Source organism: Gopherus flavomarginatus, chromosome 2, assembly GCF_025201925.1.
Source record: "Gopherus flavomarginatus isolate rGopFla2 chromosome 2, rGopFla2.mat.asm, whole genome shotgun sequence".
NCBI lineage: Eukaryota > Metazoa > Chordata > Testudines > Testudinidae > Gopherus > Gopherus flavomarginatus.
In genome coordinates, this window is record NC_066618.1 from 86,181,136 (window position 1) to 86,239,956 (window position 58,821).

General features: G+C 44.6%; 2 protein-coding genes and 2 non-coding genes across 8 annotated transcripts; all 4 read right to left on the reverse strand.

Moving 5' to 3' along the window:
* Nucleotides 1-24,360: 24,360 nt before the first annotated feature.
* Nucleotides 24,361-37,051, reverse strand: RPSA (ribosomal protein SA). Of its 2 annotated transcripts, XM_050938066.1 has the most exons (7): nt 36,947-37,050; nt 34,728-34,896; nt 28,591-28,709; nt 26,770-27,015; nt 25,613-25,741; nt 25,211-25,394; nt 24,361-24,508 (listed from the first exon to the last, which is right to left on the reverse strand). In XM_050938066.1, the coding sequence occupies exons 1-7, from the start codon at nt 37,019-37,021 to the stop codon at nt 24,414-24,416; spliced, it is 1,017 nt and encodes a 338-aa protein (XP_050794023.1). In that variant the 5' UTR covers nt 37,022-37,050; the 3' UTR covers nt 24,361-24,413. The 2 variants fall into 2 exon arrangements, with proteins under 2 accessions (XP_050794023.1, XP_050794024.1); XM_050938067.1 differs by lacking the exons at nt 24,361-24,508; nt 25,211-25,394; nt 25,613-25,741; nt 26,770-27,015; nt 28,591-28,709 and adding exons at nt 31,113-31,650; nt 32,450-32,746 and having other exon boundaries at nt 36,947-37,051.
* On the reverse strand, nt 26,418-26,577 carry LOC127046061 (small nucleolar RNA SNORA62/SNORA6 family). Its single transcript, XR_007772923.1, has one exon. It is a non-coding gene; the product is annotated as a small nucleolar RNA SNORA62/SNORA6 family (small nucleolar RNA).
* Nucleotides 28,788-28,947, reverse strand: LOC127046062 (small nucleolar RNA SNORA62/SNORA6 family). Its single transcript, XR_007772924.1, has one exon. It is a non-coding gene; the product is annotated as a small nucleolar RNA SNORA62/SNORA6 family (small nucleolar RNA).
* Nucleotides 37,052-41,164: 4,113 nt separating the features above from the next.
* On the reverse strand, nt 41,165-53,210 carry SLC25A38 (solute carrier family 25 member 38). 4 transcript variants are annotated; one of them, XM_050938070.1, is made up of 8 exons: nt 52,965-53,210; nt 52,248-52,324; nt 49,191-49,312; nt 48,294-48,378; nt 47,500-47,679; nt 45,521-45,689; nt 44,620-44,786; nt 41,165-42,381 (listed from the first exon to the last, which is right to left on the reverse strand). In XM_050938070.1, the coding sequence occupies exons 2-8, from the start codon at nt 52,314-52,316 to the stop codon at nt 42,259-42,261; spliced, it is 915 nt and encodes a 304-aa protein (XP_050794027.1). In that variant the 5' UTR covers nt 52,317-52,324; nt 52,965-53,210; the 3' UTR covers nt 41,165-42,258. The 4 variants fall into 4 exon arrangements, with proteins under 4 accessions (XP_050794027.1, XP_050794028.1, XP_050794025.1 ...); XM_050938071.1 differs by lacking the exon at nt 52,965-53,210 and adding an exon at nt 52,696-52,932; XM_050938068.1 differs by lacking the exons at nt 52,248-52,324; nt 52,965-53,210 and adding an exon at nt 51,701-52,217.
* Between the last annotated feature and the right edge of the window lie 5,611 nt (nt 53,211-58,821).

The window sequence follows — 58,821 nt, forward strand, 5'->3', positions numbered from 1 at the left end:
CGCCACATAGAAATGTAACTTTTAATACAGTGGACTCCTAAAATACTTAAACTTAATTCAATGAGGTTTGTCCCAGATATTGCTGGAAGTTGCCAGCAGTCACAATTTTTACCATGGAATGGCTTTGAACATAAAGAAATTGAGCTGAATTCTGTCCTCAGACACACTAGTGCCAGGGGCTTGGATGAGCATAACTAAGGGCAGATTTTGTCTGACTAAGTTTCCCTGTGCCACTGAAAGGTCTCCCATGTAGCCACTCTATGCTGGTGGGAGAGAACTCTCCTGTCAGCATAATTAAACCACCCCCTATGAGCGATGGTAGCTATGTCAGCAGGAGAGGCTCTTTTACCAGCATAGCACTGTCCATACCAGCACTTTTGCTGTTGAAACTTATGTTGGCCGGGGTGTGTTTTTTCACACCCATGACCAACACAAGTTTTCCCGACAAAAGTGGTAGTGTAGAGAAAGCCTTAGGCAAGGTCTTGGAATCCCTCACCTTAGCCCAGAGCCTGGGGAGAACTGGAAAGGAATCCTTTCAACACAGCTTCCCAAAGGGAAATTATTATTGAGATGCTACCGATACAGGATGTTTCCATTGGGTGGCAGTTTGTTGACTCCACAGCAATCCCAGCTCGTCTCAGACTGGGGAGTAAAAGCAGAATTAGGAATCAAATCTGGATGGGTGAGAAATGTTTCTAAATGTGGGTTGTTGGCAAAAATAGTTACTTCTATGGAATAGAATCATTGAATGCAATATTACTTATTGAGTACTTAACACATAGATTGTAAGGCCAGAAGGGACCACTGTGACCATGTAGTCTGACCTCCTGTATAACACAGACGATAGGAAGTCATTGAATTAGAGTGTATCTCCATCATACTGCCTGGAGGTGTGCCAGCAGAGCAAGCTAAGCCTTCCTTAAGCCTATGCATACAGCTAGCTATTCCTACACATGCCATAACACAGCTCATTCTGGAGAAGTACAAATGAGTCTTAATACAGAGGTTGGGCCCCAAATCACAACGCTTTGATCTGCAGTTGCCCAATATTTTTGAGAGTTTGGATCGAGGGTTTTGATTCAGGCCCAATCTCTATTTATCGTGTCATGTGAAATTGCCTTGAGAATATTCGGGGGTTGGTGGGGGAGAGACAACAACAGTGAATTCTGGACTAGGGAGTATCAAGAATTTGAAGTGGAAACATTTTTTAAAACTGCTAAAAAGAGGCCTTATGCCAAGCTGACTAACTCTTGATGAAACTGAATGGAGCGACAGTGCATAAAGAAGGTTGATGCTATTGATCATTTTAATTTTAGCTGGTGGTTATAATTAAACACATTAGCATCTCTTGGATCTTCCCCCCATCCATCCTATTGAATTTGAAATTTCTCAATCAGTTTGTGATACATCCTTCCTTAGAGTAGAGATTGTGCCTTTATTTAGATTAGGAAAGTACCTTGCACATTGTGGATGTTAATGAAAATATATAATAAAAACCAATATTACAAATGCATAATAAGCACAAAGGTAGAGATGTATTATTTTTGATGAAGTAAGGACACTGGAACTATTGCCTTTTATAACTGTCAAAATAAAACTGCAAAGGGAACTTAGGCAGACAGGCAGTAGGTACCTAAACTGGATCTTGGCCAGAATACAGGTGCTAACATCTGTACTTTTGGTTTCTCAGTGTAGAATTCTACAGGATCACAAGTGCATACAGATAGGTTTATTGTGTGTAAATAGGGTGATGGCAGGAGCAACAATGGAGGGAGGTGAGGAAGGAGTGTTTGCTTTAAATGAAATAATTTTAATCACCTTGGCTTGTGTTTTTAATTTATTTATTTTTTCCTGGTACAAGAGAACAAATCAGACTCTACCAGAAGAAACAGCCCTGCAGGAAAAGAAGGAAGTATGGCAAAAAACAGCAACCTCACCAGCTCTGGGCGAGGAGAAATGCTGGCGCCGCCGCCTTGCGTGGCGATAACACGACCGCCGAGGCCTAGTTTAAGGGCATCTCACCATAGACAATCAAAACCCGGAGCTTACCAGCCGGGACCGTACCCTGGAATGGGCAGGGGGCAGCCGCATTAAAACATCTCATGTAGTTTTGTTTGGCTATAGGTGTATTGTTTATTTCCATTATATCAGGCATTCAAACAATTCTTTGTTATTCAAACAATTCTAGTCTTAAGAAATTATTGCACACTGATCGTTGAATGTTCGCCCTGTCTCCAAACAGCTTTATTTAATTAATCAGGTAGCACATGAGGCAGTGATAGTACTGAAAATTCTTGTGTGGATGGTACCTATCCTCAGGGCCAATATCACCTGCATTGTGGGTACATCTTTTGGTGTCTGATATTTGCTTGTCTCTTGAAAGACTTTCATTTTGTAGACCAAGTAGGAGTTTTAACTTCTCCCCTAGTTATTTAAATCAAAATTCCCCTCCCCTAGAGTGGTTCAGTTCTGAAACAAAAAAAGAACAATGTCTTTCTAACTATAGAGAAGTCCATGGTAGCGAAAGAAGAATCTTGCAAAAGTCAGATTGGTGCAAGAGGGTGTCCTGTGTACAGTATTTCTTCCAGTACAGTTTCTCCCCATCTTCCACCCCCTACCCCTCCTCTCCCTGCTCCACTCTCTACTCCTTTTGGTTTTCACCCTTCCAGCTCTCTGCTCAATTTACACCCTATTTCCCACCACCACCGTTCCCTGTCTGCTCCGCTTTCACAGTCTCGTCACACTTTGTGCTTGCAATTTGCAACTGCAAATGGGCAGGTTCACTTCTCACATGGAGGAAAAGCATGTGGGCTAGCCCAAGATGTTTGGGAGACTAGCCCAAGATGTTTGGGAGACTGGAAGTGTCCTGGCCTGTTTCAAAAATAGCTTTATTTTTTGTTTAATCAGAAATGCCCTTGGCCATTTCGGGGTCAGCTAGACCATGATCCACCAGAACTAGAAGCTAGGAATTCCCTAGATTTGGTGGTTGTTATATCAAACCTTTCTAGGTCTTCATCATCTACTTGCATGCTTGCTGTGCTGCCACTAGGCTTACAGAATCCCATCCCAGCCTGCGATTCAGGCAGTTTAGCTGTGCAAAGAGGGCGCCCTGTGCATTGTTGTTTAAATCCTGTAGAAAGTAACTCAGAAACATGGGTTAACAATAGAATCCTCAATTTCTTGCTGCAAGTTTTACACTTCAGTCAGCAGAGAGGCTCAGTCTTAAAGGCATCCACCTGCACCCTCTCGTCCTGGCTCTGCTACTGCTCCTTAGCCCAGAGACAATGAGTAACTCTTGATAGTGGGGAGGTAGGTGACCACCCCATGTATTGCCTCTAGTCCGAGGAACAGCAGCAGAGCCAGGACCACCAGTGCAGTGGCAAGCGAGTGCCTTGGGGAGCATCTTCTGGCAGTCTTGCTCCATGGGCAGGGACAGTCTCCTGATGGAATAGCAAATCCATTATTTTTCAGAAATGCTGATTATCTAAGGCAAAGAGTAGCAAAAAGCAAGTGAGTAAGTTTTGCCATCCCCAAATACATTGTGATGGCGGACAGATTACAGTCTCCCAACAGCACTGTGTCTTTCCCTAGGAACTGGGAGTCTGCTTGCTGAAAATCGTATCTCTAACTCGCTCGGTGCTTTTTAAAACAAGTTGCTCTGATATAGTGTTGATTAAAAATCTTCTCTTGCCCCATTGTCACAACACCACCAATCACAAAGCAGCATGGTGAGCCTTTCCTACTGCACAAATTCTGCAGAGATACCCAATTGGCAAAGTGCAGAATAGAGCCAAAAGAAAATGCCTGTTGCAGCTGCCACTGTGCTCTTTAGTCAGAAGAAAAAAGGCTCAATCATAAACATCTAAATGCATCTAAATCTCATATGACCCAGTTAAGAACAAAACAAAACTGAATTCTGAACCTTATGGACCTAATCCTGTTTCCACCAAAGTCCACAGGAGGAATCGGTCACATTTTTCAAGATGTATTTAGCAGACATGCAATCAGCCCATCTAATCCGAATTAGGATGTTTTAGGGGTGATTTGTTAGCCTGATTTTCAGTCCAAAACCTGAGCTCCTCTTGGGTATTATCAACTCTCAATACAGGTGACCCACAAAGGGAAAAAGATGGATTAATGTCTCAATCCCCCTTTAGTAGAAGCCCCCTTTGACGTATAAGGAAGATTGAAAGATTGAGGATGGGATGGCGAGGGATGAATTTGGTTCACTGTTTTGAATAAATGTTTTAGGTTACCATAGACTAGCAGACGCCACACTGTCAATGTTTAAAATGTGTGCAATACTTATGTCTCCCTTCTTGCAAAACATAAAATAACTTGAAAATTAAAATCTTGTCATTTCTGACCATCAAAGGAGACTGTTTAGTCCTCACTACAGGACTGAGACCTTTCCTCCAAAGCAATTACAAAATATGGCAAGTGGGAGGTTACGTCTATATTCTCCCATTATGCTTGTCTGCTTTGGAGAAGTGGGGTCTTCATATCACAGCACCAATCACAAATGTAATATTGATTGTATGAGTGTGCACACACACACACGTTAATGTGCATCTCATCCATATTTAAACAAAATCCTTTATTTTGAGCCTAATATCCCATGTTAATGGTCAGAGAATTCACTTTGTCCCGTATTTCAGCAAAGTACACTAGATGATACTAAATGTTTGAATTCTCACTGTGTGCAATTTTTACCATGAATAAAAAAAAATCACACAGACAAATGTCCCTTGAAAAATCAACTTTGTCCTCATAAGTGTCACACTGTTGCCCTTTTATTTCCTTGGAATGCGAGTGGTCACTCTAGTTCAGCTAGGAAACAAGCATTTTCTGCAGTGCAACCCCAACCCCACTGCACCCAGAGGTTTGGTAGTTCAGTAGACTGATTAAAGGAAGGCTGGAAGCAAGGGACAAGGAGGAGAAAAATGCCAACAAATTTTGATGTTTGTTTGTTTTTCCAAAGTCCTTTCTGAATTCAGCATTGAGAGCTGTTGGCAAAAGTGAACATGCAAAATTCAAATGCTGAAAGTTTTCCTAATTGGTTGGGAAAGTGAGATGCAGTGGGAGCTATCTGGACACAAACCACTGAGCTTTTTTTCTGCATAGAGTGAGCTTCAGGGGAGGCTTGGGATGGATTTGCTTTTTCAACAAAATACCAAGGCAGGGGGAAGGAATCAGTGTTGGATTCTTAGTCAAGCATTTATTGCCATCACTAAGAATATAAAAATGGGGACTAATCCAAACTCTGCAGAAGGATCTAATTATTTGTTGTTTAACCTCCAAGTGGCATTTGCATAAATGGCAAGTAGATTTAAAAATAAATTATTTTTTGTTCAATAAACTTGGTTATTTTTAAAAGGTCTTTCCAAATGGGGAGATGAAATAAATGGCCCAGTTTAGAATCAGATTAAGAGACTGTTTGCGTTTGCTGCAGTCACTGAACAGCTAATGCATCCCGTACAGCCTTGAGGCTCTGAGCTAAAGATATTGATCAATTAGTGATGGGCAAACCTCAAAAAATTAATTAGTTAATGTGAATCAGGTGCTTTGAAAATGATGAAATGCTTTGTAACTGCTCTTATTAAAAGGGTTAGTGGCCTGCCTCAGAAAAGCACTCAGACATTGGGATGGTTATTCAAACCTGAGCTGAAGTGCTCCTCTAAACCACTCAGGTCTGCAGAACTGGGCTGAACACTCGGGAGTTCATGCCTTCTCTTAATACGTCCTATTTCCAGCGCTCGGAGAAAAGTGCCGGGGGAAGGAATTTGCCTGAACCTTAGAAAAAATAAAAAAATTTTTCTCCATATACTTAAGTGGGCTTTAAATCAAGACCCTGGTGTCCATGCCACTTCCTTTCCTTATCAAGATTTCCCCATGGTGAGCTAGCCGGTCACAAAATCTTTGAGCTTGAGACTAGCCTTGTTCAGCTGAATCTGCATTGGGATGAACATGCTATCACATTCTAGAGAACAACATGCCGCTTTTTGGTGGGAGAGAGAGAGATGAGCTGCTTTGCTTATTAAAAGAAAAATGTATTTCTGCTTGGGTCAGAAACTGCCCCAATAAAATGGAACTCACTGCTGGCAGTGTAAGTGGAAGATCAGGAGGAGGAGGAGGAGGAATAAATAAATGTACTAGAGTGAGACACACAGACAGAATATATGAGGGTATGCACAAGAGAGACTCCAATGTTGCTGGCACAGCATTTGTCCTGTGGACGACAATAAATCAAGTGGAGTCTTATGCTCTGCTACCACTGATGCATGTCAAACTTGGACCTTCACAGTCAACTTCACTGAATTTCTAGACTCTGTTCCTTCAGAGCAACTCTATTCCTTCTGAGTAGTGACTGGCATGAGAAAGAGCGGTCAATGGGTGGTTGAAACAGTGCTTGAAAGAGTGCTAGCATCCATGGCTTTGATTCATGCTGCATTCCCCTGGCAGAGCATCCTGCAACGCTGGCTGGTCTCTGGACTGAAAACTTCAGGAAATTCTCTCTAACTACGTCCACCTTTTCTTTTGTCCCTGGTTTATATGTTACCCTGTTTTCATCTATAGGCCCCGACTCGTTATTCCACATTTGTATATATTTAACAACATTCACTATTTCTTAGTCAAAAGGCAGAGCCACATGACTCAAGTCTTTCTAGATCACACTCTAATCTCTGCTATTCAGCCTCTTCCAATAATGTGGTCTGAAATATTTAAATTAAACAGATGTACTGTAAATAAAACATGTCAATCCAACCCTGTGCCCTATAATGCCCTAATATCTGTAGGGTTTTATTTGTTTACAGATCTCCTCTTACCAACTTTCTCCCTACTCTTCTTTCTGCCAATAGAATAAGATGAAATGGTGGTGAAGGTTTCCTCTAAAACCTTTGTGCTGTCCACTGTGTGCAGTCACATTATGCATCACTGGTAGCCAAGATTCCCCATAAGATGATATGCCATGTTCAGCCAAAAAAAAAAATGGATTGCATTAGGTCTCATGCAGAGAGGTTGTTGTAGGTAGCATGATCTGACTCCACCAAAATAAGAGATTGGGTCCAGTACATGGAAGAAACTGCTTCTTTTGAGGTGCTGATCTAGCACCTGAACAATGATCTGACACATTTCAGAAACTTCTGGAAATATTTTATGTGAGCGGACAAATACAAATCAGTCAGAGAAGAAGAAAAGGAAAAAATACTCTTCTTTCTTTAGCTCATTTAAACTTTCTCCCTCAATCCCTTCTTGGGCTCAAATGTGTTTAATTTCATACACATCTAGATCTTTATTTATGAAAGTGTGTGTGTGTGTGCGCACGCATGCGTATGTAAGATAGATAGATAGATATATATCAATCACACGCATGCCCCTGGCTCTCTGCACTGTAGGAGCCGGAGTGCTGGCTAGCTGCCTGGCAGCCCTCCCTACCCTGTGCCCTGAACCAGGCCGCCTCTGCATAATCGGGGGCTCTTCAAGCAGGGCACGTGGCACAGCTCTGAACTGTGCCCCAACATGCTCTTGCCTCTTCCCTGAAGGAGCCCGTCACCAACTGGCGAGGCTCCCTGGAGCTGGCCCCTGCCCGCGGAGCCTTGCTGCCATGAGATGCTCCCAAGGCGCTCACTTGCCACTGTCCTGGTGGTCATGGCTCTGCTGCTGTTCCACAGGGGCAACAAGTGCCTCACGGAAAAGGCAAGAGCACATCAGGGTCGCAGCTCGGAGCTGTGCCAAGCCCCCTGCCTGAGGGATGCCCTGCCCTGCAGAAGTGGCCTGGCTCAGGGAGCAAGACAGGGAGTGCTGCTGGGCAGCCAGCCAGCACCCCAGCTCCCACAGTGCAGAGTCAGGGGCCTGAGTGGGCTGAGCAGAACCCATCAGCTTTAGATCCCCTGGCTCCTGGCAAGAGGCGATTGTTTTCAAACTGTGGGGAGTGGCCTAAAGCCTCTGTGCTTAATTGAGACAGAAATCTCTTTATAATTACATTCAAGGGGCCCTTGAGAATTATTTTTCTATTTTTATAGAACAGTTTATATTTTATTTGTATACAAGCTGTAACCCTAGATGCTTTACAGCATTAAATAAAAGCCAGTAGATGAGAGACCTCAGAAATGACTGAAAATAAAGGTGTCATGATGACAAAAGCCCTAATGCTGAGGTCCTGTGAGGAAATTGAAAAGGAACAATTGAAGGATGGGGTTGGCAAGGGGAAATTGATTATGGATGACAGGAAGGCAAGAGATTTAGATATTAAAAACTACAGGTTAAAAAGGTAATAACTGGGAATGAAAAGAGAGTCACTTTTCATCTAGTCAAGCAGCAGCAAGTGTGACCTAGCTTGCAAACTCTTTCAGTATATGTTTGTAAGGGCCTGGCACAATGGGACCTCAATACCTGTTTGGGGTCTTATGCATTATTATAATATGAATTATTATTAATAATGAAATGCTTTCCCTGGGAAATGAGTGGTAAGCATAGCAGGCTGGAATTCAATACACGTCTGAAAGTCAATTATAGGGCTTGAGAGAGAGATTGTTGGAAAGACTTGAACTGAGCCTGTAATAGTTATATTTTTTGGTATGGGCAGGGGGAGAAGGAGGAACTTACTAGGAAATAGCTGCAGGATACAGGGGTTACAAACCATGACAACTTTTGGAGGCTTGAAGCAGCCCCAGAAGGAGTAACGGTTAGAGTGGGTTTTTCAAAGGAGCTAGGTATCAACAGAACAGTGCTCAGAGAAGATGCCAATGCTAAATTAGATCTCTTCAGATAGATAGCAGGGGTGGGTGGAAAGCAACTGAGCTGAACTAAAAAGGAAAAAGATACAGATTTGGCTAGACAGCTCCACCATCTGGCCTGTTTTAGGTTGGTGAAAAATAACCAAGCACCAAAGATCAGGTATGCTGAATGTGCAACAAAATAAGTGATAGCTAGACCTTAATTAAAATGTGGTAGGGCTGAGTAGGCTATTAGCACATTTTATTGGGAAATGACTGCTTCTGAAGCATGTTAAATAGGCATGTTTTCCCCACAAAGCAATGCTGTTTATTAATACCTTTACACAAACACGTCATTGTTCTAATTAAGGAGCACTTCATAGATGAGGGGTTATTTTTATGGTATGTGTAGTAAATAGTTCACTGTCTAAGTAGATGTTTATGGTCTTCAATATATGAAAGGCTATATAACTGATTCATAAAGTATATACTAGGGGCCATAAACATCCAGTCAGAGAGCAACTGCTTTTATAATAAAACATTTTATACAGTAAATGGAGCACATTGATATACCCAAACTTCATAAACAATGTAAATGCTACCTGAATATAAAAGGGAAAGGAGATTGCACTAATACAACAATACAGATACAGACATGTTGTAGCTCTTGGGATGTTTATATTAAAATATTGGACAGAAAAAAAATACACTGATAATATTGCTTGAACACATCTTTTTTGGGAGTGGGGGAAGCAGAGTTCTCAAAAAAAAGAATGGAAATCTTACTTCTGAGGGCTACAAACGAGGATATTCCAGTAAAAGGTGCTACACCAAAACATGTTTGCATTTTTACTAAATAGTATCTTCTATAGACACTGCACCTTAAGATTATTTAACTGCGTGAATCATGCAGGTATCTAATAAAATAAATACCTGGATCTTATGTTTTGCTTTTCATTAATAAATCTCAAAACACTTCACAATCTTTAATGTATTTATCCTTTAATGTATTAGTGTTGGTCAGGAAATATGTCAGTTTTCTGATGAAAGATGGCAGAAATTTTTCAAAAAAGAAAAAAAAATGCCTATTTCCTACCAGTTCTAATAAAATACATGCATTCCTTGTGCGAAGATAGTGTTTGTATCACTGCCCTCTACTGGTCATGATGTGTAAGAATGTCTCACCTACGGCAACCAACTGGTGTTATGCTCTAATACTGCAGCACACACATTTTTAAACAGGCTACACTCACAAAAAGAAAAAAAAGAGAGGAAATCTGAAAGTAAATGAAGAGCCATGAAGGTAGAGGAAGGCTGTCCCTTCTGATTTCAAGTTATGCATGTATAAATTAGGATCTTTTAAAGCAGCCTTGCAATACAGTCATGATTTTCTGAGAGGAGCTGCAGATGCTCAGCACCTTAGAAAAATCACCCCACAACTCTAGTCACCAACCTTTAGTATGATTGATAGTAATAATGAAAAACCTAACATACAACTTACCCATGGAGGTGGTGGCAGAGAGAAGAGATATTTCTCACCTGGGTGGATAGACAAGTAGAATTTTTCTAAACTGATTTAGCATTAGATCCTTTCTGCCAGTTACTAGTGGCCACATAGGTGGAAGATCAGGCAACAAGGGTAATTTTATAAAAGAAAAAAGAGGACAAAATTCTTTCTTTGGGGCATTAACTGTCTCTTACTTCAAGTGCATATAAGGAGCCTAGCACAATGGGTCTCTGATCTTGGTTGAAACCTGTGGGTGCTACCATAATGCAAATAATCAATAAGAATAAATAAATGAATTAAATTGTTTGAGGATGAATCTTACACAATATAAGCCAAATACATTTCAGGACAAGAAACTTACCTGAGCAGAATTCTGAAAACAAGAACAGTTTGAATTAAAAATAGAAAGATCTCACAGTAGTGTCTTAGGGACATAAAAAGATTTAGTGCCATAAAAAGATTTGGTGCCCTCAAGCCTCAGAACAAAAAAGTAGAGTGTTTTTTAATAAGCCAATGTGCACTATTGTGCTAATGAAGAGAGCATGGGATAAGAATGAGCTACTGGCATTTAAACACAGACTGGGGCTATTATCATTCTCTCTCCTTCTGGGATGATTAGCATTCAGAGATAGGACACAGGCACCATAGTATACAGCACTAAGGAAGTATGCTTCAACTGCTGAACATAAACAATGTACGTTACTGTTGTGAAACATGATTACTTATCAGCGAAAGGTTAGCTGTTAGCAGTGTCTTGACAATAGCACGGTTTGCAGTGCCCTACAGATTGCAATTGACTTCTAGCTGGCAGGCAGATCTGAATAAAGCTACAGATGCTGGTCTAAAGATTCAGTATCTTGGCAGAATGCCAGTGTTTGGGACCACATGTATTTGCTTTGGTGTTGTTCAAACCTCATAGATTATACAGATAATTCAATCAGAGGAGTTCAGAAGCACCATCCTTTCCACTGAACAATGCTCATGAGAAGCCACATCTGATAGCTTGTCTTAGGAACATTTAGAAATGGTGCACAGGATTTCCAGGTGGACCATATACAGTACTACATGTTAAACATGACGGTTTATCTGCTAAAAAAATAATGCAAAGCAGTGAGAGCTGAAATTCAAGACCAAGTGGGCCAGCCCAGTCCTTACTCAGGCAAAATTCTTACTGATTTAATCAGACTACTTTTACAGATTAGGAAACAAAAGCAGAGGTTAAGCAGCTTTCCCAAGATCACCAAGCAAGCCTGAAATAGAGCTGGGAATGATTTGGCAGCGCTCCCATCACTAGCTCATACTTTAACCACTACTAGACAATATTTCCACGTGTACTTACAATAGCCACACAAAGCATTTCAGCAAAGCCCCCACCCAAGTTATGTTAATCAATGGATTTAACTGGTTATGCTTTTACAAGTGGAGAGTCACAGATACCCTAGTATCATCTAGGAGGGAGAAAGAGTACAAAGCTCTGTTCAGATGAATGGGTGATGGGAAGGCCAGGGGAAACTATGCCCTTCTGAATAGAGTGTATAAATCATATTGCCATATTTTAGTGCTGGCTCAATGCAGGTGCTTCTCCTCTTTGGAGGGAAAGCTGTTATGCCTTTGGGAAGGAGTTAGAGATGAATTATAGGGCATCCTCCATGGAGTGCCTGAGAAAATGCTTGACCATAAGCAGGGGATCTTACAGACTGCTTGGGGGATGACTGCTAGTCTCCATTTCCCTCCACTGCGTACTATATAAGGGCCTGATCCTGAAACACTTACCTGAGTAGAACCAGTGGAGTCCATGGGACCGTCTGCAAGAGTAAAGACTTGGAGGATCGGTGCCTGTAGCAGAGTGTAGTGATGGAAAGCTGTTAAAGGGCACTCGTGCTCAATGCTTCTGTGTGCTGCCTTAATCCTAATTAAGATGCTAAGCAAAGAGGGCAAAACAAATATTCTACTCCTTTCTGGGGGAGCCCCACATTAACTAGGACTTAATTTCAGAAGTTTATATCTCCCTACCCTATTCACACTTTTTACAATATTTACTATAAAGAACTACTGAAGAGTTTCTCTTCCATCACAGAACCAAAATTTAAAGGTAAGCCAAACAATGCCACTTCTGGGGTGGAACACAGCAGTTGCATACCACCATGAAGCACCATTACAATGTACTTCAGACCAGAAAAAGAAAGCCACACTGAACTGGAAATGCAGGGGAATTTCAGGTAGGCAGAATAAAGTTACCCAATCTCGACTTTTGCCAGGACAGAAGAGTTAACCCCACAACTCTAACAGGAAGTACCACAGCATCTTTAAAGAATTCTCAGAGACAGGCCCTCCAATTTCACATTTCTCCCTAAAAACACCCTTCACCAGCATCACAGTATCACCTAGTACAGTGGTTCCCAAACTGGGGTTCATTAACCCCTGGGGGTTCGCAAAATGTTACAGCAGATTCTCAGGAAAAAAGTCCTGAATGGCAGACAGAGCTGTCCCTAGGGATCTTGGGCAGCACAGGGCCAGCAGCCCAGAGCCCCTGGACTTCCAAGAGCTAAGCAGATCAAAGCAAGCACATCTATCACAGTGAGGAGATTTAAACTTCAAGACTCCTTATAAGAAATGGAAAGGGAGGTGGATATTTTTTTGCTGTTTTTAAAATTAAATAGGCAGCTTGTATTGTTTTTAAAATTATTATGAAGAACAAGTTTAGGCTTTGTTGTAATGTGCGTTGTTTGCCTGGACTGCTCAAGACCTGAATGCCTGTGTAGGAGGGGCTCTTTGAGTTGGCTTCTTAAATACCTTCACGCTATTTCATATCTGATGCTCCTTGAAGAAACACAGGAGCCTTGTCTTATATAGGTGTATTCAAAGTGATACAAGGTACAAAAGTGAGATCTTGGAAGAGTGTTGCTGTTTTCAAAATATAATAAAAATACTGTAATGATAAAGTATAATCATAAAATTTGTTTTATGACATATTTCCAAGATCACTGCTTTTATAATTTATACTCAAGTAAAGGAGGGGGTTCATGAGACTTGACATTTTAGTGAAAGGGGTTCACAGGTTGTTAATGTCTTGGAACCAGTGCCCTTGCACTATGCTGGGATGTTTGCAGCAGGTACTCCTCCTTCTGAATCAATGCAGAACTAAGCCACAAGCACAGCCTCCTGCAGCAAGTGGAGGTTGCTTGCATATCTAGCTTCCAAATATAGACCCCGCCTGACCCACTGCAGCCTCTACTCCTCTTAGTCACGGCTCATTTACTAAATGTGTTTAGAATCGGTCTCTTCCATGGGTTAATTGTAGCTGGAAGAGAGCCAGCACTAAGACATCTGTCTTCGCAAACCATCTACAGATAGCACAATAATATCTATTTCCGAAGGCAATTTGGGCCTCACCCTTAGAGCTGAAAATAAGATGTGTACAACTGCAGCCTTTTAAAACAAAACATATTTAAAATAAATGAGTTCCCCCCTCCACCCCCCCTCACATATTAAAGAGGCTGTCAAGGACAAGAAAGGGCTTACATTGTATTTCTAATGAGAGCTGGCAGGGAGGGCTATTCACCAGCTACCGAGTTATCGGGCTGAAACTGAACACATCTCTAAGGAGACCGTCTACTGTACTCAGGAGGAACAAAAACTGTTCACATGTTGCATGGCTCCTTTCTAGGCTGCAGACAGAGCCGCACAAAGGTCATGGAGGTGCTCCTCCCCACTCCCCACTGAGGGGAGGCCAAGGAAGTGGGGGGTGTTAGAAAGCTCTCCCCACGGTGGTGGCTCATGTCCTGGCAGGGTAGGGGGCTGTGGAGCTGGGACTGGTTCCAGGAGTTGCAACCTGGAATAGGGCGGAGGTCATAGCAGCAATCACTCAAATTTGGCCTGGCTGGGGATGGAGGGACTACCAGGCCAAACCTGAGTAGAGTTGCAATCCTGCGTACTGGGTTACCCTGCCACTCACTCATGTTTGGCCTGGCCACCAACTATTACAATAAAGAAGTGTTCAGGCCAAACCAGGTGCTGCAACTCCTTTGTGCCAGCTTACACCACCACTCAGTTTGGGGGCCCTCTCAAATGACAGGCCTGGGACAAACTGCCCTTTTGCCACCACCCCATCTCATGGTTCCTGCCCCTGACGATCATCCCAGGTACTTCTGCTTAGCTAGAGATCTTGCTCAGATACTCTGAGCTCACACACTGTAAGAACCCCCTCCCAGTGCTGAAATCAGGAGACAGCTGGACACATGTATGGAGCTGTTGATAACTAGCATACAGAGGCTGTTGAGAGCAAAGAAGCTGAGCTCATTCAGGGTCTATAAAGAACCTGGGGGTAGAGAGAACTTTTTTAAAGCAACATTTTAAAGCCCTGGATTCCTGTCTCCTATGTTTGAGGGACTTCACTGGTGTGGCAGGTTTTCCTTTTCCTATAGGAGCAATGTCTGGGGTACAAAACGAGTGAGGACAACTACATCAGCTCCCTAGAGTCTGGAGAGCTGCAGCAGGAAGGCCTGCTACAGGACCTTATAGGAAGAGAAATAGAGAGAATAGAAAGAAACAAATGGAAAGGGGGGGAAAGAGTACCAGAGAAGTGATTTTTTCAAAGAATAGTCTTGGACACATTCCTCAAATACACTCCCCTCACAATACAGAAAAAAAAATATATATAGCTCTTATATGGCTTTTCATCAGTAGATCTCAAAGGGTTTTACAAAGGAAGTTAGCATCATTATCCCTAATTTACAGAGGGGTAAACTGAGGGACAGAAGGTGAGTGGCTTGCCCACAACAGGCCAATAGAAGCTCTGGAAATAGGACCCAGGTCTCGCTAACTCCCAGTCCAGCGCTCACCCTGCTATGCCTCCACAGGTATGGCACTGACTGCCAAACACAGCATTTCGGCCTTCACCTGGCAGTGCAAATTCAGAAAGCTCTGATGAAGGCTCCATGCTGAACACCAGCTTTTACTGACAGGAGACCGTGTGTGAAAACTGAGAAACCGACTGGACCCTTCTTTGTTTTACAGTGTGCTTTCTGGCTCGTGACACATGGGCAACCTTATCCCAAATCCCACTGTGATGAGAAATCTTTTTGTCCCTTTAGCGTTTTTAGTGAAAAGAGCACCATATATCAAGGACTCCCACTTTTGCCAGCTCCAGGGAACCCATGAGTGATAAATCACATCCCATTCGCATTTTTAATGTGTCAGTTATAGGCAAGTACTTAAACGTGGCGCTCTTCCATCAGCTCTCAGGAGTCACTAAGCCTTAACTAATGATGATGATAAAACAGTCTTCAGGAAGGTACCATACCCTTTAAAATCTGAATGGTTCCTAAGCTGAGAGCGTGCACTGGGGAGAGAATTGAGTATTAGGCTATATTAAGGAGACTACAATGCAGAAAATACATCATAAATCATTCTGCATCTTAAATGCCAAGTTCATTTTTGGCCACCATATCTCAGAAAGACAGAGCAGGGTAGGAGAGGAGTGGAAAAGGGCAACAGAACCAATCTGAGACATTGTACAGAGCAGGGGAGTCCAGATAAGGAGAGACTAACAGGCCATGGAACTAGTTGGTTTAGAAAAGAGCAAGAGGAGCTAAAAGAGGTATTGTCATCATCAGTTCCCTGCAATTACCACTCCTGATCTCTAGATTTTTCCCTCTGTCCCAGTGTGACCAGGGCTGCCCAGAGGATTCAGGGGGCCTGGGGCAAAGCAACTTCAGGGGCCCCTTCTATAAAAAAAAGTTGCAATACTAGAGAATACTATATTCTCGTGGGGGCCCCTGCAGGGCCCGGGCAAATTGCTCCACTTGTCCCCCCACTCCTAGGGCAGCCCTGAGTGTGACTACAGTACCTTTAGGGAACAGGTACCCTTCTGTCCAAAGCAGGGACTCCACCTTCCCCCAGTAGTCAGAGATTTGCTTTCCTTCACTGTGGAACAGCCCCCCAATCATCAGCCCCAGAAACAACCCCTAAACCAAGACTTCAACAAAGTAGCATTTTTGTCCCAAACTAGCATTAGTTCATCATGCTGTGTTATGCATACACATGAAGAACCCTTCCTAATTTATCTGTAGTAACAGGATTTCTCCTGGGTAGTATTCAGCCCTATAAAGGGAGATAAAAGTGAACGCTATAAAGAAGGCCAATCAACTATTCCTCAAATATAACAATAAACATCTGAAAATTTAAAATAAAATATAAATTAAAATGGATGCAAAGACCTACTACTTACCTATCACTGGTGGGCCCTTCCTCTCCTGCATGAGTTATGCTGTCTGCTGTCACCAGATTCTAAGGTACAACAATCATCCAGAGAGCTAACCCTCACCACATAGTGTAGTCTCACAGGGACTGAATCCCAGTGCACCCACTCCATAGAACTGTAGCACAGCTGCAAATTCTCACAATTATATTGTGTCTCATGATATTTGATTTTTTTTCTTAAAGGCCCAGGCCAAGCTCATGTGATTAGGTGAGAATCTCTGTTTTAATCTGAAAAAAAAAAAAAAGAAGTGTGTAACCTTGATAGCTGCAGAGAAGAGCTTAACAATGTGTCTTGACTTGAAGGCTCAAAAAAAACCCAGAAAACTAAAACTAGATCCAAAATGTATTCTATTTTTTTAAAAAAATCTCATGATCTTTTGAGGCCCAATTCCTGGTTTTTGAACACTTGGGATTGGCAATACTGGTTGCTGGAGACAGCAGACTCTCAAAATGAGCTGGTGGAGCGTATTTGGCTGCCTACAATGTCTAAACAAGGAATCTTTAGCTCACAAGCTAGAGAATCACCACTCCCTGTAGCTATATTAGGATAGCAAACTAGTACATCAGTTCTAGGGCTACCAGAAGCCAAGTTAGATAGAGAAAAGAACATTTCTGGAGCCAGCAAAACATTCCACTCCTAACTTCTACCTGCCAGCTCTCTTCCCAATGGAGAGAAAAGCCACACCTAAGGGAACTACACCCAGTCTATAGCACCTGCAGAAAGGTAAATGGCTGCACCCAAACACACAGAAAAAAAAAAGGGAGGGGCAGGGGGGGCTTTAAAGGAACCTGCAGGGAGGACTAAACCCTAACTGCACTGTGAATGAAGGCTGTTTACTTGTAGATGGTAAGGCCTAAATTAAAGCTTAACTGCAGATTGTGGTCATCTGAGTTTCTGGGGAAAAACCAGAAAGCACTATACAAAAGAGGATTTTGGCAGCTGCAAGATGGAAAAGATGCTGCTCCTTTATTCTGCCCCAATGAAGCCACCTTCCTGTGTCCCCTGACATCCCCTCCCCTTCCAGAATGAAAAGTCAGAACCTGTTACAGGAACGTCTCTGGTTTTTTCGTCTCTTATTTCCCAAGTATTTCACTCCCTCCCTTCTCTTTCACTCACAACCAGTCATTTTCATCTTTCCTTCCCATTAGTTACAGTGGAAAGGAGCCTAATGGGCCTGTGTCTTATGAGTGGACAAGCAGGCCAAAAAGGAGCCTACAGTCCTGACTAATGCTCTCCCTTAATTTACAAAGGGAACAATGATCTCCTTCCCCTCCATTGATACAAAGGAGAGGGGTGACACATCTGGGGGCAGTCAGCAGGATGAGCTTTCTAACTATATGGTTTGGTAATTACTGCAATAAGTTAACAAAGTTTGTGGAAACCCCATCACTGGAGGTTTTTAAGAATACGTTAGATAAATACCTGTCAGGGATGGTCTAGGGCACTGGTTCTGAACCAGGGGTTCAGGGCCCGCTGGGGGGGCTGTGAGCAGGTTTCAAGGGGTCCATCAAGCAGGGCCAGCATCAGACTCACTGGGGCCGAGGGCAGAAAGTCAAAGTCCCACTGCATGGGGCTGAAGCCTGAGCATGGCATGGAGCCCCAGGCAATTGCCCTCCTTGCTACTCTCTAACAGTGGCCCTGGATTTAATATGCAGAAAATCAGTTGTTGTGACACAGGTGAGACATGGAGGTTTTATAGCATGTTGGGGGGGAGGGGCTCAGAAAGAAAAAGGTTGAGAATCCCTGGTCTATGGGGTCCTGTCTCAGCATTGGGGAATGGACTAGGTGACTTCTCAAGGTTCCTCCCAGCCCTACATTTCTATGATTCAGTAAGAGCCACAGTCAACATCTAAAAACTCCTGTTTTTTTGTAACACCAGCAGGGCAAGCTGAGGGAAGTATAAGCTTCCGAAGCAGGGAAATTGTTCTGATCACCCAAGGCAAAAGAGGATAAAAGAAGGTAGACAGTCAGACTGGGAGAGGGAAAACAAACAAACAAAAAAGCAGCGATTGTGCTGGGGAAGCTGAGACTAGAAAGTACAAGGAAGGAGCTAAATTAAAGGGGGGAAAAACTGAGTCAACAAGAAAAAGTATTTGTTTTCAAACAGGGCCCAAAGCAGCCCTCTTGGAGGAACCAGAGAAGAGTAAACAACGGGGCCTGAAATGCAAGGCAGACAGATGGTGCCAATCAATCCAGGTAGCGAACCACTGTGCTCAACCTGATGGAAATGAGACCTTCTGCTTCAAGGACTTTCCACCTCAGCTTGTGAGTACTATGGCTACAAGGAACCTGAGAACTGAATCTGGGAATGTTTGAAACAAAGCTGCCGTGCTTGTTATCAACCCTTTGTGGGTTCCACTTTCTCCCAGAGATTAGAGAGAACCAAGGGTGTCTTAAATTAGGAATGGAAGTGTCAAAGGTTCTCTTCAGCTTATAAGGCCAATGACCACCCACGTGTCCTCTATAATGGAAATAAAACAATGTAAATTTTACAGCAGAACATTGAGAAAGTTTAATATTCAAAATGTGTCTCGCCAGAGTAGCATCTGCAGTTAAATAAATCACAGTATCCACTGAGATGCCTCTTATCAGGATGAGGGTTCTGCTGGGAGATGGTACTATTTACATTTGATAAAGATGCAGAGCTAGGTGAAATCTACTTACTGATGGACTTTATGCCATATTCTCACCAGCTTTCCCAATGGTTTCAGAGATGTTAAGATGAGGAGAGGACAGAACATTGTGAAGTGAGAGTGTTTGAGGTGGAGAAACAGTTGCCCAAAGCAACTCTCTGGGTTTTCAGCAAAAGAGCTGAAATATTTCAGAGTGTTTCTTTTCAATCTCTTGGAGGTAAGACAAGATTATATGAAAGTCAATAGTATAAAATGTGGCACAAGTCCATTAGGATGATTACTGATGTACTCTATCCTGCAGACAAGTCAGCTGTCAGAGCCAAGTGCTGTCTATACCATGTTCTAGCCCTGACTGAAAGAGGCTAGAAGGCTGACAAGCTGGGACTGAAGCCTGTCTTTCCAGCTTCTCAAAATAGCTTGCTTAGCTAGCAGTTATACAGGAGGTACTAATGATGGTTTCTTCAGTACTGCTTGGAGAATGGCAGGTTTGAGGATGGGTGATAGTCTCCTGGAGAAGGGGAGTCTTATCAGGCCCTTACTGAACCTAGAGGCAGACTTACAGGGGTGCCCCCAAAATGCAGGACAAATCTCATCTGACAACCTGCCCCCGAGTCCAGGCCAGCAATGCAGCAGAGCTTAGGCAGGCAGGATGCCTGCATTCCATGACCAGGGGCCCCACAGCGCTCCCAGAAGTGGCCGGCTGCTGGCACATCTCTGTGTGCCCCTGGTGGGGAGAGGCGGATCCACGTGCTGCCTCCGCCCCAGGCAGTGCATGGAGACCTGCTGCCCTCATTCCCCCCAGGGGTGCGCAGACATGCCAGTAGCACCACAGCACTAAGGCTGGCTGACCCTGACCATGGCCCCCCGGGGGGGATGGCTCCCCATGTTGTCCCTGACCCAAGCACTGACTCTGCAGCTCCCATCTGCCGGGAACTGGAGCCATCGGGAGCTGTGAGGGCCATGCCTGCAGGCATCAGCACAGAGACCCCCCCCCTCCTTCCCTGGGGCAGAGGCATGTGTGCTGGTCACTTTGAGAGCTGGGTTGCCCCCATGATCTAGCCCAGAGCTTGCACCGCTTGCCCTCACACACCTCAACTCCCTACCCCAAGCAAAGTACCTCACTTTATTTTCATTTACTTTCTATAACAGAGTGAATGGGGAAAATGGAGGCAGAAGGCGGGGGAGATGTGTTCTTTTTCTTGGCTGGGTCCCAAGGGGGGGAAGAGGGCACATTATGGGGTGGAAAATGAAGCTGCACACAAACTCTAAATCTGCCACTGACTGAACCAGTGGAATCGCAGTTTCTTCCCCCTTGGTATTGCCTTGTAAAGCACTTGTTTTTCACTGTGCTGTGCTGCTGGACGCCTAAGACTAGGTGCAACAGCACCACACAGTAGGCAGGGAAATAACTAATCAGGGAAAATAATCCAGCTCTGGGGTTCCCCAACTGTAGGTAGGCCACAGGCACAACTGCATTCTCCAATCAAATCTCTAACTCCAACTGATTCATGTAATCTAAGTAAAAGCTCTATAAATAACTTGAGCTGTATATGCCGGAGTATAGAAAATTCAGAAAATGTAATGCCATGTTTAAATCTCACAAGTACAATAGTGTATTTCACTTCAAGATAACCTAGAGCAGGGCTGGCGCTTCCATTTAGGTGGCCTAGGCAATCACCTAGAGCACCAGGATTATTGGGGGGTGGCATTTTGCCGGGGGGGAGGACGCAGCAGGCAGCTCCGGTTGACCTGCCACAGTGGTGCCTGCGGAGGGTCCGCTGCTCCGGTGGACCTCCTGCAGGCACGACTGCGGCAGCTCCATCAGAACCACAGACCAGGGGATCCTCCTCAGGCACGACTGCGGCAGCTCCGCTGGAACCACAGGACCAGCGTGCAGGGCAGCAAAATGGCCATGTGCCTAGGGTGCTAAAAATATCAGTGCCGGTCCTGGCCTAGAGCAATATACATGGTCCACCATTTACAATATAAAATGGCCAGAAGTATTTTAATCTGACATGGATATTTAATTTTCAAAAAATAAGAAGGATGCACTCAGGGAGAAGATATTTACTGGATCAGATGAGTACTCATAGCCTTAGTGTTATTTTTATTTACAATATTTGGTTTTCTAATTAGTAGAGAATAGAGGTATCTTTACTTACATAGCACATTCATATTTTACATTAAAAATGAAACCATGCAAAGTTTTAAAATCAATGAATATTGAACATGTTTATTCAGTTTTATAGATTGTATATTAATAAGGCACTCTCCCTTTGAATATTTTGCTCTCAACTTTAATTTTTAAAAAGTTTTAGTAGCACCATCTTGTTTCAAAGACTTTGAATTTCTTTGAGTGAACAACAGTAGGGATTCTATTACAATTGTTTAAATTAAAATGAAAAGGAAATGTGCTTAATGTTACTTTACATGTAATTTTCCTACAGTAGAGGGCCTCTGACACAGAAGTAGGGGAGCCTTGATCTAGCTGATAGGATCAAAAACCCTCCCAAGCTGCAAAGATTTGAACATACATCTTCCCCCCCAATCAGTTGATTTTTTTAAAAGTGCAACTGCATATATGTAAAATTTCAATGTAGTTAGAACTACCTCATACTAAGCGTTACATCCCAATATTATCAAAACTACCAGGTGAGGGATTTACAGTAGAGGACATGTGATGAGCTTCATGGTCCACAGAGAAAGGGACAAATTCTCACTTGCAGCTCCGGTTTGATTTACGATAAAGGCAATGGAGCCTTCTGAACTGGTTTCATCCCAGACATTGTGCTGTAGCAGAATTGTGGTGGCATTTTAGGGGCAGTCTGCTATGTCAATGTTGGGAGCAACAAACCATGATATTGTTGAGGACTGCTAAGTGACAGCTTCCTGGAGGTCTTCATATCTTGAACATTGTTGATAACACTGGTGCTTGGCTTGACAGAATTCCATACATCAAATCATGCACTGTAACCTCACAAGCCTGGTGGGCTCTAGGGCATAATCCATTCTAAACATCAAAGACACTCATTGGTTTATCACAACACCTAAAAGCAGCAGCAGCACAGCTCCATATAAACAGCTTTACATCCATTAGACAAGAACTCTGCATCGATTTTTTTCTGTACTCTTGCTAGTCCTTTTTTGTCTTATAAAATGGTTATATGTGAAATTAAACAGCTGGTAGGGTCACCTGCTTAAAAGTTGATCTTCAGCCCTTTCAGATTCACTCAAACCATCCTTCTATACCCATTCCCACCACTACTTCTCCTTAACATTAGGCGTAAGATACAAAACACGGCTTGGATCAATGCCCACACAAATATAATCTGAGATAGTGGGAAACAAGCAATTTGAATAATGGTAAAATGTGAGAAAACTGAATGCTACTTAAGTTAAAACCTACACTTGTTTCAGGAATATTTCTCTCTGTTGGGCATGTAGATGTATAACAAAGGGGCACAAGCTCTTCCCAGTTTGTGTGTTCAGATACAATTTTCAGCTCTCCTCAGCATCAGGCCTTAAATATCTAACTCCCAGCATAATTTTAATATGCAACTAATGAGATTCATGGATGCATTCAGGAAGTGGTCTGAGGTGGTAGTTTGTGCAACATGCATGGATATATCCCCTTTAGTGCTATCATGCGTTATTTCTGATTAACGAGTCATACCTACATGATGGGAGATAAAACGCACACTGGCTTATTTTTGTATCACTTCAGTTTTCCATCTGTCTGAGATTCAACAGCCTCCATCCTATCAGCTATGGAGTTTAGATGCTATGGCCGGTTAAACATGAATATAGGCTTTCAGTACGGACAACCAGTGAACGTCTGTCTTCACTCCTTAGTCTGACTCAAAAATAATCTAGAGACTATAAAACTGGTTTACTTCCACTATTAACTCATGGCTCCCCAGCCCTGTAAATTGCCTCTTGAAAGTATTCAACTTAGCAGGAAATTGCTTCTCTATATTGCTTGTTTTACAGATCCATTAGTCACTTACACCAGCCTAAAGGAAAATCAAATCAGTGCCCAAACATATATTTACTTGTTGGCTAGTATTTTATCATAGCCAGTTACCTGTAATGGAACCAAAGCCAACTAACGTGATTGAACTTCTCCCTTTGTCCTTCTAAGTATTCTGACTTCTCTATTTCCTTTCACAGCTGCATTTTTTGCCTATGTATAACAAGCTACTGGTTATGAGACTTCCTGTACTGTGGGTCTCTGCTTCATGGTGATCTATAGAGATCAGAAAGGGACACTTGAACTGACAGTTGCTGGAGATCTTATGTGAGGGGCCTGGAAGCAAGTCTTTACTCTTCCCCAAGCTGTTGTCCTGGCAGGTCTGAAGACCCTTAATATCACCCTAGGAGTGAATTAGGGGCAACTGCTTTGTATGGAGTTCTTCTGTCCCTCTTCCCCTTTGGGGAAAAAGGGGTCTCACGGTTTGCCTTCTCTTGCCATGAAGAATCTGGGAGTGCTTCAGGCCTCAAGATTTCTTTATACTCCCTGGCTTTCCCTTGAGTGGCTCCTATGGCACTCGTGGCAAAACTCTGCAGATGGCAGCTCAGGCCTGAAGCAGTTCTGTGGCTCATGCTGTAAGTCCATATACATATTCCCATATTGAAGATGAAGATTGCTCATGGGATAGAAATGCTCAATTTGTATTGTATAATAGTCAATTTGCATTAAGTATTCCCCTGTAAGGCAGTGAAGTTTTCATAGAAAGTTATCCTAGATGTACACAAAATAATTCATGAGAGGATGATTCCTCAAGTGGAAGATCTCAATTGCTGCCTTTTAAAGTGGACTTAGTGTCTGAAACATCTCCATAATTTCTGGGCAGCTTTCCAACAGTATGTTTTAACCTATGGTACAAACAGTCCAAAATGCCCATCACTAACTACAGAAAGTCTTCAGTCTCACCATAAAACAGGTGATCAAGGTGTAGAAGACTCATCCTCTAACATGTCAAGAGAGTAGCTATTTCAACACCAGTTATATACAACATTTCCCATGCACTAATACTTTTCTGACCAGAACAAGCTCTATGAAGCATTTGTTTCTGAAAAGCACAAATAAGACTTTACAAAGTGAAAATTATAGGTTACATCTTGGGCATCCCAAATCTTGGCAAGTGCCCCGTCAAGTTTGCTTATGTCTAAAGAAACTAACTGGAAAGTAAATTGAGATTTCAGAAAATATAAATATACCAGAAAGGAGGACCAGAAATGCAAAGTGTAAGAAAAATCTTTTATTTACTTCTTTCACTGTACTTGTATTGAAGTTAAGACCATTCAGTGGCAGTCCCAACCCACTCAGTGGCCTGTGCTGTGGGAGCTGCAGACCAGTCTTCAGTGGCAGGCTGGGCACTCCAATCCTCTGAAATAATAAAGTGATTATCAGGAACTTCTACAGCAATTGTACTCACATCCTGTGCACCTATTAACTAGTTTCACATGCATATCTAATCATGCATTTAAATAGGCAAGAACACTTATGGAAACAAAAGTGTGGTAGACGGTTCATGTATCCCATTGGAAAACAATTTGTGACCACTACGAAGCACCGATCTGAAAGTTAAGGGCTTGTCTACACTATGCAGACACTCGCTAAGAGTCTGTGTGTGAATGCTCTTTGCAGTATTTTCTCAGCACTTTTGCCGACAAAATACTTCCAGCTCCATGAGCAGCATAAGCTGTTGGCAGGAGAGCACTCCTGCTGACAAAGCTGCGTTCACACTGTCGCTTGCATTGGCAAAACTTCTGTCTTGTGGGGCGGGTTTTACGCACCCATAAGAAAAGTTTCAGTGACAACTGTGCAGTGTAGACATATCCTTAGGCTCTAAAGACAGGGAACTCTATACAAGTTTCCAAGATGAATATAAAAAATACTTCTGAATACTCAGTCATGCTAACCAGAGGACATCTGCAGGAAAGGTTTGGCAAATACTATGGAACTGCACTCTAAACTAATACAAATCTGAGGAAATTCACTCATGCACATGAAAGTTTCATAACACTGACTATCACCAAGTCAGGTCTTTAAAAAAATCCCCCACATAAGAACTTCTCAAAAACTCACCAGTTGGGAATGGTTGGATTGGCACAGATGGTACCTGCACCCCCTCAGACCAATCTGCAACCTCAGGCTGAGGAGCAGGAGCAGCAGCAGCAGCGGTGAATTCAGGTGCTGGGGCTGTCCATTCACCCTGGAACTCCTCCTTGGTAACTGCCTTCTCAGCAGCAGCCTGCTCCTCCTTTTCAATCTGTCAGACACAAGATTGTGAGAATCTCAGAAGGAGGGAGTACATTCCTGTATTAGCTAACTTGAACTGCTTGAAGACCATTTAAAACTGAGGTTAAAGTGATGTTCTAACTATTTTAGTGATTGTATTACAGATAAAACTTCCCTCAAGTGACCTGCAAGGTTGTTTCCATACCCTCCCGTACATGCACACTCCCAACCCAATCCAGAAGTTTTTACCTCCTCAGGATCTCTGTAGAAGTAGAGGTCAGGCATGACCTCCCATGGGTGTTCACGGGAGATGGTGCCACGCATACGCAGGACCTCACGGGCGAGCATCCACCACATCAGACCCACTGAATGGGCCCCCTGAAACACAAACTGGTGTCTAACCTTTGGTTCAAAACCAGTCCTTAAAAAAAAGATACGCCATAGCTGAAATCTATAAAAGAGCACAAAATGTACACACCAAGTCCAAACCTCTTAAAAGCACAAGCTCTTGGAACTGACTAACACTTATTTTTCCCTCAAACCCTTCCTGAGGGTCCTTGAAAGATAAAGGCAACTCTTTTGGGCACTGCTCACTTTTCAGATCAACAGTGAAAAGACCACATGAATGTAGAAACAAACAGTTGTACTAATTATTGCAGACATTAGTATGGGTCAATCACTAACACCCGGGTGTACTGTACATGGCTCAGTGAGAGTGTCATCCTCTTGGCTTATGAGGGTCAAACCCCACAGGCACCCTATAAGCATCAGGATTTTAAAAATACAGATATGAGTAGTATGTTTATGGGGTAACCGAACTGACACAGCTAGGAAAAATTGACCAGATAGACAAAAAATTTACAGCATATTCTGAATATGTTTTGACTTGAGTATGAACAAATTTCAGAGGTAAGGGTCTAATCAACATCCTAGGCTCCTGCCCCCTTAAGCCTCACCATTGAGGTAGTTCCAGAGAAGCACAAATGTGTTCCAGAGCCGTTTCATCAGTTGGAAGACTCGTCTTGGTGCTTTACTTTTATCTTTCACTTTTAAGAAATGTCGCAAGAATCACTATCAAACTCCACTCATTGGACCACAAAGGCCCTTGTGGTGTTAGCGAAAAATCCTGCCATGGTTACTGTAGCACACATCCTACACTTGAGAGTTCATTGGCCAGAAACTGACCTCAGCTCCAAGCTCTAACAGTGTGCAGTTCAATCCCTCCTTCACACCATCTCTCCCTCCCACACCATGCCAAAGACTTTAACTGGTTCTTACCAAATTAGATATGCCAATACTTTCTAGCCCTTCTCTGCAGAAAGGGTTTTGAGTACATACTAAGGTTTCCATACCATGGATCTAGAGTGAGTGCCAAAGGGAGAAGTGCTGAATACTAGAGCAATTACCTTATTATTGCATGGGATAGCAATATCCACATAGCGCAGCGGGGAGTCTGTGTTACACAGCGCAATGGTTGGAATGTTAACGTAAGATGCCTCAGTCAATGGCTGATGATCAGCTCGGGGATCTGTAACCACCAAAAGGCGTGGCTCACGGAAAGCAGCCTGAATCTGATTTGTGAAGGTACCAGGGGTGAAACGTCCAGCAATTGGTGTAGAGCCAGTGGCAGCAGCAAACTTCAGAACAGCACGCTATCAAGGGAGTAAAAACAAAACCAGGATTATACAGCTGGATCAACAATCTCTTTCATGGTACTGTTGCAATCAAAAAGGATATGTATTTTTGAATGACCCTCTTTCTATTTCAATTTCTATTGTCTGACTGAACTCCTCTGACAATTCAGCTCTGGCATGAAACAGAATGGAACTGTAGTCACATTCACAATTATTCCCAGCTCTGCAAGACTGAAATGGAGTAAAGCCCCATCTGTCAGTGAAATAAGCAGCTATCCCAGGACTGTGGAAAACATGGGACTACTTCCTAATCCTAACCATATGAGACTCCTCAGAGGTCTTAACTCTACTCTTAAATGTCACGCTTTACTATTTACCTAGCTTCTGTATTTACACTGATCCTCTTGTAACAAATACAGGGTGAGAGTGTAAGGAAATGGAAGAAAGAGCAGCAAAATATTTCTCCCCAAATTTCTATACAGTATTTCAACTTCCCATATCTGGCTGCAACAAAACTTTAATCACAGGTGAAAAACAGTTAAATTTACCTGTGTCAATGTCTCAAGAATATATCACCAAATCTAATATACTGAAAAATCTTTAAGCCCATCAGATTTCTCAGTTAGGCTGGGATGTGGCAGTTATTGCCATCAGACTCCAGTCACGGAGTTTTAGCAAACATCCTGCCATGCTGCTCCACTGTAGCACTTTTGGCACTTGGGAGGTCATTGGCAAGAAACTAGAGTCAGCTCCAAGTTTTAACAGTTGAAGTATACAACAAAATCCATTCATAACCTGAAGGTCTTCTGCTTACATCTTAGACCTATACAAGACCTACCTATCATGGCCCTATGAATTTGAAGCCACTCTTTGGCCCATCTCTACCAGTGCAGAGAGGCAAAAGCTGACAGTGGCTAGGCTGGACTTAATTTGAAGGGTAAATTCCCTGTTGTATCATAACTGCTTTTATGGCAGCATCTCTGGATTTGGAGAATGAAAGTAGGTCTTATAAAGAGTTTATTATTAAAATGGAACGTGAAAGCACTGCAATGCAGGATACCCAGAGACACCATCTCATTCAGCACCGCCACCTACTAAGGTGCAATGTTGACTGATTCCCAAGGGATTTGGGAAAAGTGACAGCTGCAATAGCAGGCCTCCAAAAGGAATGTATAATGCAGGAGCAGGTTTTCCAGATTACAAGAAATGAAGAAAGAGAAATGTGCATAACTAGAATGCATGTGAACCCACCTAACACAACTGATTTAGTCACTAATCTGTCATTACCTTAATTACCATCACCTAGCCCTCACATCCAAGACACTTGCTCTAAAGGAACAGAACAGCACACTATGAACTATTCAACTTGTGTCTGCACAACACACAGATCTGAAGCTTCTGTGTATGTATGAAATTTGCTGAAAATGGATACTTTCCCAAACCCCAAATGCAAAGAGTCTATGTCCAAAATAAGCATTTCTTTTCAGGTCACCTGCTTCCATTTACCTAGCCTCACAGCCCTGCATGCAACACATGCTCAGTGAGCACAACTCTACAAAAGCAGGCCTTGCGCCCCATGAATAAGGTCCATACCTGTCCAGTATTCCTGGAAGAGATGACACTCACATCAGCTGGGTTTTCAATGGCAACGATGGCACGGGCTGCCAACAGAAGCTTCTCCCAAGTCCTCTTCAGATTGATGATGTAAATACCTAATGTTAACATCAGCATCCACAATAACCAACAAGTATAAGCTGTCATTGCAGCTGCACTTTTGTGTAACTAGATTGGCATGTGGCAGCGAATACTATCAAACTCCAGTCACAGAGGGAACACCTCTCCTGGTGTTAGCGAACATCCTGCCATGCAATTCACTGTAGCACACTTCCGACACTCAAGAGGTCATTGGTCAGAAACTGGCCTAATCTCTGAGCTTTAACAGTGTGCAGTCAAGACTTACAACGAGGAAAATAAAACAATAGACCACCACATTTGCACAAAACAATTGTGTTATTCAAACCCAGAGCTGTAGAAATGTTCTGAATTTCAGTTCTGTCATTGATTTAACAAATTGACAAAGAAAGCATTTTTGGATCTACACTATAGCCGGGGGGAAAATTGACAAAAACTCAAATTTGATTTTCAAAAACCAGTTACAAATTTAAAAATCCTGTACAACACTTTCCCTCCTATTTTTGACCAGCTTTATTCAAGCCATTCCTGCACATCCTTGTGTTAAGAGATAATACAGTAAGGAAAAAAGATACTTAGTAAATTCTATTGGTTTGTGATTTGCAAGAGAAAAAACTACACCTGGGTCTTTACTTGCCCTTTTTGAGGTATAGGTGGAGGCCTGGAACTTTGACAACATACCTACCTAGAACATGAAAGCTGAATAACTTAGACTATGGCTACACTTACAGTTCTGCAGCGCTGGTAGTTACAGCTGTGTTCGTACAGCTGTGTAGGGCCAGCGCTGCAGTGTGGCCACACGGACAACTACCAGCGCTGCAGTGTGGCCACATTTGCAGCACTTGCAGCGCTGTTGGGAGTGGTGCATTGTGGGCAGCTATCCCACAGAGCACCTCGTCCCATTTTGGCGCTGTGGCTTGTGGGAAGGGGACGGAAGGGTGCGGGTCTTTCTGCTTCCTGTTCCAACGCCCTGTGGTGCTTTGCTACACATTCCGAGCAGTTTGGCGGCACTGTGAGTCTGCAGCGCGATTTCTGAGATTTCTGTTACAAATGGAGCCCGAGCTGCTGAGGACCTTGCTGATGAATGTTGCCAGCACATCACACATGGCAGTGGAGCTATTCCTTCAGCTGCAAAGCGACAGTGAGGAGTCAGACGATGATATTGAATCATCTGACACTCAATTGCTTGTGGCAGTAACAGACGCTCTCAGCACTGTGGAACGGCTCCTTTGGGCTCGGGAAACGAGCACTGAGTGGTGGGATCACATTGTCCTACAAGTCTGGGATGACGAGCAGTGGCTGCAGAACTTTCGGATGAGAAAAGCCACTTTCATGGGACTGTGTGCTGAGCTTGCCCCTACCCTGCGGTGCAGGGACACGAGACTGAGAGCTGCCCTGCCAGTGGAGAAGCGGGTGGCTATTGCAATCTGGAAACTGGCAACTCCAGACAGCTACCGATCGGTGGCGAACCAGTTTGGAGTGGGAAAGTCCACCACTGGAATGGTGCTGATGCAAGTTTGCACAGCCATTAATCGCACCCTGCTAAGAAGAACCGTGACTCTGGGGAACGTGCAGGACATTGTGGATAGCTTTGCACAAATGGGTTTCCCTAACTGTGGAGGGGCAATAGATAGGACGCATATTCCTATTCTGTCACCCCCCCACCTGGCGTCAGAGTACATTAATCGCAAGGGGTATTTCTCTGTGGTTCTCCAAGCGCTTGTGGATCACCGTGGGCGTTTCACTGACATTTACTCAGGATGGCCTGGAAAGGTGCATGATGCACGCATCTTTCGGAACAGTGCCCTGTTCAGGAAGCTGATGGCCAGGACTTTTTTCCCCAGACCGCAAGATCACAGTAGGGGACGTCGAAATGCCCACTGTGATCCTTGGAGACGCGCTTAACCCTTAATGCCTTGGCTCATGAAACCGTATACAGGGAAGCTTGACAGGAGCAAGGACCAGTTCAACTACAGGCTGAGCCGGTGCAGAATGACTGTGGAGTGTGCTTTTGGCCATTTGAAAGCCCACTGGCGTTGTCTTTATGGAACGCTAGATTTGGGGGAAGCAGCATCTCTGCTGTTATAGCCGCGTGCTGTACCCTCCATAATATTTGTGAAGGGAAGGGTGAAAGATTCAGTGAGGAATGGACCTCCGAGGTTCGACGCTTACAGGCTGAATTTGCACAGCCAGAGAGCAGGGCTACTAGAGAGGCCCAGCAAAGGGCTTCAAGAATTAGGGATGCCTTAAGGGACCAATTTGATGCTGAGAGCGAACAGTAATGTTTGGTGCCTTTGCTGTGCTCCTTTCTACCTTGGGGTACAGTATTTACCACTTTCTGCAATAATAAAAAACTATTGTAAAAGCCATAAAATCCTTTATTCAATACACAGTACATAAAAGGGCAGGAGGGTAGGGTGGTGGACTGTACATTCAGAGGTTTGAATATGTCCTGTCTGGACTGCTGTTCAATGTCTGCTGCACTTCAGGATTACTATGCTGCAGAGTAACGGGGGTGGAGTGCACAGGGTAAGGATTGTAGTTATTAGGGCTGGTAGGTGATCGTACAGGTGTTGGGGGCAGCTGAGGGTAGTAAGAAACAGGCTGCTGGAGAAAGATGTTTTGTGCAAATACTGGGGAACAAGAAAGAGCTTTGGGAGGGGTGTGGGTTACCACGGTACAGATCTGCCTGCATGGCTACGAGAGACTCGAAAGAGTCAGTTTGGCAAGCCAGGAGGCTTATCAGCCGCTTTGAGGTTTTTTTGGTAGCCAATTCCTTTCTCCTGCTTTGTGTTTGCCTCCACTCATGCATTTTCTCTCTCCATTCCTGCATCTTCCTACTTTCTCTGGTGTAGTGATTCATAACTGCTTTGATCAATTCTTCTTTTGATTTTCGTGGATTTTTTCTCAAGTTCTGCAACCGACGGGAGTCCGTTGATCCGGCTGCATTAGTCAAGGTTACTAAAAAAACAGATAGAAACATGTAATACACAGAGGCTACATTGTTTATCATCACACAGTGAAGGAGTTTTTAGACTTTTTGTAGCATCATTCCCACATACCTAACATAGCACAGAGAGGCCACGGAAGCAAAGGTATGACGAGCAATGGGGTGAGTGTTTCTGCCCCGACTTCACCTGGGAAGGGGAACTGACTGATGGCTCACTGGGGTTTATCTGCACTGGGTAGAGGAGGGAGCTGGTGGCCTGCACAGGGGACAGTAGGGAACAGGAAGCTGCCGACCTGCTGGCGGGGGGGGGCGGAATGCGGAGCTGGCGACCTGCTGGGGGGAGGGGGGGGAGAAGGGCAGGACCGCGGAATTGCTGGCCTGCTGGCGGTGGGGGGGTACCACGAACCTGGCGCCCTGCACCGAGTAGTATCCCTACATTATCAACAGGGTTTCCTACTGCCAGATATATCACTGCTGTGTGTTACCTGGCAAGAGAGGGAGGGTCTTCTACAGCAATGTGGATTCCACCCTGGCCCCTATGCAGCTTGCCTGTGTGCAGCTATGGTCCCCCCACCCCTCGCTGCACAGTGGATCGGACGAGTTAGCCTGACCGGGACAAGGACCACGGTGGCTCTCCCTATAAACTTGCGAAAGCACATTGCCCACGCTCTGGCTGCAACTTTTCAAGAGATTACCGAGGCCGATTACAGAGACGTGATAGAGCAAATCAATGGGCTATTCCACGTTTAGGCATGCATGCAGGCAGCCATAACCCCAACCATCCTCTCCCAAAACATTAAATCTGCTTACCCCGAGCACGCTCCTCTGCTTCTTCACCAGCAACTTCCCGCTGCTGCGACTGGCTAGCCTCCTCCTGGCTTGAGAAGAGCTCCTGGCTGCATGCCTCCTGGGACTCCGGGATGTCTCCTTCCACCCCAGTAGCTTCACTCTCGGCATCCTCTACACCCTCCCCCACTTCTCCCTGCTCTGAACTCTCCATCCTGCTCCTCGGATTGGCAGTGGGGTCACACCCAAGTATGGCATCCAGCTCCTTGTAAAAACGGCAGGTCGTGGGGGCAGTTCCTGAGCGGCGATTTCCCTCACGGGCTTTGCAATAAGCACTGAGCAGCTCCTTAATTTTTACCCTGCACTGCAACGTGTCCCGTTCATGGCCCCTTATCAGCAAGGACTTTGATATCTGCCCATAGGTATCATAATTTTTCCAGCTGGAGCGCAGCTATGCTTGCACAGCTTCCTCACCCCAAACACTGATGAGGTCCTGCAGCTCGGAACTGTTCCATGCTGGGGCTCGTTTGGGGAATGGAGGCATGGTCGCTGATTGATTGCACTCCACAGCTGGCTGAGCAAACAGGAAGAGGATTTTTAAAACTCCCGGGGCATATAAAGGGGGGGTCAGCTGAGCTCAGGGCAGTGGAGTGTGAAGGATTACCAGAGAGGCTTAAAAGGTATGCTGGGATACCTCTTTATACCCCAGAGGCCAATAAAAGCGCTGGTGGGGTCCACACTTGCTGACCAGCGCTGGATCACCAGCGCTGGAATCGCTACACCCGAGGCACGACCGGGTGTACAGCCAGCGCTGCAACCAGGGAGTTGCAGCACTGGCCGTGCTTTGCAAGTGTGGCCACATCCTGAGTTGCAGCGCTGTAACCCCCTCACCAGCGCTGCATCTCTCCAGTGTAGCCAAGCCCTTAGAAGGGACATGCTAACAAAAACAGTCTAACTCCATATCATCTATTTAACTCTGGCATTAATTAGCATTTTGGCTAAAAGACACCTTTGTTAAACATCCTTAAGACCTTCCAGCATTATCAGGTTAGACTAGATTTCTAAGGTAAAACCATAAGCAAGAAATAAAGATTTGGGAAAGTTTATGTGCATCATAAATCAGAAAAGGTACAAACCCAAGTTTTAAGATACACTTTGCAGGTTAACTTTCAGTCAAATATACTGATTGAAATATACTTGCCCGGGGTGGACAAACTTTTTGGCCCGAGGGCCACATCCAGATATGGAAATTGAATGGTGTGCCATGAATGTTCACAAGTGGGATGGGGGTCAGGGCTGAGGGTGCAAGCTCTGGGGTGGGGCCAGAAATGAGGAGTTCAGGGTTAAGGAGGGGCCCTGGGTTGGGGTGCGGGCTCAGGGGTTTGGGGTTTAGGAGGGCTCCAGGCTGGGACCAATGGGTTCAGAGGGCAGGAGGGGGCTCAGGAATGGGGCAGGCTATTGGGGCATAGAGAATGAGTGCTCCGACTGAGGGCGCAGGTTCTGGGGTGTGACTGAAGAGCTTGGGGTACAAGAGGGGGCTCTGAGCTGGGATTGAGGGGTTTGGAAGATGGGAAGGGGATAAGGGCTGTGGCAGGGCATTGGGGCGCAGAGATGCAGGCTCTGGAACACACTCACTGCAAGCAGCTCCTGGAAGCATATCCACCCTCCAGCTCCAAGGCGCAGCCAGGTAGTTCTGCACACTGCCATGTCTGCAGGCGCCACCCCTGCAGCTCTCATTGTCTGGGAACCGCAGCCAATGGGAGCTGTGTGGGCAGCATCTGTGGACAGGGCAGCACAGAGTCACCTGGCCGCACCTCCATATACTAGGAGCCAGAAGGGGGTCATGCTAGCTGCTTCCTAGGAGCCGCACGGAGTGGGGTAAGCCTCCAACCTCACTCCTCAGCTGGAGTGGGGCAAAACCTGAGCCTGCTTTCCGGCAGGAGCTGAGGGATGGATTGAATGATCTCACAGGCCAGATGTGACCCACAGGCCGTAATTTGCCCATCCCTGCTCTAGGTACTCAATGTTGCAGAAGAAGATACAGAGCCCAACTCTGCTGAGTTCATTTTTCAAGACCAATACTTAGCTGTGAACTGGTGACAGGATGGATCACTTGGTTACCTGTTCTGTTCATTCCCCCTGAAGCAGCTGGCATTGGCCACTGTAAGAACACAGGATACTGGGCTAGATGGACCTTGTCTGACCCAGTACAGTCTCTCTTATGTAACCATGTTAAACATCATTGCCAGTTGCTGCTACTAAATATCCATTTTAAGCCCTAAAGCACTGCCAAAGTACTTACCATCACTTTTCCTTTTGTAGATATACTGTTCCATTTGAAAGTCTAGATTGGTGCCTCCCAAGTGGGTTCCTGCAGCAAGGAATTTGAGGACATCCTCCTCCTTCATCTGCAGGACATCGAGACCTCCGGACATTGTGAAAGTTCCCCTTTTAAAGTAACGGCAGGGAACCTGGAACAACAAATCAGTTCACTCTACCACAAACTTACTCAGAAGTAATTGTGTGAAGTAACAGAACATAGAGGAATCCTAGTCACTGAAGATTTTTAAGAACAGTTTGTACAAACATATTAGGAGATCTAGATCAGCGTATCTCACATGCAGTTACCAGGAGCTTTTCTTGCAGCTAACAAGTCTAAAAAGTAGGACTGTCGATTAATCGCACCATTAAACAAGAAAATACCAATTTAAATGTATTAAATATTTTATTATGTTATTCTACATTTTTATATACTGTATTGTGTTCAACTGAAATCAAGGTGTATATTGTTTAGAAATACGTACACTGTAAAAATGATAGATTTTTCAATTCACCTCATACAAGTACTGCAGTACAATATATCGTGAAAGTACAAGTTACACCTGTGGATTTGTGTGTTACATAACTGTGGCACATGCTTTCGGAAGTCTTAAAAGAACAACACTCCAACATTTAAACATTATGGGTAAAACACAGCAGAGGACATACAATTCTCTCCCAAGGAGTTCAGTCACATTTAATTAAAGCATTTTTTTTTTTTAAACAAGCATCATCAATGTGGAAGCATGTCCTCTGGAATGGTAGTCTAGGCATGAAATGCTAAACATTCATATGCCTCATCTGGCAGGTAAAGATCTTGCAATGCCAGCTACAAACATGCCATGAGAACACCTGTTCTCAATTTCGGGGTGATATTGTAATTAAAAAGCAGGCAACATTACCTCCTCCAAATATAAACAAACTCATTTGTCTTAGCAATTGGCTGAAAAAATAGGACTGAGTGGACTCACAGGCTCTCAACTTTTACAGTGTTTTATTTTTGAATGCAGCTTTTTGTACATAATTTTACAGTTGTAAGTTCAATTTTCAGGATAAAGAGATTGCACTACAGTACCTGTATGAGCTGAATTGAAAAATACTCATTTTTCAGAGGCAAATTACATGCAATCAAAAATAAAATAAAGTGAGCACTCTACACTTTGTATTCTGTGTTGCAACTGAAACGAATATATCTGAAGATATAGAACCAGCCAGAGAAACTTAAATAAATGGTATTCTTATTGTTTAACAGTGCAATTAATTATGATGAATTTTTTTAATTGCTTGACAGCCCTACTAAAAACACAACCATAAAACCAAAAGAAGCAAAAAAGATGAGAATATGCAAAGCACTTTATTTGTATTTCTATTCTGTTTGGGCTCTGTAAGGAAATAGTAAATTATTTTTATTGGGTTTGCAAATAACCCAACATAAATAAATTACTATGAACTGCACATCTGCATAGACATAATTAACTTTAGGAAACAAGTAAGTATTTTAAGAAAAATTGTCAAGAGCAGCCACTAGCAAGAGTTGGTGTCCACGTTCTGGGGCCACCAAAAAATTTGTTGAGAACAACAGGAATCTAGATTTACTTGGTCCAGGCACACTACAGGGCGTGACTTCTTGAGATCCCTTCCAACCCTGCATGTCCATGACAATCCCTAGGGCGGGGGTGCAATCTAAGCAAGGTGCGACTGAAAACCCGTAGTTAAAAGGATGCAAAAAAACAACCTCCCCGTTCTGCCATCGGTGAATCGTGTGGCTTTTGCTTAAGTTATGTGCAGTACAGTTGAGTTAACCCTAAACGACCCGAGCCCCAGCCGCTCCCCCCCCCCCCCGCCACCTCGACCCCCCGACCCCACCCGCGCACAGCACGGGGCACGCAGCGGCTCTGCGCCCCATGCCGCCGCCGCTTCCTCAAACAGCAGCAGCGACGCCCAACCCCACATTGCCACTTGCCCGGGGGGGGGGGTGTCAGTGTTTGGCGGGAACCGCGCGGCCGGCGGGGCGCGCGGAAGGCCTTGGATTGGCCGAGGCGGCCCGTGCGAGCTCGCGGGGGGAGGGGAAGGGAGTCCCAGAGCCGGTCCCGACGCTAAACGACCCTCCCGAAACCCGCCCCAAAGCTTCCCGCTCCCCACCCCCCGCGCGGACGGTCCCCCAGGCCGGCTCCCGCCCCGCTGCTCCCCCGCAAGACTCACCCGGTGACAACGCCGTATGGAGACCACGCCAGGCTCAGAGAGCGAAAGAGGGAGGCCGCGTGCAGTGACGTCCATTTATATATTCCCGTCGGCCAATCAGCGGCAGCGACGTAGTCGGAAGTGAGCCAAAGGGTTGAAGGTCACCTGGTTCCTACGGGGCGGGAGGAAGGCTCGGGGGACTTAGCAAGAGTCACGTGGGAATGGCCCTCAGCTGCAGGGCCTGTGCTGGGCGGTAGGTGGCAGTAGAGCCGCGAGTGCTGGGGTCCCCGGCCTAATACGGCTGGGGCTGGGCTGGGAGCCAGGCGTGCACGGCGCGCTAAGCTATAGGAGAGCTCTGGGGGCAGGGGAGAGCCAGGGCCTGGGATGGGGCCCTAGAGAAATCACGTGGCCCTCTCTCCTCTAGTGTAAATGCTCCCACACACCCCGCTGCCAGTTCCCACCATGTTATCTGCACGCCCCACCCGGTGGTGGTTGGGTTCCAGCCCCAGCTGCTGGAGTCCTTTGTTCTGCCTAGACCTCGGCTTTCACACCGCATACAAGGGTCCCAGCCCTCCTGGTTGCAGATAAGAGCTTGGAAAGATGATGCAACTGCACCCACGGCTGGTTGTGGGGGGCGCAAGGCCCAGTGGCTAATCCACCACTGTTGCTACCTCAAAGCGGTTAATGGGTCGTTTATATCTCGCTGTTGTCCTTAGAATTCTTAATATATAATAGACACTGTCTTACTAGCTGGTGGCAGCTCTCTTACATATGTAAATTGCTGTTTGTAGGATATGGTAGGCCTGCTTTTATGTCACAGTTTACTTTCCAGGTTCAACTAATGGATTGGCTAGGGAAACTGAGACTCTGGAGTTCAAGTGGCCTCACAGCTCTGTGCAATACCTACTACCTGTGGTGTGTATGCGGGTAGAGATGTATAATTTTGTGTAACCAGAGGTTATTCCATAGTAATGTACAAATCCTTTCATAATCTTCACAGCAGTATTAAGTATAATGTTCTGATATTAAGGGATTTATAAAACTAGATATAGGCATTGTACAATACACAAAAGGAAAGGCCCTGATTTGAAGCACTTAAGACCTAAAACCCCCCCATATATATAGAAATGAGGACACAATGAGACAATGGACAAAAATATATTACAGCAATTGGGGGAGAGTTTAAGATATTACTGCCTTTTTTCCCTGCTCCTATTCTGTGTTTTCTGTTTTTGATTGTAAACTCTTCAAGACTGGGATCCGTCTTACAATGCTTGTACTGACAAGCAGCCTTTAGGGCAGTATAGAAATATTGGTTTTATAATTCCCACAGTGAGCACAGAGTACTGTTGAAACCTGTAACAGCCTTGCTTTTACTGTGCCAGTTAGATGTTTTCCTTCTCTTTAGCCCTCCTATCACAGGTGTTGGTTTTAGATGCACATAGCCTGAGGCCAGGGACATCAGAATGAGCTTTCCATAGCCTGAAGGTGACTTTGTGCTTCAGAATTACCTTGACCTGCCACTTTTTCTCTGATCTATTTCTACATTAGGCAAGGGTTTTGAACCTTATCAAGCAGCAGCTGTGTGTGGCAGATAAGAGCCCAACTGTTGACTCCACCCCATGAGCCTTCTGATCCACGGCTGATGCTGAGCCCTGCAAAAATCTCTTCCTTTTGTGACAGCACTAGCAGAGCCAGGCTGATGAAAAGGTAGGGCTAGGGTAACCAGACAGCAAATGTGAAAAATTGGGACGGGGGTTGGGGTAGTAGGAACCTATATAAAAGACCCAAAAATCAGGACTGTCCCTATAAAATCAGGACATCTGGTCACCATAAGTAGGGCTGGAGTCACTTTTAAGGGCCTAACATAGACAGACTGTAGAATCAGTGGGGCTCTGTGTAGTACACATGGGAATTGAATCATGAAGAGCAGAAGGCTGTGGACTTTTATGCCATAGTAGCACATGTTCATGCTTTTAAAATCTACAGGTTTCTCCTGGTAATTCCACTTACAAAATATACAACATTTGTAGTAAAATCAGATTTACAAAAAACAATTTCACCTTATGCAGGTTCCATTTTAATACCTCCTCCTCCACATACACATGCACACTGAAAAGAAATGGCTGACTATCATTCCTTCCCCAAAGAGCTTCAGTTCTACGCCCCACAAAAAACAACAGCTGCAGAGCTTCTAATCCATGAAGTTAGATTAGCTTTCAAAGCTTATGGAGCCAGAACAGGGGTTTGTACAGTACATTTCAGACTTCAGTTCTGTAAGAGGGGTTGAAGAAGGGGAGTGATGGTATAAACCCATGCAGTATCTGTTCTCTGGCAGGTTACACACAGCTTGGGGTATCAGAACTTTATTTTTTAAACTGAGCTCAACGTCCAGATTCCTGTGCTGCCTTGCATCTTGTGCTCAAACCCAGAGGCACTAGATTGGATGTTCTTTGTGGCAGGGACTTTTTTGTTCAGCTTGTTCACCACCTAGCACTCTGGGGGCCTTGCACTTGTGTAGTCATTTCCACCTGCACACAGTGAATATCCATCCTAAGGGGAGCATTTTGCCTCCCCCCCCCTCTCCTTGGCATTGGTATGAATGACTATGCAGGACCCTGAGTAGTGTCTAAAAATGCCCCAAACTCTTTCACACATTCTCTTTGAAAAGTGCCTGGGGATTGTTAATTTCCATAGGAAGCCTGGCAAAGGGGGTCTGCAGTTGGTTTCCTATGAAGGCAGTGGTTTGAGCATTGTGAGTTCAGTCCTTGAGGGGACCATTTGTGGATTGGTCCTGCTTTGAGCAGGGGGTTGGACAAGATGATCTCCTGAGGTCCCTTCCAACCCTAATAATCTATGATTCTATGAATAACATTAACGGAGCAGTTACCTTCCTCTCCTCCCATGACTGCCAAGTTAAGGATTCCATCTAGTGTTGCCTCTAAAGGCTAGACCCTTCAGCAGCTTAAATACGAACGTGCTTTATGTCAGGCCAGATGTGGAGCTCAGTAGTAGCAGAATCTGCTAGCTTGGTTGGGAGGGGGGAGGCTGTGCACAATAGTGGAACAACTCCTGTGCCCTGATTCCATGCCAGAGAAACCTGCTGACAACCATGCCTCTCTACCCCAGGAGGCACCTGATAACTCCTTCTTCTATAGCCCTCCCTCCCCAATCCTGGAACATGAATGTCTCAGCAGATAAGGTGTCAGCAAAGGGCCCAGCCATGCTCCTAGGAGACGGATTTCACAGGAGTGGCAGATATCAGCTGTAGCAGGGAGTTAATGTTTTTGGCAGCATCCCCTGAGCAGCAGGCTTCCTCCAGCAGTAGAGGCTCCTGTTCTGTGTGCCCTTCAGTCAGTATGTAGGCGCTCTCCTCTCTGCAAGGGCAGTCAGCTTAAATAATCAAGTGTTTTTCTTGCTATAAATGTTTACTGGAGATGTTTACTTAAGCAAGTGCTCAAAGCTAGGGGCACTGAAGGGGAAATGCGCTCCTCTCCATACACAGATGGGAAGCTTTTTGGGGCAGGAGCTGTGGTTTGGTTCTGTTTATGCAACACCTGGCACAATGAGGTCCTGCTCCATGACTGGAGCTACGAAAATAATAATGAAAGTTCTCAACAACTCCTTTGAGAGCAATACTATGCAATTCTTCTAGGGTGCACTTGCTTAGGAAGAGACCGTCTGTCTACACAGCAAAAAAAAAAACAAAACAAAACAACAACAACAAAAAAAAGCCCTGCAGCACCAAGTCTCAGAGCTCAGATTACTGACTCAGGCTTATGCTATAGGGCTAAAAATAGCCCAGGGAGCATCTCAGAGCTCAGGTTCCAGGAGACCAAGCCCAAATGCCTACACAGCTAGTTTTAGCCCCAGAACATAAGCCTGCATCACTTCAACTGGGCTCAGATTCACTGTGGTGGGTTTTTTGTTGTTTTGCCATGTAGACGTAACCTGACTGTGCCTCTCCTGCAGTTTCCCACAGGGCTTTTTGTCCTCATTGCTTTAGTAGAACTGGTCCCCATGGAAGTCAATTGAGCTGTCTCGCCTCATTCCCCCACCCCACACACTAGGGAGGAGTTTGTTTTCCATCCATTTCTTAGGTGTCCTAGTGTTTTTTAAAAAAAGAAAGGCACTGAAACTAAGACCAAAACATTCCCTGCCCTCCCTTGGGAAGAAAGAGAAAGGAGTTACTAGTCCATTTTGCAGCCACAAATGTAAGTGACAGTGTAGAATAAAACCTTCTTGCATGGTATGTTTTATTACAGACGCATTTGCATCCACTGGAGTTAAACCTGGATAATGGTCCAAAGCTGCAGCTCAATTTAAACAGTGCAAGAAAAACAGCTGGTACAGAAAGGCTGCAAATGGAGTTTCTCAAAAAAAAAAAAAGACACTCCATTTCTCAAGTCCTTTTTCTGGCCTTCCATCTCTCTTAGCTAAGTCATATTTCAAGCCAGTCAGTGCTTTTGCCCTGCCATGGTAGTCATAACAAATGCCTACAGACAAAGAATAAAGCCAGTGGAAAATGTCTTCTTCCAAGACACTGGGTCATGCTGTGGGAAATACAATCTAAAGCACAAGGGAAGAGGTGTAAAGGCCTTTGCTGCAAGCCACAAAAGAGATGTCAGTTAGGTTCCCAGCTATGATAGCCAACATCAAAGCTACTGTGCAAGGTATGGTAAAACTGCATTTCCCAGCATTCCTTTCAGATACATTTCCCCCTTTCTCACTCTAATACATGTATTAATACATTAAGCAAACTCTGAAACAAATGGTTACACGGTGCCCCTCGTAGCATTCTCCTCTATGCCTTCCCCGTGGGTGCAGAAGCAAAATACACTGACAGATAACAGGACGAGTGTCAGATGGCACATGGTGTGCCCAGTCTACGATCCCATGCCACCAGGGTAGAAAGCTGCAGAGTTCTGTAGTACAAGTCCAATCACTTCTTCCCCAAATGCCTCAGCTGGCTTCTGTGCAAAGGCTTCTCAGGGCACATAGGACTATTCTGAAGGGGTTTCTTTCAACGGTCTTTACCGTAACCATGTACTTCGTAGGACACTGAAACCCTCCCATCTTCCAAGGAAGTTGAATGATACGGTCCTCCTGGGATGCTTTACTCTGCAGATGCAAGGTCAAAACCTTCTCTCTGCTACTTGCATTTGTGCCAGAGAGGGCATGTTTTGCAGCCTAGTCCCCTGGATCAGAAATCGTTATCGCTCTACCATGGTGGAACAAAGATCCACCCGCACAGAACTGGGAAATCACATCTCACCAGCTGATCTAGGTGAGCAGGAGAAGGGCTTAGCCTAGTCTCCTCCACTACAAGTCCTTCAGGATTTCAGCCCCATTTTTGCCATCATCTGCTCATATAAAGTCCATGCCATCGCTGCCATCAGAGTGCGCCGCAGGGCACGGGGGACGCCGCCACGGAAAAAGCCAGCCAGTCCATAGTCCTGCAGGAGGAGACAAAACGAACATCAGCTGTCTCACTTCATTTAATTCCTGGACACCTACTGGATGGCATAATCCATGGCTGCACTGAAATACATTCTGTACTAGTCCCTAGTGCCTGAGAAATCCATGCTCACACAGCACTCAGCCATAGCAACAGCCGCAGGAAAGGGAGCTCTAGCATCACTCAACTGCAGCGACTCCTGCTGAAGGAACAGCAGTTACTGGACAGCTGCTATACCGTGAGGCACATTACAGAACAGTAAGAAGAGGGAGGGGAACCACAGAGCATGCAGGGAAAGCCCCACCTCTGCACGGGCGGTGGGGGGGGGAAAGGACATGAAAACCACTTCAGGTCACTTAATATAGTCACCAGCCTCACTTCAGAATTTTGTGTCAGTTAATACTTACAGAATTGCCAGGGGTGAAAGTAAGGTGGTACAGGAAAGTGGCTGCCAGTACCAGCCCCTACCACCTTACTTTAAAGCATTGCTGCTGCCGACGGGGGAGCGCAAAACGGGCAGCGATGTTAAAGTGCTGCCATGACAAAGGACCCTGCTTAAAGCGCTGCCGCGGCAGCATTTTATTGTCACTGCCCCGTTTGTGCCCCCCAGACTGCCAACGGGCAGGGGGCAAAAGGAGCAGCTGCCCTGGGCTGGTGATTTAAAAGGGACCGGGGCTCTGGCCGCTGCTGCAGTAGTAGGAGTGACAGCCAGAGCCCCGGGCCCTTTAAATCAGCGCTAGAGCCCCAGGCGGCGCGGGCCAGGCAGCGTGGAAGGACTGGCTGGGGGATGCTGACCCTCCCAGCCCCACCCCTTCTGCCTGAGGCCCAGCCCTTTCAGGGGGAACCTGGGGAGCCCACAGAGCCGGCCCCCATACCAGTAAGTTTTCAATTTTACTTTCACCCCTGAGAATTGTCCACAAGTATTTTTAAAGCTCTGCCTAGGATTTACATTCATTAAGCAGAAAGAGAAATTCTGAATGGGAGCAAATAGAGTCTAAGCAGAAGCATGGCTAAAATCCAGATTTAAAGAGACCCAAACTTTAGGGAGGAGGATTGATATGGACTTGAGCAGCAAAATTCAACTCAGATCTTACATTCTGATTTTGCAGGCTCTCACTTGCAACAAAGAAAGTCTAGCCAAGAGTCATCTGATCAGCAAGGTAACCCAATGTCAGGACAACTGTAACCCAACTTTGATGTTGTGTAACCCCTAGCATTGCATCACAGGAGTTGTGAATCACATCTTGGGCTAGCATCCAATGGACATACAACTCTGGGGCCAAATACAGGTCGATGAGTGCCCCACTGGGGTATCCACTGCATGCATCCCCCCCCAGTTCCTTGGATAATAAATCTGCACATTCACTTCTTGCTACTATTCAAAGGACAGATAATTGTTTTATAGCCCATTTAGCCTTGAAGCTCATGTTTATAAAGCAGCAGATTACAAAAATCCTCCTGCCTCAGTCTGGCAATCACAGGAGTACTACAGTGATAAGCCACGGATGTCAGCAGCCCAGGACTGAGTACAACCAGATCCTGCAAGGTTATTTGCTAATACAATTGAAGTGTAATCAGTAAGTACATTCAATTAACAACAGTCTAAGGGTAAAAGTGCTCTATCATGGAGTGAAGAAAGGTGAAGTGAAACCTCTAGTCATTCGATGGCTCAGGATACAAGTTAGATTATGTGTGAGGGGTGAATGTAACATATCCAAATGCATATGACTGTTGTCCCCTTTTTATTCACTCACTCCCCATGCTCAGCTAGAGAAAGTGTTTGCTTTTCCATGGGATTCATTCTGTGTACATAGGTAAAGGATGGTGGAGCACCAGGAATAACCAGGTGATGGAGAAGTTATCTAGCACATTAATTTTCATACCGCTCAGAAGGAACAAGAAACAAACAACAGTAGCATGTTGGACGCTGATATGGATATCTGCCCCATGGGAACTGGAGTTGGACTATCAACCAGTCATCAGATGGGAGTAACTTCAGTCACTACTGACCCAGGCTGTATGTGAACCAGTGACCGAGAGGTGAAAAGTTCAATCTCCCACAGCATAACACAGAGGAAGCATTTCAGAAGCTATACTGCGTTCACAGCAGTATACCTAGTAATAACTCATTTGAAGGTCTGCTTTAGAGATGAAGGCGAGAACCTTTTATCAAATCTGCATCTCTGGTGAAGTGACCAGAACTGATGTTACATTCACACAATCTTCTCAGCCTCACCTTGAAGATTAAGGCAATGGCCTGCCCCGTCCAGCAGTACTTTTCAGGTGTCAGCTGCATGTGGGTTTTGATTACATCAGCAGGCTGTGTCGCCAATGAAGCCATGATTCCAGCAAAGATTCCACAGCTGAAGTTCACTAAGGGGGTGAGTGCTGGATCAAACTGGTCTGGAATGGAGCAAGACACCTTAGTCAGACATAATACCGTACAATACTGTTCTGTAGATAGTGACTTTCTTAGAACCTGTATCCAAACTAAATAGTTATCAAATTATAAAGTAGATAACCAAGGAAGAGACTTTTCAAAGGAGATTAGCAAATAGACACACGAATGCTAATTTTGGCTAAACAAATCACTTCCATTGGGACTGAATTTGACAGACACACAGAGCTAAAGAAAGGCTGTTTTATAGGGCAGAAGCTGCAGAGGAGAAGGCTCTCACACCAAAATCAGGCAAGTCTCAATTTAGCAGAGATTGCCGGAGTGTTGGGGAACTATACAACGTACATGAAAATGAGCAAGTGTTCCCCACACACAGCTCTGCCAACTCCTCATCCCTAACTCAGTACCATTTGCTTGGTAACTGCATCCCTGAAGTATCTGTCTCTACTTTGCTTGTAGGCAAAACAACACATCACCATGAAGCGTGATGCATTCTGTGTGCAATCCAGACCTGAGTCCCCTGAGCACCAATGTGAGACCTAGGTCATTTTCATTTAAGACTCCTCCAGAACGTGAGCATCCAGTTCTCTACAGGTGGAACACTAATGCCCCATCTTAGCCCTACAAGGGATCCATTTAATCAGAAAAAGGCCAAAGTAAAGCATGTAGACAGAAAGGAAAGGATGCTTGGAGTGAGAAGAACCACATTCTCTGTTATTACATCCACATTCAGCATTACCCTGAGGTATAACTTTTTTGGTCTGGGTGTAGAACATCAAATAGATGCCGGAAAAGGGTGCATCACGCAGGAGCGTTGCAGTCAGCCCACAGAACAAGCCCCGGGCCCCTTCTGTCCGATAGATATTCCTCAAGGCTCCATACACACTCTCATAGCCATACTTCCCACTCTGCAGAGAACACACAAAAACAGTTACCTACATGTCAGATATAAGGTCCCTTGTGCTGGGACATCATTACCGAGCAAGCCTTGAAGTGAAATCACCTCTCTACACATGAAGGGGTATACGCTTACCTCCGACTCCTAAATGCTTCCAATACACCACCACAAGGGCAGCCAGCCAGATTTCTCCTTTCCCAAGGCCTATCACATATTGTACTTACAGTATATTTTTAAGTATATTCACAAGACAAGATGACATAAGAACTATTCCAGTAACATCACAGCAGAGCCAGAGAGCAGCTGTCTTGCTACATTATCAGCAACAGAGCTTCTCACACGCTTTAGCGCTGATATTTTATCAGCTGCTTTTTCTATAGCAAATTTACTTCTCCCACTCCATCCACTTCCACTGGCTGGAAGATTTAACCCCAGTCTCCTCACAGAGCTAAGCATGGTGCCTTCCCAACAACCCCACCAATGATGCAAGAGATGAGGAAGGGAATTTGAACTTTATCTTCTGCATGGCAGATCCATGAAATGGAACTAACACATATAAAATAAATATACACCATACAGTTACTAGATATTACAGACCAGCCTTGCAAGAGAGTTAATAGCCAAGATACAGCCACTCTCCCCCACTCCTGCCATGATGATGATGATAAAAATATTATTTCTTGCTGAGCAAGTTGTAATAACCTTAGTCCCAGATTTGGACCTTAGCGTCCAAAATATGGGGGTTAGCATGAAAACCTCCAAGCTTAGTTACCAGCTTGGACCTGGTACCTGCTGCCACCACCCAAAAAATTAGAGTGTTTTGGGGCACTCTGGTCCCCCTGAAAAACCTTCCCTGGGGACCCCAAGACCCAAATCCCTTGAGTCTCACAACAAAGGGAAATAATCCTTTTTCCCTTCCCCCCTCCAGGTGCTCCTGGAGAGATACACAGACACAAGCTCTGTGAATCCAAACAGAGTGAATCTCCCTCTCTGTTCCCAATCCTGGAAACAAAAAGTACTTTCCTCTTCACCCAGAGGGAATGCAAAATCAGGCTAGCCACTTCAACACACACAGATCTCCCCTGATTTCTTCCTCCCACCAATTCCCTGGTGAGTACAGACTCAATTTCCCTGCAGTAAAGAAAAACTCCAACAGGTCTTAAAAGAAAGCTTTATATAAAAAAGAAAGAAAAAATACAAATAGTCTCTCTGTATTAAGATGACACAATACAGGGCAATTTCTTAAAAGAATATTGAATAAACAGCCTTATTCAAAAAGAATACAAATCAAAGCACTCCAGCACTTATATTCATGCAAATACCAAAGAAAAGAAACCATAGAACTTACTATCTGATCTCTTTGTCCTTACACTTAGAAACAGAAGACTAGAAAGTAGAACTACTTCTCCAAAGCTCAGAGCAAGCAGGCAGCCAGAAAACAAAGACCTTAGACACTCAATTCCCTCCACCCAAAGTTGAAAAAATCCGGTTTCCTGATTGGTCCTCTGGTCAGGTGCTTCAGGTGAAAGAGACATTAACCCTTAGCTATCTGTTTAATTTCTTGCTGAGCAAGTAAAATATAAAAGTTATTTACCCCAGGTGTGTGAGCATGGAGAATTTTTCAGTCCATCTAGGTTTCAAACCATACCCATCATTGCAGAATTTAAGCACCTTACGCAGTATAGAAGCAACATATAGGATCTCAGTTTCTCAGCCCCTGATACTCAAGACAGATGAATTTTTTGTGCTATAGGAGAAGGTATGAAACCACAACACAACACTTCAGAAAGTTTTAGAAGTAGGAAAATTGTGACACTCACCTCATATCTTGTCTTCACCACGGTTATGGGCAACATGCAAACCGCTGCTACTATACGGGAACTAACACCCAGAAAGACAGACTCTAGGGCTGTGGGGGAGCGGTCTGAGAGAAAGTACTGCTTCATCTTGTACAAGGTGCTGAAGTAAATCCCGACCCCAGGGATGCATCTTGCAAAGGACTGCAGAAGAGTGAAAAATGGAGAGAAAATAGGGGGGAGCGAGAACACACTACAGAACACTAATAAAAGGGAGCATTAAACTGGCTGGGAAGCTTCAGGCCCCAGGGAGGACCACTGAAAAGAAAGAGCTGGTACTCTGAAAAAAGGAGAAGAGGTGTAGGGCAAAATTATGACTCCACTGAAGTCAAGAGTTTTGCTATTGACTTCAATGGGGCCAAGATTTCACCCAAAGACTCCATCCCCAACTACATGCACATTCAGGAACTGAAACAGGCTTAGGCCAGTGCACCAGCCATTACAGATATATAGGCCAAGATCTGTATAGGTATTTATTAGACATGTCTTCCCCTAGGCGTTGCATGGCCTAAGTAACATAGACAGATACCTCCCAGTTTCAGAAGTGACTTGGGCATTTAGGAACCTTAGACCCACTGCCCTTCAGTGAGAGACTTAGGCTCTTAAGTGCCTAAGTCACTTTTGACTAGGACAGACATCTAAGTTGCTTCAGCCTTGCAACACTGAGCAGAGCAACATTTAAATACCTTTAAAATTCTAAACCATACTTACTAACACATGCTAGGTAAGAAAAAGTCAGGGTTAAGATAATCACTTACTGGTGAGACCCCTTTCCAGAGCCCTAGGAGGCTTTCAGTGCGAACAACCCTAATGAACAAAGCTACCATCCCAACATGACCTGACCTAGAAGGAAAACAAGAAAGGAATTAATAGATATATTACAGCTGTTACCCCATAGGACCAACCCTACATCCCTGCTCTAGTCGTCCCTCACCCACCCAGAGCGCTCCAGAGATATACCCGTATATTAGCTATAGCACCTTTAGAAGCTCTTTCTCTATTCAGCCTGTTCTTCCTTGTTCATTCAATGCTGCCTCCATGCATGGTTTACAATGCCACAATCACTCCCACTGGGGTTATCTATGGATTTTGACAGCATACTTAGCATCACCACTATGGAAGCAACTATGATATCACAGTCTACTATTAGTGACATCATAGTTCATCAGCACCGGAGCGACTGTAGATTAACAATGGATAGGGTCATGGATGAATATATCAGGCAAGAGGAAGAGGTTGGTTAGATATTGACACACCAGTTCCCCATGGGGTAAAGGTATGTAGCAGTCATATAGGATTTTCCAGAGCATGGTGGGCATCAGTGAAACCACATGGGCCTACCTAGGACAGCTGATTCAAGAATGTATGCAGTACTCTCAGCTATACACCTCCCAATGCTATGGCTGAATATCACTACAGTAGCGCTCGTGAGAATAGGGTCTCACTACCATCTTTCACTTTGTAGGCTCCTTCAAAGTACCTCCCCTCCCACATACATACCCCATTCCATAAAGCTCTTCTTTCTACTCTGCCTGCCCAGCTGTTAGCAACACTGAGATCCTGCCCTCAACTCCAGGGCCTGGCCAGCAAGAAAACAAGACAACCCACTTCCCCTCCCCACCGCACCCCAGACAGCAGAAGCTTCAAGCCCTTACCCATTGACGGAAGGCTGCAGGGTCTGCAGCCGGGTTTTAAGCAGATCTAGGGGCTGGAAGAGAAGGGTGGAGCAGGTCCCACTGATGGAACCACACACAAAGGCCTTTAGCACTGGCTGCATCTGAAAGAGAAGTCCTGGCTTTAAAAAAAGTCTTATATGAAGACTTAACTGGAAACAGCACAGGAGATGAGTATTCACTAGTTCTGTGGGTGATTTCTGAAGGCAGGGAGAAGCATTTGGTGGATGAACACTGAGCAATAGCAATTCAGTGTGCAGGAATAGTTGCCTAAAACCTTCTGAAGTGTATACACAAATACTGTGTGAAAGGTGTTACAAGTGCTTTTTAAATTTATCTTCACGGATTTCCTCTTCACAGTTGTGTACAGTGCAGTATAAGGACCTCAACAGAACAGAATAAAAGCATGTATTGGCATAAGAACATAAGAGTGGCCATAAAGGGTCAGACCAAAGGTCCATTTAGGTCAGTGTCCTGTCCTCTGACAGTGGCCAATGCCAGGTGCCCCAGAGGGAATGAACTGGTAATTACAAAGTGATCCATTCCCTGTCATTCATTCCCAACTTCTGACAAACAGAGGCTATGGACACCATCCCTGCCCATCCTGGCTAACGGACATTGATGGACCTATTGTCCATGCATTTATTTAGTTGTTTTTTTTTTTTTTAAACTTTGTTATAATCTTGGCCTTCACAACATCCTCTGGCAGAGTTCCACAGACTGACTGCATTGTGTGACAAAAAATACTTCCTTTTATTTGTTTTTAAACCTGTTGCCTATTAATTTTATTTGGTGACCCCCCTAGTTCTTATTTACTTTCTCCACACCAGTCATGATTTATAGACCTCAATCATAGCATCTACACAGCTGCAATGCAAAATATAGACTACACAGCAGGCTAGAGAAATCCAAAAATAAATCTTGCTCTACCAAGCAGGTGCTAAAAAGTGAGGAGTTACTTGGAGGGTGTTGGGATGTGCTCAAAGCAGAGTATAATGTCTTCTCAGCAGAAGATCGAGACACTGTGGAAATGCAGAGTTAATTAATTTTCCTCTCTTTCTCCTCACTCCACTCCTTCAGCTCCAAATCTTGCTTCTAAGGTAGGTTCTTTCCTGATCCAAAGAGGACTTAAACATAAGCCACAAAGCAAGCCACAGGCTTACTTTAAATAAAACCACCTCACATGATTCCCAAGAGACAAAGAGCTCCTGTGCCCTCCGCACAGAGCCACGTCAGAGAACACATCCTACTAACATAACACTGCCCAGACACACCAGAGAACCTCCTGACTAGTGATCATGTTCTCAGCTTCTCTCGATGTGTGTTTAGCTGTAATAATAAGTCTTTTATATCCAAGTGGCTTCTAATATTTAGTCTGGAGCATCGTTCTCTCACTAATGGATATCACCGGACTCCCATGTGAGGCTTCCCAAGCATTATCGTCATTAGAGTATTAAACGAAGAACGGGCCATAAACAATAAAGCTTTCCCCCATTCTGTCTTGGCAGTGGCCTAGCCAAGGCATTATGGTAACTACGAGCGCTTTTGTGGGGAAAAGAAAAAGACTTAAAAGGCTGCACCCCGTGCACTTGGGAGGTCGCCTAAGAACCTGGTTTCCCTGAACACCCTGTCTGGCCCAGCACAAGGCACCGGGAAAGAGCAGAGGGATTCTCCCCTCCAAGTACTGAGCCACCCACTCCGCTTAGCCAGGACAGGAACACGCCCGGCTGGGCCTGACAGAAGGTCACAGCAGGGATCTGGGGTCCCCCATCCACGTCCCGGCCCCGCCCAGCCCTGCTGAGCTTGGGAGAGGGGCTGGGATCGCAGGCCTGGGGCATCGGTAACTTCACAAGCTCCGCCCGCAGCCACACCAATCACTCTCCTCATTGCTACTTGCGGGCCTGCCCGGACATTTACGGCAGCGGCCGGCAAAGGCAGTGATGTCAGAGGCACCCCTCTGAAGCCAGCCAATCACGGTAGGAGAGCTCCAGCCAATCAGGAGAGGGGAGGGACCCAGAGTTCTGTTAACTCTTTCCCTCCCGCTCTGAGAGGGAGAGGCGGCCCCTGCTACATACCAGGCTCGCTCCGGGCCGGGCTGCGTTCTGTCCTGCGGCTCAGAGCAGCCTGTAGCGCCCCGCACCCCCCCATACACGCTGCGACAATCCTTAAACCTCCCGCATCCTCCCCTGCTCCTGCAATCCCACAATGCACTGCACTGGCACCAGTCACCACCCCCGCACCCGTCTGTGTGTGCTGCGTTACCCTCCAGCCTGTACCATGCAGCCTCCCCCTGATCTCCTAGTGCACTGTCCCGTGCATCATGCAGTACCACGCAATCCTCCCCATACACTGACACTAGATTAACAGCACACCCTTCCCCTACGCTGCATTCCCATCCATGCTATACCTTGCAATCCCCAATACGTTGTCAGCATGCTTCAAAGCCTCCCCATGTGCCATGCAGCCTCAGCAAGACATTTCATTGGACTTACCCCCATTATATACCATATAATCCCCGTGGTATTGTAACTCATTGCTATACAAGCTCTACTGCTCTGCACTGCCCCGTTCTGTATGCCATGCAGTTCTCCTGTTGCATCCCAGTACCAGGCACACCAACTGCACTCCACCATGTGACACACAAGTTCTCTGGCTCCAGTCATGGTGCAGCCTTGCACATATTACACTGCATATTGCATACCCTCTACACACAGTAAACAATCAGCACTGCTCCCCACTGTAAGCCATTCAACCTGTAATACCGAACTGCAGCCCTACCATTTAACAACCCACATGTGATCTCTTCTGAACTGAAAAGACTGGATTTATCTACATGAACTCGCTTAGCTTCCAGTAAGAAAAATCCTGCAATATCCAACACAAGCATGCAAAGCTGACTCTTAAAGGGACAAATTATACAATGGAGTTTTTCAGGATGACAGGACATCACTGTCGTTCCTTCCCTTCTCCAGATTTTCTATTCCAGGGATTGTGGCATTCAAACAAAACCACACCCATCACCCTTTTCCATTTCATTACCATTAGTGTTTCCATCTTCTCTCCTACATCTTGAGACTGGAGCAGCGAAGGCCTGGTTTTCTGGATCATTTAAGAAGCTGGACATAGAAATAAGGCGATGATGTTTTATAAGTAGTTAAATAGATGTTTCCCCCACCCTCTCCTTCCTGGAGATAGGAAAGAACTGGGTATGAACAGAGGCCAGCAAGCAAACAAGAGTTGTGAGCGTTTAAGTGATCATAATTTTTGGTAAATCCTCTTCACATCTGGGAGGAACCACTTAATTCCAAACTCAATTCACATTTGGTGATTATCATTTTTTTTAAAAGAAAAAAGGCACATCTGCAATTCAGGAACAACACAGGAAAACAAAGCACTTCGGATTTGCCAGAAAAATAGAAACTACCCTGAAAAAATGGAAATTATTTTACTCTCTTCGTTAATATTTAAATGAATACTTAGCACACACCCACGCACAAAGTTCCTTGATTTCTCTGCCTTTTCTGCTCTTGCAGTTTCTTTCCCATCTGGTTATTTCCTCCCTCATTAAGCAGTTTCAGCCGCATGAGGTGTCTGCCTTTTTAAGTCTTTGTACTGAAATTCCTGTAAATCCTTCTTGTTTTAGAATACTTCCCACAGAGGGGTACCCAACCGCTTATCTCCTCAAGTGCTCCTTCTCAATCTTTACCTGGCCTTCCCGAGGTCAGATTTTAAAACAAAACAAATGACTATAGTCACCTTTAAACTCCAGGAATCCTCGTTTGTGTGTTATTACATATGCATTTCCACAACACCTAACACGGTAGTGGCTGGGCTTTCGTTAGTAGTCCGCATACAGGCTGCTAGCCTTCAGACAGTTTGCACTCTGCTTTCAAGGAAACGCCAGATTGCTAGTCTTTTTCCCCAGTGTGCTTCCAGGTTGCTCACTTTGCTCTTCCTTGTGTGGGTGCATACAGGAGAGTGTCCTTACAACAGCTCTGTCATGTCAGCCTCCTCTGAATCAACGTAAGATCCCTGAGCCGCAGCTGCGTATTGGCAACTAGTCAGCTTCCGGCGTGATAAAGCCTGTTTCACGCTCCATGCCGGAGTGACTCCTGCTACAGCACTCGGACGACATCAGCCGGTTAACGCTGGGTACTGCAGTAAGTATGACAAAAAATTCAATTTAACAACACAAAAGAAAATGTTTTAATTTTGTTTCAAAATTTGCCATAACACTAAAAAAATCAACTGAACATTACATTTTCCTGGGGAAAAATCGTTTTTAAGACAACCCCAGTTTTTGCTGGGATAAATTTTCAGTTGAAAAATTTCTAAGCAACAGTTTCTGCAAACTCTGTGCAGAACCTAATGAGGAAAAGGGGGTTGAGGCACTGTAGAAATGTGAGTATTTTACATTAGCTACAAAAGGAAGCTTCAGTCACATCTTTAACATAAGGACAAAGAGTCCTGTAGCACCTTATAGACTAACAGACGTATTGGAGCATAAGCTTTCCTGAGTGAATACCTACTTTGTCAGACACACGTGACTAACACAGCTACCCCTCTGATCTTTAACATAAGAAATCAGAATGATGGAACAAAATCAAGAATATCAGGGATAATGTCTTTCGGACAGTTTTGTTAGTGTCCAGAGTTGTGTGTGTGTGTGTGTGTGTGTGTGTAAAAACAAATCTATGTTAAAATGCTCAAACCTCCAGATTCAAGGCATAAATCAACCTCCTACCACTGAGCGTTAGGAAGAAATTTCCCCTTTACACAAGTTGTTCCAAGGCAGTTGTCATAAACAGATAAGTAAGAGTTAATAAAACAGAAGTACTTCACATCTCTTTTGCCTGTAAAGGGTTAACAAGATCAGTGAGCCTGGCTGTTACCTGATCAGAGGACCAATCAGGGGACAGAATACTTTCAAATCTTGAGGGAGGGAAGTTTGTGTGTGTGCTGTTAGATTTTGGTTGTTCTCTCTGGGTTCTGAGAGTGACCAGATGTGCAACCAGGTTTCTCTCCAATCTCTCTGATACAGTCTCTTATATGTCCAGAATAGTAAGTACTAGGTAGATAAAGCGAGTTAGGCTTATGTTTATTTTGTTTATTTGCAAATGCGTATTTGGCTGGAAGGAGTTCAAATTTGTATTTTGCTGAAAGGATTTTAATTTGTACTTGTATACTTAGGCTGGGAGGGTATTCCCAGTATCTATAGCTGAAAGACCCTGTAACATATTCCATCTTAAATTTACAAAGATAATTTTTACTGTTTTCCCCTCTTTAATTAAAAGCTTTTCTTGTTTAAGAACCTGATTGTTTTTTTATTCTGGTGAGACCCCAGGGGACTGGGTCTGGATCCACCAGGGAATTGGTGGGGAGAAAGGAGGGAAGGGGGAGAGAAAGGTTAATTTCTCTCGGTGTTAGGATTACTTTCTATCTCAGGGAGATTCTGGGAGGGGGAGAGAGAGGGAGGAGGGAAGGTGGATTTTCCTCTCTGTTTTAAGATTCAAGAAGTTTGAATCACAGTAATCTTCCAGGGTAACCCAGGGAAGGGAAGCCTGCGAGAGGCAACGGTGAGGAAAAGGGTTTACTCTCCTTGTGTTAAGATCCAGAGGGTCTGGGTCTTGGGGGTCCCCGGGCAAGGTTTTGGGGTGACCAGAGTGTACCAGGCACTGGAATTCCTGGTTGGTGGCAGCGCTACAAGTACTAAGCTGGTAATTGAGCTTAGAGGAATTCATGCTGGTACCCCATCTTTTGGATGCTAAGGTTCAGAGTGGGGAATTATACCATGACAGCAGTAGGAAGACAAGCAGGCTAAACTGTAGATTTATTTGGGTTTTATATAGTGAAGTTTTAATTGGTTTTTAAGAAGAAGTCTGTACTTCTACAAACACAACAAAGAGGAGATGCCCTTTAGAAGGCTGGTAAAGAAATAAACGATGTCACAATAACTTATTGAAAGGTGTTGTTTGATTTTATTTTTAAGTGAAGGGAAAATGTACAAATCTCAAAGAGCTGATTTTCTTTGATTTTGTAACAAAGTGCTTGATAAGAAGTAATACAGAAAATAAAATCAAAACATGATAGAAAATAGTTTCTGAAAGTACTATAATAAAGCTAACTAATTAAAAGGAACATCCTAAAGAGACTAATATATAAAAAAATAATTTGTAGAACGTGACTTAACTGCTATTGAATAGGAAATGAGGTGTTGTTTGTTTAGGGTTTTTTTGATCAGCCAATTCAGGAGCATGGTATATGGCAGCGGTCCCCAACCTTTTCATCTTGCAGGCGCCAGACGAAGGACCGTGGTGGCGGTGGAGCACCCACCGAAATGCAGCTGAATTTCTGCGGCGACTCCTCTTGATGATGTTGCTTGTTGGCAGCTCCACCGCCAGCCAGGACGCAGGCACGCCCGCGGGCACTGCGTTGGGAACCCCTGGTATATAGCTTTTCTAGGTTGAAATAGTCCCCCACAGAGATCAGAGTTAATAATCAGGTCACCCAATTGTTGGGTGCAGCCTAGGGGCTGGGCAGAGGGTCTGAGTGAGGATGCAAGAGAAATGATATCAGTTCCTGCCAGTTATGGCTTTCCAGAATAAGTGACTTGTCACCCCAACCTGGATCCTCTCCCCTTGGGGCTTGGGCTACACACAATTTTTGTACCAATTTAACAATTTCAATTTACACACACACACACACACACACACACACACACACACACACACACACAGAGTCACATTCCTAATCAAAAATAGTTAAATTTGTACAAAACCTGTTTAGCTTAGGCCTGATGTGCTTCTTAGGTCTTATGTGGCCTTCTGCAGAAGATGAATTTCACCCTTCAGAATCTTCCAGTGGAGACAGGATCTGGATTCCTAATGTAAAAAGCAAGCTGAAAATAGAAATTTTTCAGGCTGCACTTATACTTCATAAACAAGCTAAGTGCAAAAGACCAAACAGTTTCCTTTGCAGGCCACCTCTGAAGTACTATTTACTCAGATAGCCTGCACATTTATATCAGTAAATAAATCCCTAATATGCCACTCCATGCCATATCTGCAAAGACTTCCTTCATTGTTTTAATCATTAGAGAGTCTTCTGCTGGGTCATGCAAAACAAAATCTTGTCATCTCCTTTTCCATCTCCAATAAAACAGCTCATCAGAGATTTCTTTCTGACTCCTACAAGTGTAAACTGGGTAAAATTGAACTTAAGAACAATGTTTTAGATGAGGAAATAATTTATTTATGACAGTAGTGCCTGTAAGTCCCAGCTCATTGCGTTATGCTGTGTACAAATACATATTGAGATAGTCCCTGCCCTGAATATTTTATAATCTGAACAGGAAAGACAGATCAAGGATAGAAGAGATGAAGTATTATCACACCCATATTACAGATGGGGAACTGAAGCATGGAGAGATTAAGTTCTTGCTCAAGGTGATATTGGGAGCTTGTGGCCAATCTCCAGTTTGGTACCTTAACGACTAGACAATCTTTCCTAACCATGGTGACTGAGGACCAAGTTTTGCTGCTATTTACCCTCCTTCAGTCCCATTGATTTCAGCTGGACTCCCTGAGTAAACTGAGAACAGAGGGCCTGATCTTACAGGTTTTGGGACAGAATTTAGCACTGAATGTATTATGGGACTAGTTGGGGGGGGGGGGATGAATAAAGCTGAATATGTTTGTCAGCTCAACCTAATGAGACTAATCAAGTTAATTCCTCCCTCCCCACACACGCATGCCAGGGGAGACAATGAAATGGTATCATGTAAAAGTTATTTAAAACAAAGGGTCAGCTGCCTCCTGAGTGCCCCCTTGTGGCCAGAGACAATTGTGTGGCACCTATCTCTGCTTTCCCTTCACAAGGGACCCTTAAGAGCAGCACACTGGCTCTAATGTGGATAGCAGTGCCCCTTGTTGGGCTAGTTGAGAACTGAAACAATTCTTTACTATATCACCACCATCCCGCCTGAGACCAGTTTAATACCAGAACTAGTTCTGAACAGTCCTCAGGGTCCCAAAATAAAGTCCATCTCCACATTACAGACCATACTTAGCTCTGGTGTCTTCCCACGTAGCCAGAGCGCTCTGTCCTAGTCTGTTCTCAGCCTGTCCTCCCAGATCTTCCTAGCTGGAGCTCAGCCTTCTAACTTTGACCTTAGGCTGTATAAAAAGCAGTTTAATAAAAAGATCAGTATTGCCAAACACAAGCATTCAATAACCATGAATCATGCCCTCAAAAATCATGAGTTTGGTTTAAAAATAATGAGATTTTTAAAATATATACATTTGGGGGCTTTTGTTTTTTCTCCTGGTTTTTGAGCCTTCTCGGTTCACTCAGGGCACATTTTCAGGCTATACTCCATGTGAAAGTAGAATGAATTATATTGTGAAAATAGAAAGGATTAAAGAAATGTGGTCTGTACCTTGAAGCAAAATTGTTGGAATGCTGCAATCCAGGTGTCAGGAATACAGACATTAACATAGAACAATTGCACCGTTTAAGGGCAATTGGTAAAGTATTAGCCTTAGATCGATAAGAGTTAGTTAGGAAGTAGGACATGCATGCTGTTCCCCAGGTGAATTTTACTGTTTTGCTTTCTTTGTCCCTTTATCTAATTCCCGCTCTTTTATCTGTATAAATAAGTGTGTCTGGGTCTTGCATGGCCACTCACATAATCTGGGTGTTATTGGCAGAGCGCTGTGCTAATAAAACAGAGTGGTCTGACGAATTGTGAGTCCTGATCCTAACTTTGACAATTTGGAGGTTCCACTGAGATGGCAACCGTCTTCACTGGGGCCACGTGATTCCTGACCGTTTTGTAGGACGACCGTGGCAGCCGGCACCTGGGCATTTGGCCCAAGCGGTCCCCCACTAGAGCGGAAAGGCGCACGACCACAGTGAAGTCTACGCCATTGAACCTGTTGGTTCTCCCACTGTTCTGGTAGGGATCCTGGGATCTGACATCAGGAATCTGGTCAGGTAATTATTTCTGTATTTTTGTCTGGACTGAGGACTGTCCTGTCTCTGTGTCTATCCATCCTCTCTGTGGAGTGTTTGAGTCTGGGTGCTGTCTCCGTCCGGGGATTGGCTGACCAAGGGGTTCCTGTCCCTGCGGTCTGAGTGAGTGAAATCTGCACAATCACAGCCGCACCGCACCTTGGGTAAAACCCTTGGTGTGAAAGCAAGGGCAATTGAGGCAGTAGCCTGTGGGTTCCTTTTGTGTGTTGCACCAGGCATCACTCTGATGAACCCAAATTTCCTTCTTGTGTGATTGATGTGTAAAGTCCTCCTATATGGGTAACCAGACGTCTAAGTCGGGGCAGTTCCCTAAAGGAACGCCAGCTCATTTTATGTATTTTAGGAAGGGTCCGGACTCCTGTAAATTTCTGGAAAAATGGTCTAGGCTAACTCAGGGAGATTCCAAAACTCAGAGGCCACTGTTAGGATCTTGGGACAGGGACCGAGTAGTTGTTTTCAAAGACAAACTCGGCCAATCTAAAACTAAATTTGCCAAAGGAGAGGTCAATTGTTTCATGCAATGGTGGGAAGAGGCAAATTGTAGATAGACAGAATTGAAACTCTCCTCTCTCAAAGATTC

Coding starts and splice junctions, on each gene's coding strand:
- RPSA (XM_050938066.1), bottom strand. CDS start 37,021: ATGGACGTCACTGCACGCGGCCTCCCTCTTTCGCTCTCTGAGCCTGGC. Junction 34,897..36,946: donor CCATACGGCGTTGTCACCGG/GTGAGTCTTGCG, acceptor TTGTTGTTCCAG/GTTCCCTGCCGTTACTTTAA. Junction 28,710..34,727: donor CTACAAAAGGAAAAGTGATG/GTAAGTACTTTG, acceptor TGTTAACATTAG/GTATTTACATCATCAATCTG.
- SLC25A38 (XM_050938068.1), bottom strand. CDS start 51,871: ATGACTGGAGCCAGAGAACTTGTGTGTCACATGGTGGAGTGCAGTTGG. Junction 49,313..51,700: donor TTATATGGTATATAATGGGG/GTAAGTCCAATG, acceptor CTTCTCTTTCAG/ATGCAGCCAGTGCTAAAGGC. Junction 47,680..48,293: donor TCTGGAAAGGGGTCTCACCA/GTAAGTGATTAT, acceptor ACTCTTCTGCAG/TCCTTTGCAAGATGCATCCC.